The 71,769-nt window shown below is 42.0% G+C and overlaps 2 protein-coding genes across 2 annotated transcripts; both read left to right on the plus strand.

Moving 5' to 3' along the window:
• Positions 1–976: 976 nt before the first annotated feature.
• On the plus strand, positions 977–6,558 carry GPR78 (G protein-coupled receptor 78). The gene is made up of 3 exons (XM_059845648.1): positions 977–1,644; positions 2,222–2,335; positions 6,321–6,558. The coding sequence occupies exons 1-3, from the start codon at positions 977–979 to the stop codon at positions 6,556–6,558; spliced, it is 1,020 nt and encodes a 339-aa protein (XP_059701631.1).
• Positions 6,559–23,292: 16,734 nt separating this feature from the next.
• CPZ (carboxypeptidase Z) lies at positions 23,293–57,340 on the plus strand. The gene is made up of 11 exons (XM_059845250.1): positions 23,293–23,527; positions 35,252–35,275; positions 36,189–36,563; positions 37,537–37,749; positions 39,775–39,971; positions 40,909–41,070; positions 46,799–46,957; positions 51,065–51,200; positions 52,276–52,415; positions 55,078–55,177; positions 56,876–57,340. The coding sequence occupies exons 1-11, from the start codon at positions 23,440–23,442 to the stop codon at positions 57,229–57,231; spliced, it is 1,950 nt and encodes a 649-aa protein (XP_059701233.1). The 5' UTR covers positions 23,293–23,439; the 3' UTR covers positions 57,232–57,340.
• The last annotated feature ends 14,429 nt before the right edge of the window (positions 57,341–71,769 follow it).

The raw sequence follows: 71,769 nt of genomic DNA on the forward strand, positions 1-71,769 counted from the left end.
TCAGGGGAGAAGGGGCAAACAATCCCTCAGATGGAAGGGGGAAAGCCTGCCAAGGGGCACAGACACCAGATTTTGAACAGGTTTCAGGAGCGCCAGATACAGCTGGTGCACTCAGGGTGTGCCTGAGCACAGCACAGGGATCAGACTCATCCCAGTAACTCATCTCCAGGTCTGATCCTTCCCGAGCTGCACACTAGCGGAAAGTTGGGCTTCCTGCTGCTCTCGCCTGCGATCCAGGAGTGCATCAGCCCGACGCCGCGATCCCTGGCTGAGCCTGTGCCTCGCAGCCGCTCGTCTGCGCATGAGTCGCTGCGGGAGGCTCCGCGGCTGGAGTATTTGAGGGGCTGGGCAGCGGGGAAGATGCTCAGAGCCTGCGGAGGCCGTGCGCCCGGCGGAGCGGAGCGGCGGCGGGGCATGGAGGGGGCGCGGGCTCGGGCGCTGCGGCGGCCGCGCTCCGCGGCTTGAGGCAGAGCGGGGCGGCCGTCGGGGCAGCGCCGCTTCAGCACCGCTTCAGCACCGCGGACAGCGCTCGGCGAGCACCGCGCCTCCGGCGCCGCTCCTCCCGGCTCCGGGCGCCTCGGGCCCCCTATTCCAGCTCCGATTCTCGGGTACCCTCTTCTCCCCCCTATCTCCCGATCCGGCCGCTGCGTGCCCCGGAGCCCCTACCCTCGGCTCCGGCCACTCTCCCCTCGGGTCCCGCTCCCCCCCGCTGCCTGACTGCTGTCAGAGAGCCCCGTCCCCGCTGTCCCTGTCCTCCCCCCTCTGCCCAGTCGCCCTCCCCTCGCCCCTCTCTCGACTCCGCTGCCCGGCCCTGCCCTTCTCGCTGCGCCCCGCTGCCCCCGGCGCTGCCCCCGGCCCCTGCCCCGCCGCCGGCACCATGCGCGGGCGGCCGCGGTGGGCGGCAGGCGAGGCTGCGGTGCCGGCGCGGGTGCCCTCTTCCTCCTGCCCTCGCCCGCTCCAGGCGACCCGCTGAGAGATGGACTTGGCAGGCGTCCTGCTGGCGCTGCTCCTCGTGCTGGTGCTGGTTGTCTCTCTGCTCTCCAACCTCCTGGTGCTGCTATGCTTCGTCTACAGTACGGAGATCCGCAAGCAGGTCGCCGGGGTTTTCCTGGTGAACTTATCCTTCTGCAACCTGCTTCTCACAGTTCTGAACATGCCTTTTACCCTGCTGGGCATCCTGAGGAACCAGCAACCCCTCGGGGGCTGCGTCTGCAAGGCGGTGGGTTTCCTGGAAACTTTCCTGACTTCCAACACAATGCTGAGCATGGCAGCGCTCAGCATCGACAAATGGATTGCCGTGGTGTTCCCCCTAAGCTACACCAGCAAGATGCGGTATAAGGACGCTGTGATACTGATGGGCTACTCGTGGCTCCACTCCCTCACGTTCCCCTTGGTATCTTTGTTTTACTCATGGGTAGATTACAACAGCGTTTACGCCTCTTGCACCTTACACCTGAAGGAAGAGACAGAGAGGAGAAGGTTTACAGTGTTCACCATTGTCTTTCACTCCACCAGTTTCATGCTGTCTCTGGTGATCTTGTGTTTCACCTATTTAAAGGTGTTGAAAGTTGCCCGGTTCCACTGCAAGCGGATAGACATTATTACCATGCAGACTCTGGTTTTGCTGGTGGATATCCACCCCAGGTAATGATGCGCGCTCGGACTCACATCCCCCGGTCACTCGCGGTAGTTACCCCGGGCAGAAGCAATATCCCGCCTCCCCAGCACCCTTTCCTGCCTGCCCCGGCCGCGTGGCGAGCGCTCCTGCCTCTAGTTTCAGACGCTGCTTACAGTGCCAGGAACGGTGACTTGTGCATTTGTAGCCTTCTCTGTTTGAACGCTAACCGGGCTCTCCTTATGCCACTTGCCTGCGCTCCCTTCAAGCGGGGGACACTGCTTTGTTGAGTGCGATCGTCCAGAGGCTCGGCGGGGCTGGGGCTATCCTCCCTCCCTCCGGGCTGCCCTCCTCTCCCCGAGAGGAGTGCCTTCCTCTTCCCCGGGAGGCTGCCCTCCTCCCCTCGGGGCTGCCCTCCTCCCCTCGGGGCTGCCCTTTCCCCGGACCGGGCTGCCCTCCTCTCCTCTGGGGCTGCCTTCCTCTCCCTTCCCTTCTCGGGCGCAGGGGCTTTTGGCCGTGGAGAGGGTGCTTCCCCTCTTCCTTGGGCTCGCGTCTCACCTCCTCCCTTCTTGCCTTAACACCCTTGCTGCTCTTTTCCCTCCATAGTGTGAAGCAGCGCTGTCTGAACGAGCAGAAAAGGAGGAGGCAGCGGGCTACCAAGAAAATCAGTATTTTTATAGGGTCGTTCGTGATCTGTTTTGGTCCTTACATTATCACCAGGTTAGTATCCCCTGTAGGGGTGGGGGTCTTTGCGGGATCAGGATGTCCTGTGATGCCCAGGTGCCCGGGTGTCCTACAGCTAATTTTGGGGGGCCAGAGCCAAACGGACCCCCGGGACTGATCTTGAGAGCCAGCGGACAGAAACACACACACAAACACGCTGCTCCTGTCCACACACCCAGTCCCGGGGGACAGCCCCGGCAGGACCTGGCTCTCCTCCCCTCATCACAGCCAGGTCTGGGCACCTCTGCCAAAAGCAAGCGGCTTTTAGGACAAGTACCGGGAATTAATTACATGCCGGTGGAGATAAAAGCAGTTTAAAAGACTTGCCACCCTTCCTTATTAGCACAACCCTCACAATAGAGAGGAAAACAGACAGACTTTTCTGATTAGCTTAGGGTTTTTGTTTTTTATTTTTGGTTTCTCTTTTTTTTGGCATAAGGCCAAGCTCGCTGCTGTTGGAAGCTGAGTTGATATAATTTAAATTTGTCCAGCCTGATAATGTGTCAGATAAGATTTCAGTCTGGAAACACTAATGCCTGTAAATATACTGCTAATGGTGCAGCACAGACTTGTGATGCGGTGTAAAAGTTATCTCCCAGGAAAAGCAATAATTAAACTCCTTAAATGTATAGGAAACATTGTGCTCCTCAACTGGGCAGAATTATAAGCATCCATCCTGATGGTTTGCACCTTTTGAAGTGTCCATGCATCGTTGTTGTTATCTACTTGTGTAGTCTTCATACAACAGATGATGATGATGATGATGATGATGATGATGATGATGATAATTATTATTATTATTATTATTATTATTATTATTATTATTATTATTATTAAACCTTGGGTAAACCAGTGACCTGGAAGTCAGTGTAATTACACTGAATAGCAGCATCCTGACATTTAACCTTTCATCTCTATACTGAAATGGGCTACATCTTTCGCAAATGATTTTTAAATATATTTCGCACTCTCACAGTGTGTTCCAGACAGCCTTGAAGTGTGCTGACTTGTGTTGAGGAAGGTGCTCTATGTGCAAAACCCCCTGGTGAGGGCTTCTTCAAGGTTGTTGCCAAGCTGCCAGTGTCTGCAGCCACACCAGCTCACTTCTGGCCAGCTTTAGTGCTCTGATCTTACAGTCACACACATACAGGGGATTTATGGTCAGAGCCACTGCCCTTTTCTGAGAGGAGTAGGGGACAGGTTAAGGCCAGTACACTAAACAGACAATATTTTTAATATTTTTATGGTGACATTTATTTCAGTTCCCATTTACATGTTGAAAGGGATACCTTCCTGATTGCCTGGATAACTACATCTTTTTTCTGCAGTTGAAAGGGTTATTACAAATATTAACATTACATCACATAGTTAAAAGGTCAGTTTTATCATTGTTCAGTACATCTTGAGTCATGTTCTATTCACTTCTGCAATAATCAGGATGTAATTATGTTGAGCAAAGTGGATTTTGCCATCTTCTTTCCATCTGAACATTATGAAGCTCAGCAAATTCCAAACGTGGCCACATTTTTCAGGGTGGAGGTATTTCTCATAAACTTCTAAAATAAAAGTTACTTCCTTCTTCAGACCTTGCATGTGGCAAATGTGAGATGGTGCATTTTCTATGTGTGACAAACTGGTAGCCACTGAAGCACTACAGAGAAGGCTGAGGTCTGGTTTATGGAAATATGTGTCAAGGTAGAGCTTCTGTCTGTCACAGGGACTGAGCTGGTTCAGGGACAGCAGAATGGGAAGTTTTTGGGGAAGACATCCTGAAAGACTTCTTGTCTCAAAGACAAGAGAGTGCCAAGACACCACTTCATGAAATGTGGTGATGAAGGTGAGAGTGGAGGACTGGCTGCTGAGCCTGATTCTCTGTTCTTCCCTCATTCTGGTTTTTAGGGGGGTGGCTCTGAAGCATTCTCTGGGGAGGCAATGTAAAAGCCATTCTACCTGTTGTCTTGCTCTTGGCCTGGTGACTTGGGTTGCATTGTGAGCTCAGTATTTGCTCCTCACTTCAGAAATTTGAATGAGATTAGGCTCATTAGCAATATATTCGTCTGTTCACTAAGAGACGACAGATGAATTTAATCTCTTTTGTAACAGCACTGAAAACATGAAAATCATACTAAGATGCATTCAGATGGATATTTCTGACTTGTTTTGGCCAGACCCTTTATCTCATTAAAATCTGTGTAATTTTTCTTCTGTTGGCTTTAGTGCAATTAAGTTAGGATCCATAATGCATTAATGGGAACACAGCAATACATCTATTTTCAAGACTGAAAGATATCTTACTCTTCTTATTTAGTGTCTTTATAAAAACATCAATTGTGTAAATATCAATTATATATTTCTTGTATTAGGATGATATGCAGGATGGAATTAACCGAAGCAATCATGCAGCAAGAGTCATTTATTGTACATTTTTTTCTCATATTTTGTATCTTCCTGTTCTACTTACTTTGAATTCACTGGAACTTTTTCTGAGCAACTTCAAACAGAAGTCATCTGTTTTTTTAAATGCACTTGCCATAAGAATGATTTTACTTTTTGACATATAAATAAGGAATTTTCCTGTCACTTGTAGCAAAGTTCAGTCCAAATGATGATAAGTCAGCTTTTCTATGAGGAGGGACTGGAACAGCTTCAAAAGTCAACACCCTGAAAGTCAGGAGCTCTGCTTTTTGGAAAGAGGACAGAAGGTTCTTCAAGCCTTGAGAAAGCTTCTCATCTTCCATCTTCAAACAGTGATGTCTTAGAGTACAGACAAGGGCTATTTTATCTCCCAGAACATTTTCTTTTCTTCTGGGATGAATAGAGCAAAGTAGAATACTCCTGCTCCTGCAAAAGATTTTGCAAAAGATATACACAAAATAAAAGTCCCTCACCCTGTACTTTCCGCCTTCCTGGAGGATTTGCAGATGAGCTGGGTGAGACATTTGCTGCAATAGTCTGAAGGATTGCCCTCAGTTCTGTGGAAAAAATGTTTAACTTAGTTGTGGTTTCTGCCCCCATGATTAATGCCTCCCTCTCTGCTGAGGTGCTGAGGCCACTAATCACCCGTGAAGCACAGAGCAGGAGACACAGGTCTGGATGTAGCTGACTGGTCATATAACGATGATAAAAGTGTTGTCTCCTTGTTTTCTTTGGCCAATCTAGAAGTCAGCCAAATGCACACAAAAACTTCCATGGCTAAGTAGTTGTGGGTGTGCTGCTAGGCATACGGTGGGATTGCAGGTGCCAGCCAGACCTCCCTGAGATACTGCCAGGTTGTTTTTCATACTGCAATAGTCTGACATGAATCCACTTTGCATCTGTGTTGATTCTCCACAGTGGGGTAATGAAGGCACGCTGGTCTGGTCTGAGGGGATGGATTCAGTGACCTAGACCATGTTACTGGTGTCATTTGAGATGCTGCGTGGCATCCAAGTCCTTACCTGGGCTGGCAGATATGCCACAGGACCTTCCAGGAGCAGCAGCCCGATGCCAATGGGGTCATGTCCGAATGTCTCAAGTGTCACTAGACAGCTCTACTCAGGAGACTGATGTCACTGAGTCTGGGTGCCCTGAGTCACATGGGTCTCCTGAGTCACAGGGGTCTATCTCAAGCTTGCTGTGGGAGAGAGGTAGTCAATTATGTCACCACAATTTTGACCACTTACCAGCACAGCTCAGTAAATTCAGAAAGTGAGCAGTAGACTGCAGCACTCTCTTATCTCCTCTGCACAGAAGCATTACCACTGAAAACAGTTTTTCCCTCTTTCCATAGTAGGAATTGATTTTGTCTCCCAGTGGCCTTGCTAGGAAAGTTCTCTTTGCCCCTATTGAATGTGAGGAGTAAGTACATGACCCTTCTCCTGCAGGGACTGTGTACTGTAAGAAAATAAATGGTACTTGAATGTTTCATGAAGCATGAGTTGAGCACTGGGCTAAGTGTGAATATAACACTCAAGTGTTTCCATTTCTCTTTAATGTTTAACAGGTTGATAGAGCTCATTCCTTTTGTTACCATAAATTACTACTGGGGAATTATAAGCAAGTGCCTCACCTACAGTAAGGCTGCATCAGATCCGTTTGTTTACTCACTTTTACGTCAACAGTACAAAAAAGTTCTGATCAACATCGTCAACAGGATACTGAAGAGGGACCTGTATCCATCATCAGGGTACAACAGTTCTCTTGACACTGAAAACGATTACTGCTTGCACAGAACAAACTGACAACAGGAAAGCATTCCCCTTCCAGGCAGATAGGTGTTTGCTGCTGCTGGAAAACTGCCTTTCTCCTCTCCTGCTGACAGCGGTGACTGTGTCTCCAGGGTGTGAAGGCTGCATTAATGTGACACATTGCATCCTGGACTTTCATAAAAAGGCTCTTCCCTGGTCTGCAGCCAAGCACAATTCATGGCAAAGCCTTGTCCCCAGTGAACAGAGTTGGCTTGGAGGGTTTTGAGAGAGCCTTCTGAGGCTTTAGAGGAGCTTAGACAGCTCTTAATGTTTCATGTGTGAAGACTTGGTATGTCTTGGGGTGTTCCATATCAGACATGACATTCCAGTGTCTTCTGGGAGCACAGGAATCCCCACGTTGGAAGGACATGTTCAGAGTCCTCCGTGCTGCACATGTAACTTGGCAGCCCAGGATCTGCTGTTGGTTTTGAACATCAAAAATAGATATTTTAATTGATTGATTTATTGTATTGGTGCCTCAAGTGAGTCAGCACTTTGAATCTGAGATTGTTACTATTATTAATATTAATATTATTATTTATTACTAGGCATCATGATTGTAACATAGCCTTTAGGAAGTGGTACATATATATATATTTGATATGCCAGTATTCTATCAAGCATAACCAAAGCCCACATATCTGAGTTACTAATATTTAGCACTTCACTGGTATGTGATTACAATAATTGCAGCAACAGTAATGAAGACATGTATGGAATTTAGTTAAATAGAACTGTAGTTCCACCACTGAGCTAGTAGTCCTATTTAAGCAAGCTTTTTATTCAGAAAAAAAATCAGTAGAAGTGACAGATACCATTGTGTTTAAGATATATTACTTCAGAAGCTATCTGTTTTCAAAGGAAAGGCTAAAATATATTAATTCTTTCTAAGGGATATATAATGTGTAAAATATTTCATGCATTGGAGATATATGGTGGATTGTCATAATACTGTACAATCTTTTCTTTAATAATGATCAAGTAATCTGGTGATTTTAACTGAAAACAAGAGATGTCAGAAATAATAATAAAGACCTGCTGCCAAATGCCCAGAAATATAAAGCTGCTTTGTTTTCATATGTATTTTTCTCTTTTCTTTCTTTTTAAATTTAAACAGGTTTTGGAAAAATATGGGAATTATTTTTGAACAATATTCCTTTGATTATGTAAGACATTTATTAAAATTTAAGAATTCTATGGCATTCAATAAACTACTATTTTCTAATTGAGTACATAAGGGAAAAAGTAAAGCAATTCTAAAGTATATTTTAAGAAAATAAAAAGAAAGATGACAGTAAAGTACTCTTATTTTTTATGTAACAATGCACTTGACCCTATAAAGCATTGAGAAGGCTATTTCTGGTCAAACTAAGCATATAAGCATGTGATTAGGCACAAATATAATTTTCTTTGAGGCTAACTGTTCCATTTCTATTCTGAAAATTAAGTATACACTCAACTGTTTTGCAAAATCAGTGTTGAGCTGTCAGCACATTGAGAGGGTTTTTCCCACCATCCACAGTGAGGAAGGAGAGTGTCTTGTTCAATCCCACTCAAGTCAAGGAAAGATGATGCTGCCTAACAAATACAGTTTTCTCTTACCTCCTGCTTTTAATCTCTGGGGCCTTTATGATGCTCTTTTTTTTTTTTTTCTTTCCCCCATGCAAATACCTTAGGCCTCTGTGCTTTGCATCTATAGTTCTGCCTGTGTTTAAATTGAATGTACTATAATGGTTTTGTCTTAGTAAAGTATTTGTACTCTCTTCAATTTTGTGTAAATACAGTATTTCAGAAAAAAAAAAAGTTGTCTGTGAAATCTTTTCAGTTTAAATGTCTTCCTGTCTCCCCATGCCTCCCCCTCTTCTATGCTGCTAGAAGAACCTGATGTTTCAGTCTCTCATTTCAGCTGCAACATAAGGACCTGATAACTCTGTGGGGAGTGGGAGGGATGCTAAATTTTCAGTAATTTTTTAGTCAGTTTTGTGCCAAAAAGTTTTAATAGCCTACAGTAGCTGTCCATGAATAAACATGAGCTTAATGATACCTACAGCTGATAGCTTACCCTTGGTTTCCTAAACAAAATGGTCCTCACTTTGGCAAAAGAATATGTTACATACAGTTAAGTGTATTAAATTGTCACCTTCAAGACATACAAATGAAATAAAGCATTATTATTAGAGAAAATGGTAGAGGAGAAAAAAAAATAATAAACTTTAAAGCTATTAGAGTAATAAACTTCTAAAGCTAATAAGCTATAAGCCACATTTTAAAGGTACAAAACAGAACCTAGTTAAAATGCTACTTCTTCTATTAGGTTAATTAATGATGCCTACATATGCCAGTTGAGGGTGTACACTTTACAATACCTCTCTATCTCATTAAACATGGTGTATTTCTGGAGATGCTCAGGTCTAGATGGGGGAAAAAATATTTGAGCCTGCACTAGGTGTTGCAGAACATCTTTTAGATTTAATTTCCACACGGAATTCGGAAGCCAAGATCTGCGGCGTTGCAGACCAGAAACTAAGCCAGGGCAAGGAGATCTGCAGTGCTCTCAGTCCTGATTTGCAGTGAAATTCAACAGCCTTGTTTAGAACTACCTAAAGGCATCTCCCCCTGCTCAGTCTACAGGTAAATTTGTCCTTTTTCTCTTCTTCTCACCACCCACTCCCCACCAGAAAAGGTCTTGCTCTACTTTTCTAACAAAGCTGGAAACATTCAGTGAGAGGTCTCACTTTCATTCCCTTGCCTTCCCGACACAGGCAGAACTCATGAGGTTTCTGCTCCATTCTCCATGCTGTGGGTTATTCAGGGGCAGGAGGAGCTGGGGGAAAAAACACTCTGCCCCCATTGCTCTGGAACCCATAAAAGATATTCAAGGATTTAGTGCTACATATATCTTACATGATGGGAACATTCAGGAGAGGTTGTGGATTCTCTCTTACTGACACACTGATATTTTAGGTAAAACAGAGGGTACCCAGTCCTGACAGCAGGGTTTCGTTTGGAGCAGAAGATTTCCAACAAAGCTGAAGTGTGATATCCAAAATGGCCTCTTGCCATTGACACACTCTTGCCAGCTCAAAGGTGGTGCTCTAGGAAACTTCATCTGGATTTCCTGCCAAAGGCCTGGGGCACCTTTGCTAAGAGACAAGAGACTGGCAAATACTCAGCAGGTGTGCTGAGGAGGTGGAAATGCCACAGAGGTGAGCAGGAACTGCCTGAAACTGTGATTTCCACCTGGGGCTGAAGGAAAAGGATGGCAAGCCCTTAAAAGAGTGTACAAGAAAATTTCTCAAAGCAGTAGGGCCCTCAGAAATTTCCTGGGCTGTGAGTTTTCAGCTCCTGGATGCAATTCAAACTCACAGAGTCCTCTCCTCTTCTCCAAACTTGTATTTTGTCTGCAAAGACTGGAGCTGAGAACTGCACCTCCCCTGACTGACATCCTCCACCTAATGGCAGGCAGGGTACAAACTCTGCAGCACAACAAACCTTTAATTAGTCCATGCTAAACTTTAGTTCTTAACACATGTTCACCAAAATATTTCCAGGCCTGATGATTTGGATATTCTCAGGCAAGATCCAGGATGACATTTTGAATCTGCCTCTTCAGAGAAAGAAATGGAGTCTGTGTGCCTCATTTTAATAGGTGAGTGCTCTGATATTCATTTATGAAAAAGAGGGTCACCTCTTTAAAAAGAAAATAAAGCTTTTTTTTTTTTTTCACATAAGGTCTGAGACTGACAGACTGAGTTTCTGAGGCAGTAAAGCCAAAGTATTGCTTAGACTACATATTCCCAAAAGGTTTAGGTATGAGCTGGCTCCCAGTCTGCTAAATCCTGACAGGATGGATGTGCTTCACTACAAAACTAGTTTTCTTGGATGAGAACCTTAGTGTCTCTGAGCTTAGATGGCAGCTGAGCATTGAAGACCTTGAATTCTGTGAATTTTCCCTCCACAAATTCCTTAGCCTCACTGAAGAGCAGACATGTAACTCATCTGGGTAAATCAGCATCTAATAAACTTCTGCAAATAATCTGTGCAGCTCAGTGATTACTGAATACATATTTACCTTGTCTTAACAGGAGTAATGCTGGTGTTGAACTTAAATTTCAGAGCTAATTGCAATGTTAGGTTTGTTACATGGTTAAATCTGTTTACAGCTGGAGTCCATGAGCTCAAAAGTAATTTCCAACTTATATGGCTCCATGATTTTAAGTGACAATCCAAGTTTCTTAATGCAAGTGCTTGGATCTGACCAGAGAATGATCATGCTCTTTTATAACTGTGGGTGAAAATCTGAGCTCTTTGATAAATTTAGCAGCATTAAGCTGTATTGAAAAAAAAAATACCTATGAAAAGGTATTCAAGCCCCTCTATGTGAAATGCTTTAAAAAAAATCAAGCACAATGTGACGAGAAATATCTAGTGTGAGTGGGAAAGTTTGATTACATCACTTAGAGGGCATATTTTCTTTTGTATTTGAGGTGCTTTTTCCTCCCCAAATAACTACCTGTCCTTGTGCAGATGGAATGAACACGCAACAGTGTGTCTGTCTGAAAAGCACATAGCATATTTCAGCATTGTGAAGAGCAAATGGCTTGTTCAGTCTGGTTCAGGAGGACACCTGGTTTGTGGGAAGTGTTAATTACACAAGTAAATCAGAGATTCTGGTTTTTATTTTTGGAAAATAGTCCAATTAATATTTAATGGCTCAGCTGGAGACACAGCAGAGATGACCTTAAGAAAGGTTGTAAATATATGAATATCTTTCAGTAGCAGAAGCCTGGGGGAGCAAAATGTCACCTTTCACAGTATATGCAGCCAGCTCCTTCTCTGAGCTGGAGCTGTTTTTTCCTGTGGCTTATGAATGGGAAACAGGCCAAATGACTGGTCCCATTTCTGCATATCCCTGATTCTTCTCCCTTTAATGTCAGATTTTCCTTGCCAGGACAGAGGGTGCATGATACAAACTTGGTGCTTCTGCTCTTTTCTGTAAGTGAGCAATGCATGAACCACGAGCGGCTCCCAGCCAGGCTTCTCATACATTCTCTATGCAAATGAAACATATTGCAAAGCAGGTATGTTGGATGTCAAAGAGTCCATATGGTTTTAAAGGTAGTTTTGAGTGTTGAGAACTACAAATCATTCCAGTCCACCGACATCACTTTTTTACTAGATGTCTTTAGCCATAAGTGAAGCACTTTCATTTCAGTGTCCAATCCATTATCAGAAGAGTGCAAATTGTTGAGCAGTCCACTGTGGACAGTAAAGATGCCCAAAAAACCCCCAAACCACCTCCTTTGTGACAGAACCTAAGTTTTGTAGTGCATGTTTTATCCATCTCACTGCATCCTGCTGTGTCATATACAGGTTTGTATCCAGCAAATTTGGAGCACACTATCCAACATGTCTTTAAGTTTCCAAGTTTCCTTTCCTTTACCAAATGGATTGAAATCTTCAAACACTTTCCAAGAAAGCTCCTCATGCCTAACAGTAGAGTGCTTTTACTTAACCCACTTTCCCAATTTGATTTTTTTTCCAACCAAGGCGTAGCACTCCAATTGTGTACTTCAATGAAGCCTGACCATAAGTGGCAGACTCATTACCACCTTCTTTTCACTTTTCTAATTCCTGTCATTACATATCCAACCTCTCTCTTCTCTTTGCTTGCAGCTGTCAGCCCTGATGCACATTTTCAGAATGTTTTCTGAAACCCATTTAATTGCTCAGTGCCCTTGCTCCATGGCATGGGACTGGAGATTGGGTTTGTGTGGTTTGTATGTGTGCATCCATGGAAATATTTAAACATGTTTTAGGTCTTGTGCTTCATATTTGTCTTTTCTCAGGGGAAAACAAAATGTTGATTGGTGACATGTGACCTTTGTGTTACAAAAGGCTGCCGATCGCTCCTTGCAGTTCTTAGCTCAGACTGGCTTTCAGCTTGAAATCTGCCTTTTCAGCTAATCAGACCCTTATTGTTATCATTGTTAATGAAGCCTGCTTTAGGCATTTAAAATATCTTCTGGGCTTCTCACACAGAAGTCTGAATACTTCATTATCCTTTTATTCTTAATACCTTGCTGGAAGCCAGATAAGTATTAGAACTGCTAATCTCAGGACACCTGAGGCACAGACAGATGAAAGACCACACAGCCAGGAAAGGATCAAATAGCATGAAATGTGGTGTAGAAGATACCTAGGAATGAAAGACAAATAAGGTCATCCTGAATCTGTCTGTTGATCTTTTGGTAAAAGTTCCTTAAAAATGTGCTTGTCATAATGGTTAAGCATACCTCAGAGTTGACAGTGGAGATGAAGTTTTGGGAGAAAGATATTTAGGATACAAGAATAGGATGTTCCTTCTCCTCTCATCCTGAGGAGCTGGCTGTGCCAGCGCCATGCAAAAAAGGGAGTGGCAGACACCCCTCACTCATAAAACACAGCTGCATGTTGAAGTTACACCTCCCTTTTGAGCTTTTCTAGATGGAGTTTCAGTGTTCTTCTCTGGGTGTGACAGCTCAGGCTGGGGTCTCTCTTATTGGAGACCACCACTTTGTCCAGGCTGGAATTTTGGTAGAAATTTGAGCTGCTGTGTATGAGAGAGAGCAGACTCCATGTAGAGGATGTTGAAGTTCAGTGGGTAGGGCATTTATCATAAAGGAGGGAGGATGCCTCTGCCTCTCTTCTGAGGGCTGCTTATATCCCATCTGTGCATGACATCCCAGTCATTTTGTTGGTGGGCAGAAAATAAGTTTCCTGAATCAGAAAAAAGGTTCAGGGAAAGGTATTGACTTTACTGACTGCCAGTGGAGGTAAACCAAGATTTTTCTTGAAGGTTTTCATCAGTAGACTCCAAGTCTAAATTTGCAGAAATCTTATGAGAAGGTCATGTAAGATCACCTCAGTTATGAAGTCTGCTCACTGAATGAATCACATTAAAGAAAAAAAAAAAAGTTGATTCTTGTATACCCTAGTGAACCACCTTAACAGCACTGAATGGAAATGTACTCCAAGGTGTACATTTTTCTAAAAGTGACAAAAAAGATGTCAAGCAGACTGAAAACACAGATGCTGTGGCTGTGGAGGAGCCTGCAATGCAATGCTCTGACAGTCTCTCACACCCCTGAACCCTTTTCTCCCTGAGCTTTGTCAGGCTGCTGTGCACACTCCTGCTTTCCTCTCTCTGATGCATACCTTGTAAGCTCCTTTCTTCCAGACTCAGAGGAACACAGGGACAGTGGTTCTGAAAAGTGATTCAAACCCAGGGTAGGTTCCTTCCCTCTTAACCTCCCTGTTTATTCTTCTTATTCATAAATTACCTTCTACTCCATTATTTTAATCTCTGGCCTTAGAGCTGAACAGGGACATGAACAGCATTTGCTCTTTGCATCTCTGCCAGCCTGTCTTTCCTTATGTACTGCTGGAAGCTCAGTCAATTCCCATGCTTCCTCCACCTTCATCAGCCTGTAAAGTTTCTACCTGCCCTCTGGTTTCTCATGTCAGCTGAAAGGCAGGCTGTTCTTCATCTTCAGACCCTTCTTTCCTTGATGCATTCCCTTGGGCTATTGTGATGGTACTATCACTTTTTCTTTTATTTTCTTTTTTTTTCCTGTGGTTTTGGTTTTCTGTGGGGTTTCTTTGTTGACTGTAATCAGTTTTCCACTGACAGCCTTTTCAGTTTTTAATTTTGTGCAGCTGAGCAGGATTGCAAAATGCAAATTAAACAAACTAGGAAGAAGGCTGTGCCTCTCACTTTTTTGTGCTCAAGAAAGCAAACTAATAAAGGAATAAACCCAAGAATCTTACTGAATGTACTTTGTCCCTTGGGATTACAGCCTACCAATTTCTGCAGTCAGTGGTACATAGAGTAATAATATGACTACTGTCACATTCTCACTTTCAGATAAAATTACCAGATATCCATTTATGGCTGAATCAAGGTATTCAGCATGAATTCCTCATAAAAAAAAATTCTTATTGTTAGAGCTTCCATAAATCTTCCCACCTACTGTCCAAATAAGCATAATGAAGGGAAGATTGGATGGAAATGCAACTTACCCCATGTGGATGCTTAGTGGGTTTCTCCAGGCTCTTTCTGCAATGGCTGAATGTCTGTAATTGCCCTGGCACTTCAGAGCCTCTATGTCCAAATCTGAAGCTCTCAGGTTCAGCCCTTGAGTGTCAGCCACCTTTTGATTTTCAGTTGATTTTCATATCACTATATGAACCTGCAAAAAACCCAGATAAATGGATCCCAGGACCTTCAGCTTTGTCATTTCCCCCACTGCCAGGACATCGTTTTGAAGAGCCCTGAGGGTGGCTGCTGTTTGGCAGCTGGAAGCAGAACAGGGCCAACATAAGGTGGAATATGTAAATAGTTTACTCAGAGACCCTGGCTTCCTCACAGAGGTTTGACTTGCCTTCCAGCATGCAGTTTACTCCAGGAAGAAAGAAGCTGTGATTCAAGCTCTGTCTAGCACAATAATCTGCAAGAAAATGTGAAAACTCAGGAATTTCTTGGGATATCTGTTCTCCAAATTTGTCTTTCTTAGCAGTGCTTTAACGGATCATCCTGACTAATAAAAACTTTGACCAGTAAAGTTAATTTTTTTCATAAGACATTAGTTCTTCTTTGTTCCCTTATGATAGTAAAAGACAACTCAATGATATGAACAGTTGAGGGAAGTTAGAAAAAATCCTAGTTTTCATAGGGATCTCAGTGTCACAGTAGCTCAGGTTGTTAATGGTATGACTAGAATGGCCAATGACAGCCTTGGAGCTGCTAAAGGTCTTGTCCTGAAGCCTTGTAAAGTGAAGAAATCTCTCCCACAGAGTTCAGTTTGATATGTGGATAAAAAGGCATTTCTCACACCTGTTCAAAATTTAACAGTTCTGGGTCAGCTCTTTAACCAAGGAAACATGATGATATCAGTAGCACTGGATTACTTTACACTGGCAGAGGTTTTATTCCAGAATGCTGGGTTTTTAGAAAAGCAGAGGGGAGTATTTGACTAACTGACGGAGCAGTTCCCAGAGTTTAGCCCATGGTATTGTTCTCACAGTTCAGCCTGTGGCTAGTAATTAAGACCTTATAGCTGTTTTTTCACTCTCCCTACTGCCCTGTGCTGATTCTCTTGTCCTTTCATAACCGTGTCTTGGCCCACTTTATTCAAGTTATTTTTTCAGACTCTTGACTATCAAATTATTCATTATTTGGCCAAGAAAAAACAAATTTAACAGCTCAAATTATTTCTCATGATGAGTCAATGCTTAAGCCCCCATCCAATTTGTTACCTCTCTGCAAATCCTTTCCAATTTGTTCATGCTTTTCCTGAAATGGAAACACTCATGCTTTTCATGTCATTGAATGCACAATAGCCTGGCCGAAGGATGGCACATAGCAGTGCTTGCAGGACTCTGTAGCTCTCTGGTGGACCCTGGGTCAAGGCAGGAGGCAGCCCTGAAAATGATACAGCACCACCACCCTGCCCTCCCCACACAGGACTCTGTGCAACCTACATTTGAAATAGAAATCTAGAAACCAATGAGTTTCTTACAAATGGCTTGGAGAGCCAGGATGCTGCACATGGGTCTGGCATGAGCTATGCCCATGTTGATGCTGATGAAGCTGGAGAACAGCACTGGAGTCAGCAGGTTGTTTGTGATGGCTCTGTGCAGCTGGGTATTGTGCTGCTGAAAATTCTGGCAGCACGGGATCCTGCATGAGCTCCAGGACAGGCTCCAGCCTGGTCTCTGCCCCTCTGATATCTCTGTCCAGTACCTTTGGTGCCTGTGGGCAATTCAGCACATCTTTAATCTGAACATGATGAGTGGAGCATGCCTGAATACCACAGGCTAGAGGTATTGTCTTCCAAGGACTGTCCAGGAAAAAAAAAAAAGTTTGTTTTATATTTGGTCTGAATTTTCCACTGGTAGATGTTTTGATACACTAATAGATGTTTTTCAAATTCTTTGAATAAAGGCAGAAAATATAATTTAAACTAAAACCCCTTATCTTTTAAAATAATCTCTGTTTATTTTTTATAGGCTGTGCCACTCTGAAGAGTTGGAACCTTGATATAAAAAAAACCAAATATTAATATTATATTGTCATGGCACAGATATTTAGCATGGTATAGATTCTCAGTACACTGCTATGCAATTTTAAAGTGCCTAAATATATTTTTAAACATTTTCTATTGACTAATTTAACACCATTTTTCTCCAGGTGTTAAGTCAGACTTGTGTCTCAGGAGTGTATTTCTGAAAGTGAAGTTAAAATCCTCAGAGCTGTCACGCTAGTATCACCTGAAATGGCTACTGGTTCTTGCTATCTGAGATGAACTCCCAGTTTTCTGGGGAGTGCCAGCCTGGGAGAGCCTTATTTTTTCTTTGGAAAGTGCCAAGGATCTGCTTTAAAAGCATCAGGGTCTCTTAAGTATTTCCCCCATCGGGTATCTGCAAACTGCAGCTCTCCAAATCACTTTTTCAAAATGCTTCCCAGCACCTCTGTGAATGTGAAAAGCAAGCCCCAGAGAACTTCTTTTGAATGTTTTGGCATTAATGTTCTGTGAGACAGGGAGAAGAGATGAAGTGAAATGAGTCTCAAAATAGGACTGTCAAGTTCTTTTCTGGTAGAACTTACATTAATTTTTAATACTCCATCTGTGATCAGAAGAAAAGAAGGATCTTTAGTTCTCAGCACAGATCTTTTTTGAGCACACATTTTTCCTTGTAGCTGTTATATATATTCAGTTCTATGATTCACGAACATATTTGTATTATTTTTCTTGCTTTATGGGAGTCAGGCAGAGTCACCTTTGGGCCTCATCTCGAACAAAAACAGCAAAATGCATCACCAGTAACCCCTCAGCAGTAATCCTGTTTTGCTACTTTACATGTGGGAGTAATAAGAGGCAGCCTTTGAGAGGATAACAAGGTCCTTATGGCAGCCCTATCTCTTTAATGATTAAATTTAAATAATATTGTGTGCTTATAGCAGGATCTGGTGATCAGTGCATGCTATTTTGCACATGTTCTGCTGGATATAGAATCATATTTATTACTGTTGTCCCTTTGTGGTCTCGTTCTACCATCTGGTGCCAGGTTCCTTTCCAGTCTTTTGTATCATTGGTGCCTTTGATCATGGATGAATTTTAACTAGATATCATTTTCTCCTGTCATCAAAAGAAACTTTCTGAGCAGCTTCATTTCTTACTGATTAACTGAAACAAGCACAGAGACCACATGAAGGGTAGGCTAAAAGAAAGGCATGTAGCCAGTTGAATCTTTTGGGGATGGTAGGGCCTTCTCCAGTTTTAATTGTGTTCTTCTGCATTATGATAGGATCAGCTCAGTGAATCACCTGGACATGGTATAAGCAACTAATTTTGTGGGTCAGTGACTTAGTTAATCTGTGACAAGTCAGAAGATAAAACCAGAATTTAATTATCACTGACAGTACTTGTATTGAATTTTAATAATTTAAATATTTTTCAAGAGCTGCATTTTTTAACATGTATTATATTTAATCAGGGAGGAAAGATGCATCTGTGACTATAATACTAAGTGAGGGAAATAAACCCACCCACTCCTTACTTGCTTTTGTTTCCAGCTTATGAGGAAAAACTGGGGGAAAGAAATTGTCAAGACATGTCAAAATAAAATTTAAAAAATAAATAAAACGAAGACCGATTTTGCAGGAAATTTAATTTTTTGAGTATGGTGAAACTGGTTCACAATGAGGTTTACTGGAGCATTATTCTTTCTCCCTTAGTGACTCGGTAAAAATATGTACTTGATAAATAATGATAAAAAATAACTGGGAGAGGCAACAGGGAATTTTGAAGTATTTGAGACATGTAGGCAGTTGCAGTCCATGATCCATTCTAGGTTAAAATTTTAGGGTACAGTGTGTAGGAAAACAGGAGAACTTGTTCTTGTGGTCATTTCTTTATAGTCTCTCAGTCAAATTTCCAGTACTCAATGTTTATGTGTGGCAGTTTCCAAACTGAAGTTTTTAATCCTGTGGGTCATAAGGGGAACAAATTGAAAGTTGAAATAAAAGGTATCACTGAAAAAACTCTCAGTGAGAAAGTTAAAAGCTCCCCAAGAGTAATGTAGATGGTGCCAGAAGGCACAGAGAAACATCCCAAAATATCTGCTTAAGTGCAAAGCTCAGAATAGCCTGTGTATCTTTAGAGAAAATTAGCCATCTCTCTTACCCACATGCATGTTAATTTGAATTAGAATATTTGTTTGGAGAACAAATCTGTTTTCCTTTTTTAACTTAGCATCTAGAAGCTGAAAGAGAAGCCCTTGTGGGCCTTTTCCAGTTCTCTGCTGTTACATGAAGCTCAATCCGTTCATAGGGAGATAAGGTCTTGCAAAGAAAGGTAGAACAGGGTTGGATTTTTTAAAATACTGCTGTTGCTTTGTAGGAAGTTGCTGATTTACCCCTTGCCTGTCTTGAGACCAGTTCCTCTTCTCTGGCCTCTTTTTCAGAAACTGAAAAAGGGAGGAAAAAAACAACAAAAAAAAAATAAACAAAACCTGCAGAATGCAATTGGTTGCTTCTGTGCAAATGAAAACATCTCCTGGATTTATTTAAACCACTGTAAAGTCCTAAAACCACAGCTGCTGATTTTGTGCTGGAGCAGATGTGATGTGCTGCCAAACACTTTCTGCCAGCTTCACTAGCAACTAGTAGGGGAGAGAATAACAAGCCATGAAGTAGCATTTTCATCTGGTCTCTGTCTGTCCTTCTGAAAAGTTATCTAGACAACACTGCTTCTGTTTAATGTTCAACCTCCTCTCAGCAGAGTCAAAATAAAAAAGAACCAGGTAATGAAACCCTGTCTAAATCTAAGATATTCCTCTGCTAAATTTCTCTTACAATAGTAAGAATCATGAGAATGCAAGCAAGTTAAATGTACTGTATTTAATCCCACTTTGAGTACCTGCCAAGGACATAAACAATTTTTGGTATTTAGTCCAGTCTGAGGATTTCTGGATTGCTGCTGCACTATGGACTGCAGGCTAACAGAAAGGTCAGATCAGGAAAACACAGTCAGCAATAGTAGCTAGTGAAATTATCTACCTTTATTGCAGTGACTCAAATGCAAATGATGGAACATAGGTGATGTTGTCACATCTGCTTAACAGTCTGGGATTCACTGGTTCATTTTTAAGATTCTTTTGAGATTGGGGTGAAAATCGTATATTTAACCCTAAGCCAGAACTTGTTCTCAACTTCCTAAGATTACAAGATTCACTAAACACAGAAATGAAAATAGAGAGGTTAAGAAATCTCTCTATTCCCAACCATTCCTTTCCTAGGTACTTTTAATGCTTTTAGGTTTGGTCACGCAGCTGTGCAATTCCTGCTAGCCCCATTTGATATAGTTAGTGTAAACACACAACAAAAATATGAGAAGGGCAAGTGATATACACAAACTTCTTATAATGGGCTGAAAAAAACCACACAATTTAGAAATGCTGGAAGGCTGGAAATATTGTATAAGTGGTAAGAGCAGTATCTGAACTACTGTTCCCCTAAGAAAGGTGAAGGTCTATAGGGGAATCCAGAGGTGACAAACATGCCAAACCTTCACAAAAGGTGAAGGGGATCAAATCCATTGGAAAGGAAGAAAAGAACAGGCAATCTAAGCTAAAAGTGAAATAACCCTTCCAAACCTTCTTTTTTCTGTACCTTTAGGCATGAGAGCACGAACAATTTATAGATGGTGGTGACAAACTGATAAATATACCTTTGTTGTTAATTAACTGAATGTCATTCTTAGGCCCCCATCTATCCTACTTATGCTCTAAATTTTTTATCCTGGTATCAAATAGACACCCTGATTAAATGTCAATAGTCTGTGAAAGCTGACGAACAAAGAAGCTTGGAGCTTGCCAGCTACTGACAGCTTTATTTAGTTGATGCAGTGGAGGTTGTGAAGGATGTGATGTTTGTGGTGTCATCCAGACAATGGGGACATGTGCAAGTTCATACAGAAATGAGGGTGAGTCCCACGGTGGCAAGCACACACACATGATTCCAGACAAGTTGTTTTGCCACTAGCACTCACATAAGTGCACAGAGCCCAGTCTGTCCTGCTGTCCCTCTGTGACCCCTCAGTTTGGAGGCTCACTGGTGAAAGCACAAATGCTCCCACTCTGGGTTCACAGGTAGGCTCACACTCACAGACTCCTCAAACATCAGCACAAACTCTCAGGTCATGTCTGCACCCTGGGCCCTTTACCTAGCCACTGATCCACACCTCAAGTCTTTTCAGGTAAGTCCTCTCTTACTTGCCAGCTAATCTAGACTGAAGTTTGCTGGCAACCTACACCTGGACACAGGATTGTGTTCACTTGGGAAATATAAACCCTCCTGGTCTCTCCAGAGGCTGACACCTAGAGCTTGCAGCTTACACCTCAGTCTCTCAGCTTGCTGGCATTTTGACCATTCACCTTGCATACCTAGGTCAGAGAGGGAGATTGCATAGTAGGGAAAAAAAAAAGTTAAGGACTGGATATGAAAATAGACTGGATTTCAGTGATCAGGCACAGGATTCAGACAAGTGTACAGCCCCACAGCCTACCTGCATGCAGCCATGCCTTTTAATCTCCTGTCTGATTTTCCTGCTCTTGGTCTCCCTGATCCACACTGGTTCTTCGCTTTACTCCTTCCCATCATAAGCTTGGGACCATAATACATGGTCTGAATTCACTTCTAAGATCTAATAATAATGGCAGTGACCACATTTTAAAACACATGGTCCCAAAGTATGTGGCATCTACATTGGCAATGATGACTGAAACACAGTGGAGGTGAGAAATCACTCACAAGGACATAGTGCCTAGGCTGGAGGGTAGCAAACAGAGAAAATACAGGCAGAAAAACATGCCAACAAAAAAGAAGTGAAAAGCTGACAGGACTATAGATAATACAGGATTAGTTCTGCAGCACAGTTCACTGCCACAAGCATTGGGATGTAGGTGACAGAATCTCCCCCCACATTCTCAAGGGCTGCAGTACAGACATGAACAGTTCCAAGGGCTGAGGGTTGTCTTCTGTTTGTAGGTAAAACCACTTCTGCCTTTTCTTGTTGTAAAAAATTGAACCACATTACTTTGTTTAGTTCTGAGCAGCTTGTTTTTTCCCTTTAACACAAAACACAGAGGCTGGGGGCACACAGTAAACCTCAGTCTTGGACACACCCTCAGCTGTACCTGAGCACATCAGGTACAAGTGTGGCAGATTGGTATTCAGAGCAGCCAGTTGCTGGGGAGCTAGGCAGAAGATGAAGTATTCCTTCCCTTGGAGGCCATACTTCCAGTGCTTTGTTGTTACTTTTTTTTTTTTTCCTTGAGGGTCCAGCCATACTGCTGGGTGATCAGGACAAAAAATAAGGCAGGTAAATAGTATTTTTGTTCTTGGAAGCTTGTTATTTCAACCCTGATAAGCTCTGGTACTGTTTAGTCAGTTTAGACAGGGCAGGCTCTGCAGTCTCCAGATCTAGAAGGAAATCCTGGAGATAAAAAGCCAACCTGCCTTGCAGAGCCTGGAAGCAGAGGACATGACTGCTGAGCTTCTCAATGCATCCCTTTCAAATGAGATGAGACATCAATTACTTTTTGAGACACACACAGCATTCTCCTGCCCTGTCAGCCTCTTTAGTAGTTTCCCCATGGGGGGTTCATTTGATTACATTATCATACAGCACCATAACTCCCTACTGATCTCCAATACTGAGCATCAGGAGCCAGCATGCTCTGCCTGCAAGGACATATTCTCTGCTCTCCTGTGTAAACAGGAATCTGTTCTCAAAGGAGAATGCACTGCCTGAAAAAGACACGATGCTTTGGTCTGTTTAGGTCTAGATTTTTGAGGAAAAATTCCTTTTTTTCTGTCATATGGGATGTTTTCTGATATGTAGGTAAGAAATGAGGAATTTGCATCTAATTAAGGTATGCTTCTCCACCACACCTGTTGCACAGAAATAAAAACATACAATACATATTTCTCTAAAATATACTGAAAAGAAAACCACCAAAACCAGCCAAACAAGAAAATTAAAATATCAATTTACTATCAACCAAATGTAGATTTACTGTCCAGTTTAAAACTTATAATGCTGTCCTGGAATCTTATCTACACATTTGTGAAGTTATTCTTTTTTAAGAATAGACAGAAAATACTGGAATCCCTCCAGACAACTTGATCTTAAGTAAAATGTCCAGGAGGAGCATGCAGAGGGGGATCCTGGTGCTGTTCTGTGTGTTCCCATTCTCTGTGTGCTGGAGGGACGCAGCTCAGAGTCCTTTCACTGTCATGTTATGTTCTAAACTCGCAGTTAAGTATGTGATGAAATACCACAGTTTGAGAGGAAAGTTGCTTTCAGTTGTTTGCTTTTCTCTGTCTCTTCCCTCTGCTCTCTCCAAACAGTTCTCTTGGCTTCAGGGAGACACACATTCATGAATGTCCCTTGTCCCTTAGAAAAAGTGCTGCATGAAGACCAAAGGGACCCGGGGGGGGGGGGGCTCGACCCTGCGGGATCCCCCCTTTGCTCTAACTGTTTATGGAATTGTAAACCAGGCTGCAGGAGGGAGACGGTCTGGAGGCAGAGGGGAGGGGGAGCTCATTCCTCCTCCCTCTCTGTCTCAAAGCCTTTTGCTTTCCAAGCTGAAGTGCAGCTGAAATCTGACGCCTGGACTGCACACACTGTGAGACGTGGGCATGCCCTTGCAGTGCACTGATTTCCTCTGCAGCTCGAAGAGCCAGAGCTGCGCTGAGGCTCGGCAGAGGAGTCACTCCATCAGGCAGTGAGTGCCACATCATTGTGCTGCTGTGCAAGGGGCTCCAGCATGGTCCTGAGGCTCCTGCTCCTCCTCGCTGGGCTGCTTAGGGCCATCAAGCCAGCACCCCGCTGTGAAACCGGCCAGGAGACCCTAGGTAAGGCTAACCACCCCAAAAGTTCTCCTTCTTCTCTTCTTCCTTCTCCTGGAGATAAGTAAAGAGTTCCAGCTCCAAGGGGAGGGAGACAGGAGCTGTCACTCTTCCCTAGAGATGAGGGGGATTAACTTTTTAGAAATCTGCATACTGCTGGTGGTGAAACTGGGAATCAGAGATGGGAAGGTGGGAGGTGTGTGGCTGTGCAGCAAAAAAAAAAAAACAAGGCTGTGATGTCAAGGCTGATAAAGATTCCTCATCACTGTTTTTAAGGCTGTCACAGAGGTGTCTTTCTGTCAATCTGTGCAGCTCCCAGTTGTAAGGACCCCACTCACTCTTATGGGGAATGTAGAAGGTTCACCTCATCTCTGGCCTTGCCTTCCAGGAATGTGGTAGTCAGATTGCAAGAAGGTGACCTTTTGACCTTCTGTATGCTTTTCTGCTTAAGAAAAAAAAAAGCTTTTCCTTACATTTAGCTTTAGGTCATTTATTTCAAGTCCAAAGTATGAGATTTATTAGGATCTGACAGCTGTAGGGTGTGTTTTAGCTTGTTATAAGCAATATGGAATTTGTTTGAGTTGATAGGCTGAAAAAGCAGATTTACCCTTTAGAATAAAGGTTAAACAGGAACATGCTGCTAAATTAATTGAAAGTTTTGATTCAGTAATAACTTGGCTAATAAAATATATTAACAGTGCCTTTTAAAAATACATGTTTTTTTATCAAGTGTGCTTAATTATGTGGGGACAGTGGATACATGAATTTCAGTGTAGTGACAAGGTCTATTCCAGGAAAACTATTTTCAGAGACTCTAAACTTAAAATGACTCAGAAAAATATTTATTTTATGGGATTACAGGAAGAGATAAGTTAACCTGAAACTGACCTTAATGCTACCCAAGGAAATTCAACTATATTTCAGTGCTTAAATATAAGCCATAGACTGTCACTGGCACTGAACTGCTACACAGTACAGTCCATGTGCCATGTACTGCATATAATTTGAGAGTGCTGTTCCCATGAACATCAAAGAGAGGTCTACCACAGCCTAAAGGGATTTTATTTTTGGATAAAGCTGCACAAAGAGAAGAGTTGTAGACTATTTGCAGCCAATTACAGGAAGAGACTGTGTGGTTTGCAGCATGACCTTTCTCTGTGAGGTATGATTCTGCTCCAGTTCCAGCTGATCAGTCTAGCCATGGGATATTAATCCTAGCAGCCAGAAATGTATGGATCATTGAGGGGTGACTCTGAGAGTGTTCTGTGTGTTTTGGCAGCTGTGGTGCCTTTAGGGCAGGGCTTGCAGAAAAGCAGCTGAATATGGAAGGATAAATAGCTGGAGGGATGGCTAGAGGTAGGGAAAGGGAACTGTCAATGTCACCACATTGTGTGCCACAGAGGGGACACACTGCCCACTGCAGGGCTGTTGGTCAGACAATAGAGGCAGCCTGGACATTGAGAGACCTGAGAGATTTCTCCAGGGTCTTTCTTTTCGAAAGGGGGGATAAGATCATGTCAGGCCTCAAGAAAAGAAAGGAGCCTGCAGTGATGCATATGTTCACAAATGGACCTTGCAGGGTCTCCTCTCAGCATTCAGGACACAGGCTGTATCTTCAGCTGTAGCAGTGGCAGTTTCTCTCCTGTTTTAGGATCCATTGTGTAGGTCTTGCTGGATCCCAGTGGCCAAACCTATATAGTGCCCTATAAGAAGAGACCAGCCTGGAGCTGCTCTTGCAGGAAAGAACAGCAGGAGCCAGTACAACTGTCTGACTCCCAGCAAGGCTGGAGCTGCTTTCTGTAGGCTTCCTGGTGGTATTTGTTCTGCAGTGACTCAGTTTGCTTTTTTTTCCTTTTTATAAGAAGCCAAAATGAAACATGATTTACAATACCAAGATCCTTTGAAAATGCTTTGTGCTTTTCTGTTAGGAAAAATAAGGAAATGATTACTGTCATCCAGCTCCACACAGGCATCATACACTATGTGGTGAGCTTTTTGGGCAGCAGCTGGGAACTGTGGCACTGAGAAAGGGCAGATGCCTTCTCCCTGGCTGTGTCCTGTATCCCTGGGCAGTCAGTAAGCTGTGTCTCTCTCAGACAAGATGCTACGAGGTCCCATTGTCAGACCCTTCTGAGTTTAACTGGCCTCTTAGCCTATAGTTTGGATGAGAAAAGTACAGTTTATCACATTTCCTCTGAGAAATGGCGAAACATTTTCAAAGGGAGCTAATAAAACAGGTTCCTCTTTATCCCAATTGTGCATCTCTGCTACTGACTGATGTAGTCCAGTGGTAATTAGTTAAATGAAGTGCTTTATAAATATCGACAACAAAACTAAAAATCCAGAGAGGCAGACTGAAGTGATAAGTCTTCAAATAGGTGACTTTCCTTGCAGCTGGGGACAACTCTACAATTGTGATGCCACCGGGGTCAGGCTGAGGCTGCATAACGGAATCACAGAATGGTTTGGGTTGGACGGGACCTTAAAGGACATCTCGTTACAACCCCCCTGCCTTGAACAGAGACACCTCCCACTAGATCCGGTTGCTCCAGCCCCCATCCAGCCTGGCCTTGAACACTTCCAGAATGGGGCATAACAGCGAAAAACCCTTTATCCATAGTGATGCTGAAAGCAGCAAAGCCTTTCCTTTCCTGTTGCATCCAGGGAGCGCTTTTCTGAGGAATTCCGGGCCGGGGGTACACGGGTGTTGCAGTGGGGTTGCAAACCCCCGGCTCTCACAGGGAGCGCGGGCAGCCCGCCCCAGCTCCGCCCTGGCCCGGACTGGGCCCCGCCGCTGCCGCCGCCTGTGGTGCCCCCGTGCGGCCCCTGCTCGGCCCCTGCTCGGCCTCTGGCCCCTGCTCGGCCCCTGCTCGGCCCCTGGCCCCCTGCTCGGCCCCTGCTCGGCCCCTGGCCCCTGCTCGGCCCCTGGCCCCTGGCCCCTGCTCGGCCCCTGCTCGGCCCGTCCGCACGGCTGAGGCGGCACCGGCCGGGCCCCCTCACGGCCAGCGGGGCTGCCCGAGCCTTCTGCGCCCTCCCGAGCCTGCCCCAGCCTGCCCTGAAGGCTGTTCGGGCAGGGGCACAGCCCTTGTGATGGAGCCATGGAATTGTAAGACCGGAAACTACCGCTGTTATCTTCGATTTAACCATGAACCCAGCTGGGTTCAGCGCCAAACCAGGTCCCGAGGCAGCCCGTTTACACATCTTCTAAATCCTTCCAGGGATGCTGACTCAACCAGTTCCCTGGGCAGCCTGTTAGATTGACAACCTTTATGTGAAGAAATCTTTCCTGACATCCAACCTAAACCTCCCCTAGAGCAACCTGAGGGTGTTTCCTCCCATCCTTTTACTTGTTACCTGGGAGGAGACTGACCCCAGCCTCACCACAGCCCCTCTTCGGGCAGTTGTAGAGAAGGTCCCCCTGAGCCTCCTACTCTCCAGGCAGGAGTGCCGAGGAGGGGAGCTGTTTAACCTGAAGCTGTGGAGGTAGGAGAGCAGCCAGAGTGCTGGTTGGCACACCTGTCACTTGTGGGTCTCCTCCTCTTCCAAGCACCTTGTTGTTTTCATCATTTTGGCTTTCTCCTGAGACAGACATTGTCCCATCCTGAGGATCTCTGACCTTAGCCAGTGGAGATGAGAGTGGGGAGGTACAAGGAAGGGAGATGAGGAGTGAGAAACCACCAGGGCAGAAGGCAGGGGACAATTACACTATACATTCTGGCAGCCCAGAATAGATTTTGTGGCACTGGCTCCTCTCTGAGCTATGACATTGAGTAAGACTGATTGTCAGACTGACAGAAAAAGTGTGTTCACATAGAGATATTATACCTTTCCCCTCTTCTTTGCAGCTCCTAACTCCACAATGTGCCACAGTTTTTGCTAAATAAAAGGCAAAAAAGGGAAAAAGTTATTTCCTTCTATGACCTTCACACTGGCCCCGGTCCACAGGACCTGAGCAAATTTGTTCACCTGCTGTGGATGTTTCTCATGCTGCTTTCCTGGTGAAACCTGTGCACACACAGAGGCAGAGCCTCTCCAGCTGCTGCTGCTCCTGTGCTTGCACTGAGTGACCTGGCAGTGGGCTGGGGTCTTCTCCCCACCCCGGTGGGGTGGTCCCTCATCCTGCTGTGGCTGGCACTGGCAGGTGCTGACATGGAGCATGGCCACAGGACTGTGCTGCCACGTGTGGGAAAGCCTAGGCTGCAGGAATCTCACTGGCTGGACCTGAGATGGATGCGTCCAAGTTGTGTCAAAACAAAAAAATGCACAACTAGCGTCTACATCATGCTCACTCACAAGATGAGAAATTCCTGCTCTTTGTGGAGCCAGTTGTCATCACTGAATCATGTGAGCTCTGCTGAATTCCTGCCAGTGGCTCTAGGATTTCTACACAATTATTATTTTAGCAACACTGGCCTTCAGCTCCTTTTTACATGGGAAATGGGATCAGAAACAGACACTTATGATGAGAAAGTTTATGTTGAAAATAAAATACACAAGTATCTCCTTATACTGCTGAAATTATTTATGCATGATTTTAATCTGAAGGCAAAGTTTTCTTCAGAATACTTGTACAGACATCTTTAAAGTGTGGGGGTGTGCATGCATAGTCAAAACTTGAACAAAATCCCACTGCTCTTAGTCACAGCTAGGCTTTTAGCAAGACTTAATAACACTAATGGTTGATCCCCTATAACATTTCTAGACATTACCTCTGCCTTCACATAGTCACAGTGTTTGAGGATGCTGGCTGGCTGACAGCTGCCATGGCCCCCTTAGGGCTGCTGATGCCTTGTGAGAGCCAGCCCCTTCTGAAGTCTGGGCCAAATGCTGGGTAAATGTCATGTGTTATTGCCTGATGCAGGGCTGAGCATGGAGGTACCATCAGAAGTCACCTATCATGTTGTGAGCGTGGTGTTTGAGGCTGGTGGGCCATGTCCTGGTCTCTTTGCTGGGCTGTTATGACCCAGGGTTTTCATGACTGCTGAATCTTGTTTGGACATCCTCTCAGTTGGAAGCAGCTGTCACAGATCAATGGAGTTTAGGACTTGGGGTTACTTTGTCCACTTCAGAAATAAAACTGAAATTTCAATCCCTTCATTTATACTCTTGTAACTCCAGTGATATAACTGACACCAAATTTTTAGGGTTATAATAGGATACATTTATCTAGGAGACAGTATGAGATTAAGGCACAGATTTAAGTCAAGGTTGTTAAATGAACTGTCAATCTTTTATAACCTAAAAGTACCATATTTGGTTAAAACTCTACTTACAGAAGAATCAGATGTGATGTTAATTATAATAGTCCTCATACTTCTAAACTAAAGAAAAGACAGAGTTGATCTAGGGGGATGGGATACACTCTTTAAAGAAGATGGGATGATATTTTGGCAAATGCTTTGGAAAGATTGTGGCAGAAAAGATAAAACCCTCAATTTTTCAGACATGATCCCCTGTCCCATGACATTCAACAGAGTTGGGCTTGCTTAAAGGAAAGCTTCTAACTGTGGCAGGTTATTGGCCAGAGCACTTGGAGAGTACTACACCCTTAAACCATGGTTACTGAGCTGTAAGGAGTGCATGGTCACAAAGTAAAGCTATGGGCACATCACAGACCCAGATTACCCGATTGATAAGTGTTTTCATCCTTTGCCAAGCAACCTGGCAAAAAAAATTGATCCTTTGGATGATAGTTGTAGAGATTTCCTGACCTATTCCACCTTCTTAGCCCAGCTGATTTTAATGCTGCCATCCCCCAGATTTAAGCTTTTTTTCTTCTTCCTTCACTGACCAGACCCTGAGAGATGATTTCCATGTGTCTCCAGACCATCCTGGTGCATAAGAAGTCCTTGTTCAGCAGCAGCTCTGTTGCATGTGAAGCTCACTAAGCCTTCAGCCAATTTGGCAACTGCTGGCTCACTTTGTTGTCATCATCTTTGTTGCATTTTGTTCTCCCAATGGGTAATTTTTCCCTTGCAACTTGGAAAAGATCTCAACTGAGGCCAAAAAAATGTTATTTAGTAGGTTTTGTTTAGGGAATTATGTTTATATTCAGGATTTTCAACTCCTGAACGACTCCTTGGAGCAGCACTTGGAGCAACACCAGCCAGAGACACGATGTGACACCAAAGTCACTAGAAGCACCAAGGCAGTGGTGGGGACAGACAGACAGACAGATAGAAATACTCTTCATCAGTTCTTTTAGGCACCACCTACAACTGCAGACATGTTTAAGTTGCATCTGAACAACCAGAAACAAGGGAAGATTACAGGTGCCCACTAAGGCTGTCTTTGTGCTATTGCCATGTGACAGGTCTTGGTGTACATCTGCACAGATTTTGACCTGTGGTCTGCAGGCTGTGACCTTACACCACCCATGGAAAAGCTGCAGCACCTTCTCACTGGCTTCAGAGCAGCCCTGAGAGAGAAACAATCCCAAAAGAGCTGATTGCAGTGTCATTGCTGTGGGCACACCTTCAGTAATTCAATAAAAATGGATGTTTAACCTCATGCCAGGCAGCAGGTGGGTTAGAAAGAGGGGTGATTGGCAATGAACACTGGCTTGGATCTTCCTGCTGTGCTCTTGCTCTGCAAAATAAAGGCAGAGGAGGCATTAATCTCTTTCAGGTGCTTTCAGGCTTCTTCAAGTGAGGGAGCAGGGTTAAAGGAGAGCTGCACAGAGCTCTTGGGCACTGCTTCTGCCTGCTTCAAACACATCCCTCCCCCAGGCAGTTACTGCAATTGCTGGAGGGTTAATAACATCTATTCAGTCCTCTTCTCACAAAGCATTTGGTGTATCCAGAAAATGGAGTTAACCACGTGGCTGCTTTTTGCAAGCACTCCTCTCTCTTACAGTTTTCCTGGAATTTCTTCTCTGTGGCTGGGAATATTCTCCACTTCTGCTTCTGCATGTGTGCCTTGGGTGTGTGGCTGCCCTCTCTTCTGGGCTTTCTGCTCAACCATTCTCCCCCTGCCTGAGCTGCTCAGCTCTCTCATTACTCTGCCCCTCGTCCCCTTACATCTCCACTCCTTCCACACCCTTCTCCTGATGATTCTGATCCATTTAAGTGTTATATAATGGATCTTGTCCTGCCCTTGAGCTTTTGCTGTAGCTAGGAGCTGCTCTGGAAGGTTATGCTTTGCCATTTGAAGGTGCTTTTCCAGTGTTTGTATCTTGCCACTGATACTAAGTTTTGTCTCTTTAGAGACAAAGGCAGAATATCACTGAAAGATTGACTTGATGGACCATGTGAAACTGCCAGGAGAGTAATAGTAATGTGATAAGGAACTGAAATGCTTTGTTTGGAAAAGTGGAGGCTTTGACGATAAACAGACTAAAATGAATACATATGTTCTTCTAGTTCAAAAAAGATTTCTAAGCAGCCCAGAAAGCTGTGAGGGTGTATGCTGGTCTTTACAATATAAATTATCTGATCTATTTTGATCTGTACTGACCAGCACACCCCCTACCAATCTGCCTCACTGAATGACTTAGATATTTCAGATTTAAAACTTGCCCTTGGTCTTATTCCAGATCATCAATTGCGCAAGTCTCCTGTTGACTTTGCTCTTGAAAAGGCAACTGGCCAGCTCATGGTACTAGAAGTAGCTGTTGAGCTCTCTTGTCTGGGTTAGGGTTAATCACAGCAGCTTGCTTCCTTTGGTGCTGAATCATCAAGGGGAAAAAATGTAAGCTTGGCAGTAAAATATGTATGTGCTGCATTGTAGATTTTCAAGCTTGCCTTTGCAAATTAAAACCAGAAGCGTATTTTATAGAGAGAGCTCAGAAAGCTTGAAATGGCTTTTCTCCTCTTCAATAAGTTATTTTATCCATAATCTTAAATAGAAGCTGTGCTACTGAAAGGACTTTTGTAGCTGTGGTGGAATAGTTAGAGTAAAAAAATAAACATAAAAAATTGAAAAGGCTGTTCTGGGTCAGGAAGAAAAAGGTCCCTCTGTACCAACCTGTCGGTGGATGGGACTTTGAGAGGAGGTGATACTGTCTTCCTTTGAGCCCAGGGAAGCCTTTACACAAAAAAATTGAAAAATTTTAGATTCTTTCAAGCACAGTAGAAGCAGAAATTGAAGCCTGCCAAGTGAATTGGGAGACCTGAGAAACTCTTTGTATATCAGCCCCTGTCATTTCTCTTATGAAAATGAGGAAGGGAGTGGCTGAAGTCTTCTGGCATTGCCAGAGCTTAGAGAAAACGAGCTGTCATGGGCAGGGATGGGGATTTTCTGGTGATTTCTCTGTGTAGAGACCCAGGGCAGTGGGTGCAAGATTGCAGGAACAGACCGTACAGCTGCAGCCTGGGAGCTGGCCTTGGAGAGCTTCCTGCTGTTGGCTCTCCAGGCAGGCAGCTCTGGCCCAGCTACGTGTATCCACACTTATTTATGTAAGCACACATCCTGCAGAATTATCCTTGGCCCCTGCAGAGGTGCACCCTCCAAAACATATGTAAGCATTGGTGTTAGGAAACACTGGGAAAGTCAAACACCACATCAGCACACATACATTTAAGGCTGGCTATAAAGCAGGGTTTGGTATAAACCAGACCTTTTCTCTCTTGATTTTATGTATACTGACTCCTGATGACCTGAAATCTCAAGCTGTTTCAGTCCTGGATGTTTACAAGACAGAGCTGTGGCTGATACATGGGTCACACAGCAGCTTGCATGATGGGGAGAGGTGGCCAGAAGAAGTTGCATGGATATCTCTGGTAAGGAGAGACAGAGAGAAAATTCCATGGTTTATGCTGCAATAGTGTGAGGCTTAAATCTAATATTAACTTAGATCTAGATTTAGATTTAGATCCAGGTTTAGGACCCAACAGCAAGGAGCTGCTTTTGCTAATCAGTGAGTGAGTCTTGGTAGCTTTGACTTTGTAAGGGGCATCCTGGATCACAGGTAGTGTAAAAGCTTTACCCACTTAGCAGAGATGTTGCAGAATTACCTTTGCTTATTACATACTGAGATGAATAATTTCAGTTGCAATGGAAAAGATTTATATGGATTTGGTACCTTATCCAAAAAATAGATTTATCCTCTTCAGTCAGCATAATTGTTAATGAGCACTAGCCATGTTGCTTAATAGATTTCCTCTCCCTATATAGATATGGTAAAAATATCAAAGTGTGGATGACTTGTAGCACAGTCTGAAACCAGAGCTGTCTTTCCCTCTCTTGTGCTAACATCTCCTCCTGCTCACACAAAAGGAGCCAGTCCTCAGGTGAACCCCGGCACAGCATATCAATGGAATTTCACATCTCTTCCCTCAGCTATCCATTGCTTCCTGAAGCCTCTCCTGGCCAGCTGGGCAGAAAGAGGCATCTGCTAAAGGCAGCAAGTCTGCTGCTGCTCAAGGAGCTGGGGCAGGGAGAGGCAGCACCACATCCAGACCCTGCCTGCTGCATTTTCCCTTTGGTTTCCTCTGCTTGCTCCAGTGTGTTGCCAGAACACCTTTTTGCTCCAGCTGAACAAGCAGAATTCTGAGATGCTGTTGAGAACAGGGCTGTGCCACATCTCAAACTGACTGATAGCTAATAGCACTTCTGCACAGCAAAAGTGTCTGGGGAGACTGTGTGTGCCTCAGTTTCATTATTTGATCATTGCATATCAAAGACAAACTAACAGGACATTTGTAGCTTGGTTGTGGAGCCAACAGAGGGGGAAATGCCTCTTATCTTTGAGGAAATGTGGGCAGTTGTAGAAAGACCATTCACACTCCCCAAATACCCCACAAAGAACTGTGCCCAGCACCTACAACCCTCTAGTCTAAAAGAATAGCTACAATACAATAATTTTCTGCTCAGAAGAGGAAAAAAAAAAGGTATCAAATATTTCTCATCCACCCCTCAAGGTAACAAAGGGGATTCATTGCTAATGACCCTGGTGGTAAACGGAGATAGTGTCACTCTCCTCCTTGGAACGTGGCTAAACTCAAGCCAGTCCTCTCCACACTACATTTTCCCCTCTGTAAGGAACGTTTGTCTGACTCCAGACTTAGTCCAAGGTCTCTCAAATGTGGGTGTGATGATGTTAGTATATAAGACCCTCCAGATTCAGGGGGCAGTAACATCCAATTTTAACAGCAGGATTAATTGCTGAAGCTCTTACTAACAAGAGATCATTTCTTTCTCCCTCCCAACTGGCATTGTACAAAATGCTATTCCTTGATTATCCCCAGATGTAGCACTGTATGCAGTATCTGGCTGAGATGAAGCTTTTTTAGAAATGCCTTGACCTTAATAACTAACTCACAGAGGGGATTGTGCCTAGCTAGGGGAAACAATGAAATCCTATAATGGATTCTTCGCTGTTGATGAACCAGGTATTATTCAAGGCAATTATCATAATGTACTGAGCCAGGAAAGGAGTTTGTATGGATATAATTTTTTCTAGCTTGCTGCTTAACAGAACTTGTTGGTGCTGGGGATGGGCTACTTCTGCTAGTTCTGATGCCTCATTTATTTTATGAGGTAATGTGGCTCAATTACAATCCATAATATAGAACTAGACTGATTTCCAATTAAATGTCTCCCTCCAAGATAAAATCCCAGGGTTAATTTGGTTCTCATTACAATGACTTTATTTTGGCTAAAGAATGATCAACTCATTAGCAACACATATGCAGATGATTATGTTTAAACAAATATGCCAGGAGTAGAAGTTTAAACTCTTTAGCAGGAAAAAAGGAAAACATAATGAATTTGGTCTTGTGAGGATAAATGCTCAATTTACTGAGCAAGAAGCTGGGATGCCTGTCCCCCCAGTGAGAGCAAGAAGAAATAGCAACAGAAGAGATCCCCAGTACACCACAAGAAAGGTGAACCTGGTGGTGGTCAGGCTTGCACAGAGTGATTTAGCTCCCATGAGGCACTGGTGAAACCAACTCCAATACCTTGGCAGACATATGTTTCTTTAGCTGCCAGTATTGGAGAAGGACAGTATAGAATTATTTGCTACAGGAGCAAAAGAAGCAATTCCTGGGTCATCAAACCATGCTCCTTCAAAATCAAGAGAGCATAATTTATTTGACCTAGTAAACAGAAAGCAGAAGAGATCCGTTGGCTCTTTGCAAACACAGTGTGGAGGAATGCACCAGGGAATGAGAGAGCTACTTAAGCTGAAGGACAATGCTGGCACAACAACAATGGATATAAACTGGCCACAAATACTTTTAAACAGGAAATTAAAAGGCAATTTCTAGCTGTTAGAGGAGTGATCTTTTGGAAAAGCTTTCCTGTGAGAGTAGTTGGGGAGGGAAATAATTAGCTTTAGGATATTATTAAAAGTGTGATAAAACCCAACTGCTAGAGATACAATTAAGTAGGATGAGGAAGGAATAAAGTCCTTTCATATCTACCAAAGGCTGAATTGCTTTAACATGGAAGGTATCCGCAGCATTATAAGGGACAAAAATATCTTTTAGAGGAGATTGATAAAACACCTGGATATGTACAGGACTCATATGGACTTTTAGACTAACCAGATTAAAAAACACCTAGGTTTTGATTAGTGAAATTTCCTAGGCACCTAACTGTGTGTGGATGAGGGGCAATGGGGTTTCTCAGCTCAGCCTATTCTGTGATATATGCCTGCTGGGAATATGTGCTTGTTCCTGGTATGGCTGGACCTCAGGGCTGCAGCAGATACCAGACCAGACAATTCCTAACACAAAGGAGGAACCATGTTGCTGTAATGATTTTTCTTTTCCTCTTTATTTACAGGTCAATGTCAAACTGTACAGAAAGGTATGAAGTGTCTTTCCTTGCTGTTCTTGGAGAACCTCAAAACCATAAGTATTCCTTCATAATTTCCTGACAAGTATACTCATTTTGGTGCTACAGTGGGCTTTCTCACAAGAGAAATGTGCTCTTTCATGCAGTGCTGTATTTTGCTGCTGTGACAACAGTGTTTGTTACCAGCCAGAATCATTACCAAGAGAAGGACACTCAAATGTAGACCCATTACTTTAACAGCCAGTAATTTTATGAAGAGATGTCTTTCTATTACTCTTTTCCACTTCTAAGTGTGTTGAGGGTGTTACCAACACTTATCTTTCCTAAGACCTCCCTAACCTGATTTATTAAAATGTGTTGGGTTTATGAGAGTATGCATGTGATCATATTATGGGTCTGCTTGCCTGTGAGTTAAGCACCAGAATAACTTTTCATCTTTGGGCAATCTCAGTCAAAGTTTGTGGAGGGTCTGGAGTTTCAGAGATATTAAACTCTACAAATTTTGCAGGGCCGAGCAGAGAAAAGAGGCAACTTAGCGGTACGTTCCCCACTAATGAAGAAAACCTATAGGATCTCATATCTACTCAGGGAATCCATATGCCTATTCAAGGGCAGGGGAGAGAGTGATATCACAAATACACTTTTATTCAGGAATCTTGAGTTTTTCTCACCAACAAATTTCCACCTTTCTCTCAGTAATTTTCTGTTCAAATTTCTAAGCTCAAATTATATCTCCAGAAGCAAGCATGCTTGTCTTCATTCTGTAAGTGGTTTCAAACATGCAATTCAGTTTGCAAACTATTCCCAGCCTACCTGACAGCTAAAGAAGTAAGTTCATTTGACATGGTATTTGTTATGTTCTCTTTGTCTATTCAGAATATCAGTGAAGAAAGTTATTTTTCCTGTGTTCATCTCCTTTTCATAGCAAAATGTGTGGATATTGCCCTGAGTTCTTGCACTGATGTTGCCTACACTCAAATGGTGTATCCCAACTTTCTGGATCAGAAGTCTCGAGAAGTGATTGAGTACAGCTCCGAGTACCTGCTCATCAGCGTGCTGCACAACCTGCTCCAGGGGGAATGCAACCCCGACCTGAGGCTCCTGGGCTGCTCAGTGCTGGCCCCACAGTGTGAAAAGGACAAAGTCATAAAGCCCTGCAGGCACGTCTGTGAAAACCTCAAAAAGAATTGCCTCCCTGCTTTTGATGCAATAGACATGGCCTGGCCCTACTTCTTAGACTGTGACCGCTTCTTTGCTGGGGAGGAAGAGGGGTGCTTCGACCCGCTGGCCAAGCTGAGAGGTGAGGGAGGGAGGGAAGGAGGGAGGGAAGGAGGGAAGGGGGTAAGGAAGGAGGGAAGGGGGGAAGGAAGGAGGGAAGGAGGGAAGGGGGGAAGGGGGGAAGGAAGGGAGGAAGGAAGGGAGGGAGGAAGGGAGGAAGGGAGGAAGAAAGGAAGGAAGGAAGGAAGGAAGGAAGGAAGGAAGGAAGGAAGGAAGGAAGGAAGGAAGGAAGGAAGGAAGCTCGCTCTGCTGGCATGCCTTGTCTGCATGGGGAGGGTCTCGTCTCACTCAGCTTGACTTATCCATGGCACAAAACCTCTTCGCTTGTCATGTCAGCCTGCTGTCTTTGTAGAGACCTCTAATGTGTCATTAATTTTGTTCAACCTCTGTTAAAGACTCAGTTAAACTGTGCTGAAGAAGTATCTATTTCTCCCCATCATTTAAAAAGAGGATCAAGACAGGCAGCTCAGAGCAAGATATTTGGATGCATTTAGATAATCCCTGTCCCGTGTGATAGCTGTATATATATCTGAAATATTTTATTTAAAAACTGAAATTTTAGAGCGCTTATAAATCTATGACTGCCTGTCAAGCTTAACAGCTCATTAAAATATTCTCATTAGTGATTGTCACAGATTTTTGTTTGGATGAAGATACAGATAGCTGAAGACAGATGACTCTTATTTTAAAATATTCACCTATTTTAAAGGGAAAAATCTGCACAGTTTGTTACTGAAATGAGCTAGCATGCCAAAGGTCAAACTTAACTGGAGATTGCATAAATATTTGTTAGTGTGCATATGCATTAGTAAGATTTAAAAAAAATAACATGTCACAATAAAGTGTAGGATGTACTACATACATTTAGGGTTTTGACTGCAGCTTTATTTTTTATAATTCTTCTACTAATAAAGATAATTTGAAAAAAATTGCAGGTTTTCATGCAATCCTCTGAGCACTCTAGTTTTAAACACTGTTATGATTTTTCATTGCAGGAGAAGTATATGCTGAGGAAGATTTGCCTTCAGACTTGCCAGCAACTTTTATTCAGTTCAAACACCACTCATATTCCCAAATGGTGAGCACGCTGAAGAAGACTGCCTCAAGGTGCTCCCACATTGCCACCACTTACAGCATAGGCCGCAGCTTTGAGGGGAAGGATCTTTTTGTGATTGAGTTTTCAACCAAGCCCGGACACCACGAACTGCGTGAGTTTGATCAGTGCTGAGCAGGCTGCTGCAGAGAGACCAGACTATCCAAGTGAACACAGGCCCTGTTACTGGGACATCTCTCAAACTGTGAAAAGCATTGACTCCAAAACATTTCTCCTCCCTTTTGTTTCCTGAGTTGCAGTGATAGCTGATGATTCCTTGTAGCAATTACAACCCAGAAGCAATTTCTTACTGTTGTGGGCTCTGTGCATGACTATGCTTGGTAGTGCTGTTCCTTGTATCACTGTGTATTTGGTTGCAGTGATATCGTTGTTATTTATTTGCACCCAATGCACAAATTTGGGATACATTGACTTGCCCTCCCTATCATCTACCACTTCCTCCCTGTCCTTCACATCCTAAAACACACAAGTCTTCTGAGAAGGCCTCAGATAGAGAAGGACATTGACACTAAAAAAGGATGATTCAGCACAGAAAACAATCCTCCTGAACAGAGATTCAGTCAGTACTATACCTGTCAGTTGGTGATACCAGGGATTTATGTTATCATAGCCCCTGAACAGATGTTATTATACTATTTATAGGTGCTAATATATACATTAGGATATGAGTCCTCACAAATTTTCTGCAGAGGGGAGCACTACAAGTCTCTATTTTGTAGTTTCATCACTAAGGCAGCAAGGGCCAGATTTTTAAGTGTTTTAAATTCTTCACAAAGCATATAACTTTCTAGGGCAGAATTAGGCATTGTTTTCCAGTTACTGGCTCCCAGGTAAAAAATTATACTTGTCTAGATATGGTGGATTTCTATGGCCATTGCTGATAGCCTCAGATTGCTTCTCATCAGAAGAGCTCCAGCATCAGCACAGCCTCAGCAGTGTGGCAGAACTGAACTACATCTGACCTAATACTTTATTGAGATTATGGCCTCAAGTCAGGCTGCTGGGTCTGGGGAGACTGGGGACTCAGAGAGGACAGCAGAGACTGGTCACTTTGTTTACTCTCAGCTGTGCTGCCCTTTCTGGTCTAGAGATATTTTGAGGTGCCTTTAAACTTAATCAGGTCCCAGTAGATGTCATTAACAGAGCAAAGATCTATGTTACATTTTCCTGGCCTATCACCCTTTGTCTCTTTTTCAAAGATAATAAGTTGCAGGTGTCTTTTTGAGCTTTTACTCCATTTGCCAGGAAAACACAAAGCCTATGAATCAGGCTTTTAAATGAAAACTGTGATATGGCATGATAAAAGATGGTAGTTTAACACATTTCCTAGCATTTTTCTCTAAATCTATTGCTTCATGCTGCTCAGGACGCCATAAAAGGAGGTAGAAATAGGTCCAGAGCTGGAGATTTTGCCAGCCTGAGCAAGTGGCATAATAGCTCTGTGCCAGGTTCCCTCCAGTGTCTAGTGCTCAAGGCTGGCCAGGATCAAAGGCAAAGATGAAGGGATAGACAGGAAAGGGTGTCTCCAAAGTGCACCTATTTTCAACTTCCCATTAGTCTCTAAGGAAGGATGGAAATTGAGAGAATAACTACAGGGAATTGCAAAGTTACGTGTTTCTAATAGGCTTATTCCAGGGCTATGTAGACTGAAAGCCCCTTTTTATGCATAACCCAACTTCTTTCCTAAATAAAGGGAATAATATATTACATACCTGTAAATTGTTTCTAGGATCTGTGACAAAATAAGGCATTGAAGCCTCCCAAGGTAGGTCAGAGTGCCAGGGTTGTGTTTTGTTCTGCCCCAGTCATGGCTTGATGTTTTTGTTTTTAGTTTGCTCACAATTAATGATGACTCTAGCAAAAGTTCAGAGCATGATCACGTCTTATGGTTTGAAATCCTAATAGGTTGGACTTTATTTCACACTATTTAAACTGTTGATGAACTGATGTTTAATGGAGAGAAGTTCACCTAAAACTGCTGTGCTATTTGCAGGAACGTGTGCATGAATTTAGCGTAAATAAAACTTTGACTCATCAGTAAGCAGCTTGGATTAGTCTGATTTTGGAAGCCACTCAGGTATAATCAAATTAAAGCATCTCATTATTTTACGTTCCACAGTCAAGCCAGAATTTAAGTACATTGGCAACATGCACGGAAATGAAGTTGTGGGGAAGGAGCTGCTGATATACCTCGCACAGTATCTGTGCTCAGAATATCTTCTTGGGAACCCTCGCATCCAGACCTTGATCAACAACACCAGAATTCATCTCCTGCCCTCACTCAATCCTGATGGGTATGAACTGGCTGCAGAAGAGGTAAAAGTTTTAATTTAAGGATGTGTTCAGGCCTTCGTGTTTCTATAATTCTCCATGGGAAGGAACAAACTGGGAGGGGAGTGTTATGGAAAGGGGGGAACACTAATAATTGACTGCCAGAATCCCAGGTAGCATTGGTGGTGCGTTGCTTTCCAAAGATGATGTGAACAGAACTAAGAGGAAATCAGAGCCATATTTGTCAGTTTTGCTGCCTGCATGTGATGATGTGGGAATGACTGTGTTACTTTTTCACACACTTAGCACTCTCTGCTCTCAGTTCTAGAACAAAATGCCTGACTCACTATAATGACTTACATTGTTTTATAAGGAAATGCAGTTAATTAACATGCTGATGTTCCCCCTCTTTTAAATCTGTAGGCATAATGAAATGTGAATATTGTCTTACTGTCAAAGTTTCATAATGGATGGCAGTTTTCAGAGATCAACTCATGTCTGATGGAGACCTATGAAAACAAAGATTCTATTATTTGTTACCTGACATTCTTATTTCCCCCTCTCTGTTTTCTTTACCTCCACTAGCATGAAACTAGACCTTTTTTCTCTGTTTTTGCTCATGTGGTGAACTCTGTCCATTGTATTAGTCTGGGGTTATTGCACTCTGCCTCATCCTGTCTTGGGGCATCAGCTGTATTTTCTTTCTCTCCTCTAACCCACTCTGCATGCCACTCTGAGCAAGAGGCTCCTGTGTTCCTCTCATGAGTCACATCACTGGTGAGTGAAACACTTCCTGAATGCTAGTTAGTGCATTAATATTCATGGGGACAAAATGTGATTAATTAATAAGCGTGGGTTTTTTAACAGTACAGACATTTTCAGTTTACTCCTTTTAAAACTTCCCTTTGATTAATCAATTTCCACAAAGTGCTATTTTGAGGCAGGGAGCTATTCTGAAATTGGCTTCTGTGTGACAAAATAGGGGGCTGGTTACAACGGATGGGTCATCGGACGACAGACAGCTCAGAACTTGGACCTGAACAGAAATTTCCCAGATTTGACATCTGAGGCTTACAGAAGAGCTGGGATTCGTGGGGCCCGTCTGGACCACATCCCCATTCCACAGTCCTACTGGTGGGGTAAGGTATGAATTACACATTTTATAAGTCATTTCTACTGCAGAGCAGCTCAGGAGTTAAGAGACTGAGATTGCTTGTTCTGAAGTTATTTGCTTGTAATCAGATTTTATGAGTAGGACTGAAGTGGACAGGCTCAGAATTGGCATGAAAATCATGGTATAAGTCTGGCCAAAGAGGCAGGTGTCACAAATAATTTGGAAAATTTGTGGACAATTTGAATTTTGCTGGTTTAGATTAAGAATAATGACTGTTAGAAAGGAGTCACAAGTGTGTAATGATTCATCATTAGTGCTTTAAACTGTGGTGCCTGTTAAAGCCTATATTGATTTGGGTGTCATTGCATCAAGCCCTGCACAGGTCTGATGCAATAGGAATTTCTGCCATGGAAAATGTGCAAAGGCTGCATGTAAAGCTGAGTTGTGTCATCTTCCATTAAGTGAGGATGTTTATAAATGACTATAACCATATGGAGCAGTGGAAACAGCCAGTTGAGCTGCAAAGGTGCTGGGAGGGAAAGTTCCTGCTGCAGAGGTCAGAGCAGGATGGAGGCAGCACCACAGGGCCTCACACTCATCATCACTAAGCTCTGTGTGGCGTTATGTCAGGGATGCAAAGCTCAGCCCTACATGTGTTGCTGGCAGCCCCCAGCACAACTTCAACTGGACCTTAGCTGCCCTTGAAAGAAGAATCACAGGAAGCTAATCAGTAGTTCAGATATTGGGAGCTCTGCTTTTCTTCTACTTTTAAACTAATTGTATTCTGATTCAATACTTATTGCTGGCACAAAGCCTCAGACAGGTGGGGAACAGGATTGCTTCATCTGGTGTCAGCAGAAGATTTGAGAGATCATACTCCAGGCTCCTACTCTGCTGCAGGTGGTCTTATGTAAAGCTAGGTCTAAATCCCAAAGGCATCCCTGATCCTACCCCAGTGTTCTGGTACCCCATTTCACAGTAGTAAAATCTAGATAAAAGCCCCTCTCTTCCTCAGGATAATGTGCATATGAAGACCCAAGGCTGTAAGAGGCTCAGTAATGCACAGTGTATTAGACCACTAATTTCTGCCATAATTAAGCTCGAGTAGTTTATTCTATTTTTGCATGTAATCATAGATCCCAGATTATGGCACTGAATTTCTGCATGGTTATAAGGTCACAAGCTTAGAAGTTTTCAACTTTTGACTGAATAATAACAGATAACAGCGAGCTGTGTAAATGCAAGTGGAGTTCAGAGCCTCAGATGGTAAAGAATGGTTGAGAGCTGTGGAGCAGACCCTGAGGCCAAATAAAAATAGCTGGGAGGGAAAAAAGGGATTTTAGGAGAAAAGTCAGAGAGATTTTGGTTCACCCCTATGGTGAGTTTCCCTAGTTGGATGCCAGGTGCCCACCAAAGCCATTCTATCACTCCCCTCGTCAGCTGGACAGGGGACAGAAAATATACCTAAAAGCTCATGGGTCAACATAAAGGCAGGGAGAGATTGGTCACTAATTAACATCAGAAGCAAAACAGACTCAACTTGAGGAAAATTATTTATATCTATTTTATTTATTATCAATTGAATTGGAGTAGAGTAATGAGAAATCTTAAAAACACCTTCCCCTCACCTCTGCCTTCTTCCCAGGCTTAATTTTGCACCTTAATTGTATACCTGCTTCCCCACTGTGGTGCAGAGGAACTGGAAATGGGGGCTGTGTTCAGTTCATCCCACATTATCTATGGTACTCCTTCCACCTGAGGGGAAGGGCTCCTCAGACCCTTCCCCTGCTCTAACATGGGAAGGAAAGGATGGAGATCCTCCTTCAGCCATGTGCTCCCTCTCTCTCTGTCCAGAGGTGCAGGGTTGAGGACCTAGTCAACAATGAGGAAGGACAAATGTGTCTTCGACCCCCATTTTTTTGCCAGTGCCCAGTGCAAACTGTGAGCTTGTCCCTGTAACTCTGGATTTCCTGGCTCTAACCTCCTCCGTCTCCAAGTCCCTGGTTCTTCTGCTGACGTGTGAGAGAGGCGGTCAGTGGCAGGCAGCTGCTTGCAGAAGCCATCTTTACAACCATGTATTTATCTTTCTTAAGCACTGTGTAACATCACAGCAGCTTATAGAGGGATGGGTGGAGACAGCCCAGCTCTTACAGCCACCACCACAGCTCTGCCCCAGCTGCAGCATCACCCTGGGTTATCTGTCACAGACAAGGGACAGGGAACCTTGGCACACAACCGCCCTACCCCACCTGAGCTCTGCCTCGATGGGTGTGGACATGGAGTTACAAATACATCACTTCTCCTGCAAATCTTTTCTTGTTTTTAAAGAAGAAATAAGATGGCCATCCAAGGTACCCCTCTGAGCACCAAAAGTCAGGGAACTTCTAGATGCTCTCCTGGCCTCAAAGCTGGTCCTCACATAAAAAACCCTCAAACATCTCCAAATCCATATGCTTTACAGAGCATATGAGGGAACCAGGCCTGTGCCCTTAGTAGCACCACAAAACCTCCTTGCTGACTGTATGGTTCACAAACCTGGAAGTAAGTGGTCTCACAGCCTTGTGTCTCCTCTGCTGATTGTACCATGGGACTGCCAAATCAGCTGTCCCTTAATGACCTTCAGTTTTGTCAGGCAGATGAGCCCATGGCTCTTACAGTGGTGCTTTGTGCATGCAGGAGCATTAGGTTGAATGTTTCAACACCAGCCTCTCCCTTTTCATTTACTTAACAATGTTTGTTACCTGCCTTATTAAAGTAATTACCTGAGTGCTGCAGGGCATTGTATAAAGATCAGGAAGCAGAAAGTGAGCTCTCAGCCAGAGTTCCCGCTCCCCGAAAGCCTGGCTTCATTCAGAGTGTTTTGTTCCCCTCTTTTATGAATTATTGTAATAAATGGTCTGAGGGCTCAGACAGACAGACCTCAGGCTACATCTCAAATATAGTTCAATTGTCTTGGTTCAAACAGAATTCAAAAGTCTATGCCAGTGGAGGCTGGCATACTCTTTAAGAAAATTAGTCTGGCTGCTTTTTAAAGAGAGAAAAAAAAAAAATCTTTGAAAGCCATGGAGACAGTGACTAATTGCAGTATAACTGAAGAAATGAGATTCAGGTTTAGAAAGGGTAGTGGCCCTTCTCTGTTCTCATGCAGAAATAATTTCCCTGTTTTCTAGTTGTGCTATGAATTGTTCTTGTGAGATGGGTACTTTAAAATTGATCTCATCTAACTTAAAAGCAAAAGCCCTGGTGAAAAAAAATAATTAAACTCCACAAAACCCACATTAAAGGAAAAGTCAAAGGCCAGAGTGGCATAGATGATACCTGCTGTCATCCAATGGAGCTGAACCAGAATATGCTCATTTCATGTCACTGAAATATTATTAGGATAAAAATAGCAGCATTGAAACTCCTGTTTTTTCAAAACATTCACTTCAGTAGGACACTGGCTCTGTGAGACAGCACTGTCTTTGGGTTTATGCAGGTATCTGCTTAGCCAGTTGGCTGATCAGGATGAAGGACTGAAACCAGGAGCTCTCAAATAAAACTGTATTTTACTCTTGTTCACTGAATTGCAGAAGCAACTTAAAAATCCTTTCAAGGCCCAAGGCTGCTGTTTGAAAGCAGGGCTGATGCTGTGTGAGGCATGGCCTCTCTGCTGGGTAGCAGGAGCTGGGGCAGCTGCAGTCGGGCAGGGAGCTGATGGGATTTCGAGGCAGCAACCTCCTCAGAGGGGCTGGTGCTATGGACTTGGAAGCTGTGAGCTTGTTCCAGGTGCTCAGCCACCCCGAGAAACTCCCAAAGTGCCCAATCCATGGGGCAGGTAGTGACATAGCCCCTTACAAGCCCTCAGGGGTCTTCTCTTCAGAAGAGACGGGCTTAGAGGATGAACTTCCAGGATGCAGGTGGAAGTGGCTGGTTCAGACCAAAGCACTACTGGGATAAAAGTCATGATCAGATCATCCCAGGGCACTGTACAAAGGCCAGAAAAATAAATCCTTTGGTGCAGATAGCCTTCTTTGGACACTGCCATGTTTCTTGTCAGGAAGGCTGGGGGCTTCTTTCTTCTCCCACTTCTGCATTGTGTGAGTGGGTGTGTGAGACTGCTAAAAGTCCTTTCCTTTTGGAACCCCCTTTATCTGCATTTTTAATTTTTTTTTTTTTTTAATGTCATGCCCTTCCTGGAAATTCTGTCTTTAATCTTTCCTATTATGTAAAAATCTTTGATTAGGCTTCTGGGGTGCAAAGTGCATTCTGTGTGTTCCTCAGTTGATCAGACTTTACCTGTTACATCACATTTTTTAAGTTGCCTCTTTAAAATGCTGAAGTTGAAAGCTACAGAGTAGCATTTATCTCAATAGCTACAGAAGGGCGTTTTAAAGAAACCCAAACACTAGAAAAACTAATTTAAAAACTATGACATCTATAGGGAAGTAGTCTTCTGCTTAGGTCAGGAGCAGATAGGGCAATATCTTAAATCATTCCAGGCAAAACTATGTTTAGATGTGGCTTTTTCCTTGGCTTTCTGCTTCATTGATGGAGCTATAATACATGCCTGGTGCACCTTCACAGTGTTTTTCTCTTTTCCACACCTGGATTTGTGGATCCCCAAAGATTTTTAAACAATAGCCGATTAGGGACTGATCCAAAGAAAACAGGAATTACTATTGTTGAAACACAAGTATATAGGTCTTTAGGGGCTTTATTCAATTTGTTTGGTAGTTTTTTTCTTGTTTGTTCTGGATGTTTTTCCCCTGCACACTGTCACTAGTGCTCTGGAGCCCTGGTTGCCTGGTTTTCTCACAGCTGAGTCAAAGCAATCCCTAGAGCAGCCCTAAATAGATGCTGGACTAACTTCATCATAACAGGTATTTCTCATTTTTATGAAACCTGCCGACCTGCAGTGGTGCAGGGTCCAGACGAGCAGTCTCTGCCCTCCTCAGGTTTTCCCCAGGTAACTTCCCTCAGCTGCAAGGAAAGGAGCCTGAGCTCTCGGGGGCACTGGCGTGAATCTGGCTTGCAGGGACCGGCCACCAGATGCCACTGTTATCCCTAAGAATGAACCAACACCGGAGCACGTCCCGGGAATCACTCCTCAGAAACGGGGTGAAGGAGCCTCCTGCATGCCGAGTGCCTGGACATCTCTTGGAGTCTGCTGCCCTCTCCCTTGGCCGCTGTTGCTGAGGGGGGACTGTCAAAAAACCCTAAGTTTAGTGACTTACCTGCCACAGTTCACTGCAGGCAAAGGACAGCTTTGCCATGCTTTATATGTATTAGTTTTCATTTATTTACAGATTAACCTGCACCTAAGGATAGCAAATGTATTTTCAGCATGGTCATGATGAGAATTGCAAATTTGTCCCCCTATTCCAGTTTATCTATTGAAAGTTAATCCTGCTGATTCAGAAATGAAATTAGATAGGGACTTAGGTAAGTAGTGATAAAATGCCACAAGTTTTCCAGCCTAAAGTACTGTCATCATCATCTGAAAATGTCACTGTAATGAAAAGTTTCTTCTTCTGTCAAATATTCTCTTTCTTTTTTTGTTCCAGTTTTTCCACAGTGAACAGTGTGTATCATCCATTCCCTGGAGAAAACTGATTTTCTTCCCCCAGTAACTCTTGGGCTGGAAGAGCCAAAGAGCTTCAACATTCTCCTTTCAACACAGTCTTTTCTCCATTGGGCTTCATCCTGCACAGGATCAAATCCCTTTGGAGTTGTATGGCTAGTCACAGCTTTTTTTTTTTTTTCTTCTGGATTTCAGGTGGCCCCTGAGACAAAAGCAGTCATGAAGTGGTTGAGATCTATCCCATTTGTGCTCTCTGCCAGCCTGCATGGGGGTGAGCTGGTGGTGACCTATCCTTATGATTATTCAAGGCATCCTATGGAAGAAAAAATGTTCTCCCCTACACCTGATGAGAAGGTAATGTTGCTTTTGCAGGGTTAGAATATTGGTACCATTTGTGGAACTATGGAAACATTTAATAAATAACAAACTTTGATTAATTTAGATCATGTACATGTGTGTGTATATGTATGCATTTATGTATTAAATATGTATAAATAACATAATTACATAATGAAAGTATGTATATGTGTATATATATATTTTTTTTTTTTTGTGTGTGTGTGTGTGTGTGTGTGTGTGTGTGTGTGTGTGTGTGTGTGTATATGTATACAACATGATATCAGCTCATTTGGGTAGAGCTGATGCTAATAATTCCAAGGTCAAGTGCTCAATCCCCACAGAGGCCTTTCACTTAAGACTTGGACTTGATAATCCTCGTGGATTCCTTCCAACTCAGAATATTGGGTGACTGATTTATACACTTACTTAATGTACTCTAAAATATAGGATTGTTTACACACTATCAACTTGGTCTGGAAAGATTTACCTATCTTTTTTGAGGCCAAATATGGTTTCATAAAGCACAGGTTAGAAAAATACAGGTTTTAATTTTTTAAGGGAGTAGGCTGTGATATTTTTACCACTGGTTTCCAGCAGAAAAGGAACAAGCCTGACCATCAGTGTTATTTTCCTGTGGAATCCACAAGAAGTGAGGGGAAAAAAGACTTGTTGCCATATGGTGGCAGCCTTGTAACATTTATTCCAGGTCAGATGAATGGGATTGGTTTCCCTGTCTTGTCCCTGGAAAGTTCCTCATTTGGGACTCACTGTAAATCTTCTGTGAAATTTTTTGCCTTCTTTCCTATTTCCCTTTGGTTTCCTCAATCTAGTATTCATTGCCGACATGCCCACCAGGAGAACATCTTGCTTTTCAGCCTTCTAGCTGTGCTAAAAATGTCTGTGGCCTCTTAAGAAAAGTGGTTCTTTATATAGACAAAGAACAGTTGAAAATAGTCAGAAGTTGATCTTTGACTTGAAGCATCCTTTATCTTTGAGCATATCTCTAGGCTGACTTCTTCTGAAATGGCAGTTCTCACCAACACATATTAAATATTTAAAGATGTATGACTGTTAAACATTTTCTGTATCAATTCATTTCTTCTGCCTAATGCCTAATGACTATGTGTGTATGAAAATGATTTAGAAGTAAAATTAACCAGGCACTGCACAGCAACAAGCCTGTGTAAGAAATATCTGGTGGGTGCTAATGTAAGCTGCAGAACCTCTTGCTGAGGACTGGGGGAAATCATAAAATTGTGCTTTTACATCCCACTGCCTGGGCTAGGGCTATCCTATGCATAGGTGGTGAAGGAATATTGCCATGTGTGCTTTGTCAAGCAGTTCACCCCTGGAATGGAAGTACAGCAGTACTTCCATCATTTCCACTCAGGGACAGCACATGTGTTTTGAGTGAAAGGATGCAACCACACAGACAAAGGTCTCTATCCCAGTGTAGTGCACAACTGGACAAACCCTAATGGAACTCCTGGTTCACAACACAGTAAGATAGGGAACCCTATACAGGTGACTGCTGCATTGTCAGTGACTGCAAAGGCTGGAAATTTGGCTACAAATCTGGAAGTTTAGAACATGTAGGGGAAGGCTGGGGATGTCTTCAGTGAAAATCTCATTTTTCAAATTACTCAGCAGAAGAAACCTTAACAGCCCTGTTAGTATCACTTGAAATTTTTCACAGAAATACGTAAAACCTTTACCAGTGAAGTGACCTGCATTTAAATAATGTGATCTACAGCTGCTGCTGTCAGGGAACCTGCATCCCAAAATACAGCAGTTTGGTTATCTGCCATACATTGGCCATAACCATTGTTCTGAATGCTGACCTGCTACATTCGCTCTGCAAGGGGAAACTTGCAGACCAGGGTGAAATGCTGCAGAGCAGATGATAGCCAGATATTAAAAAATCAAATTTTAAGAAATATATTCAAACCACATTTCCCCATTTGAAAATGTATCTGTGCTTTCACCTCCCCATGTCCATCATTGTGCATGTGTGGAAGCACAAGGACCCTCTCCTCTGCTCCAAGACACTGCAGATTTCAAGCCTCTTTTTGGCCTGCACCACAACCTGGGGCAGTACTGGCTGAGAGCAAGGAGTATCAAAGCTGGACCATGTCCTTATACTCACATTCTTGCATCTGGTTCAGCCCACCTGAAAACTTTCCCATATTTCGGGGTTTGTGGAGATAGATGTTTTCACACTTTTTTTTTAACGAGAAACTGAATTGATGATTCTGCTCACCAGAGCACAAAGGTCCACACCAAGTTCACTCCCTTTGGTGAGCTAAAACACTCTGTTTCCTCCCCCTGAAAAACCCAGCCTGTGACAGTGAGTGGGGTAAAAGGGCTGGCTGAGATAACAGCACTGACCTCACTTTACTGAGTGAAACCTCACACTGCCAAAGTCACAAGGTTTCCTCTATTTTTCCCCTTTTTGTTCCTCTGTATTATACCTAAAAATCTAAGTTTCCTTGAGGTCGATGACTGGTCATACATTAGCTTCTAAGTGGTAACAAATGTATTGTTATCCAGGAACTGTTTGTTTCCTCTTGTCACTACCACTGGCCTTCTTTCACTTGAACTATTGGCCAGGCAAAAGCCTTATGCCTCTTGGTGTGAAACAAGAGGAGGCTTGGTCATGTCACTGGAAATAGGACATCTGCAGATGTCTTTGTAAAAGGTGAGGATCATACTCCTAACTCACATAGGCACTTTCTAAATTTTATATCAAATACTTTCCATGGAACTTTCAGAACTGAGACCCAAATTCCTGTAGAAATTAAAGATACTGAGCCTGACATTGAACTATTGGCAGTAAAAGTTCTTCTTAACATGATTAATTAATGTCTGTTTCGTTTCAGCAAAACTTTGAATGACACAATTTGCTGGTCTGAGCAATTTTTAGACACATAGAAACTTAAGGGAGTTGCAAAAGCCTTTTATATTAAGTCTGAATTCTTAGTTTCTGGTCAACAGAAGTATTTCAGTAAAGTGTCTTTACACTTATATTAATCTCTCTTTCCACCTTTCCTTGCTCACCTATCTGAGCCCATAATTGGCTCAGCTATGTGATTTTTAGAAACAATCACAAATATCAATCAATGTTGTGTGCTTGGCCATTTGGGTCTTTATCCTTGATGATAACACTAGGATAAAGCTTTACAATCTCTTCTAAAACTAGGATTTTAGCCACCAAACTTCTTGTACACACTGTCTTAAGCAATATGGAATGAAACTCATGATGATGAATAGTAGTATCAAGTAGCACCTGATAACTACTGTAATTTCAGTGTTGAAATCTGAGAGTCTTGCCTTAGCAAGATGAGGTCCAAATAGACAAAAAGGAGAGGGAGAATTTTTATACGAAGTTGGAATAACCATTGGAGAAGAAGGGCAGGAACATGATTCAAATAAATGGTTTCTTCAGAAAACTGCTCTTTCTTCTGTCTTCACTACATGTTCTGCCACTGTTCCTTTCTGTGTGGTGACTGCTCTGCTCTTCATCAGTGTCAACACTCTTTGGAAATCAGTGGTGACATCCTACATCATCACATCCTATCCTTCACTTTTTGGAATGGTTTATGCCCCACACAGAAGCAGCTCTCTGAGATCAAACTGGCAGGTCTTCCTGTGTGAGTGATAAGTGCAAAGCAAATTGACACTGACTATTTTAAACAGCAGCATTCAGTGTGAAGATTTAGTTGGGCTGAAGGGTAAAAAATATCAAAAACTAAACCAAAACCTAAAGTAGGCCTAAATTTCAACTTTAAAACCTGGGACTTGAAGTACAACCAGAAATGTCCTTTGCTCCTGCCCCAGGTGGTAGATTGAAGCCAAGTATCAAAAAATCCACTGTTATTTAATATATTGTCTCTGGATAAATATATTGGATTGCAGAGAAGAACTCTAGAGAAGAAGACAAACCAAAATTTCTTAGTGACAAACAAAATTTCCTTGTAGAGCAGTTCATCACCTTCCTCAATCTTGAGGACACAGGGTGGCTCATTATCTGGACAGACAACAGCAATAGCAAAGTTTTAATAACAGCAATGGCAAAGTTTTCAGTTGGTAAAAGCAAACATGTTCCAATCATGTCTGTTGCAGGTGTTCAAGATGCTGGCTAAAGCCTATGCAGATGCACACCCCGTCATCTCAGACCGGTCTGAACTCCGCTGTGGTGGGAATTTTGTGAAACGTGGAGGTATTATAAATGGTGCTGAGTGGTACAGCTTCACTGGAGGTAAAACCACTTTACCATCATATCAAGTGAGGTAAAACCTCTATGTGACCTTTATAAGACACCAGGGTTTGAGCAGAATTATTTTATTCATTTCAGTTTGGTTAAGGTCCCACCCATAGAAAACATAATTTTTAGGAGATTTAAGGAGTAAAATCTATATTGGTAATGTTTTTATGCAGATAACATGGGATGCATTCAACCCCAATGGGACTTGAGGAAAATTAATAAGTTATGCAAAGGTCAAATTTGTTATATAATATTTTTATTTTCAAATCTGACATGTAGAAATAAATGCTTAATGCTATGCTCTCATTCCTTAGCCTCATGAGTCTGAATCCATCTTGTAAACAAAGCATGTGCTGCTTTCTCATCTGTTTAAATAAATTCTTTTTTCAGGAAAAACTACAACAGAGAAAAACACTCAATTTATTTTTGCTTCCGCTGTTAATTTGATTTCTCCAATAATAGTGTTTTGTTTTCTTTAGAATTCCTTCAGTACTGGCATGGATAAAATATCGGTGTTCATAAATTTTCAGCAGCACTTCACTTGTGTTTTCCAACAGGACTCAGTTGGATCCCCAAATAATTATGTTGAAACTAGACATTTGGAATGCTTTGGGGAATGTGTGAGATTTAGGTTTAGATCTCTTTGGCTTATTTTTTTCCCCAAAATTATATCCAATGTCTTTTGTACAGAAACAGTTTGGAACATAATAATGGCAAAAGGTCATTTCTGTTCTGGTGACCCTTGGCAATCACCTCTGATATAGCCGATTATACAATTACTGTGATTAACCAATCTATATTGCTCTATTGCTACTTCTTGGCCAGGTGAATAATAATGTAAATTTCTGCTTTTTTTCCTGAAAGAAGTGTCACTGTCATTAGTTTTTATAGTTGAAACAAGTTATAGAATTCTGAATTTGTTGAACACTTTTTATATATTTGCAAGCACTTTTTACAGTATAATAACCCACACCCATGAGGACAGCATTCAGCTGACTGCAGCAGCAAAGCTCCAGCTAAAAGCTACATGGCTGTTCATGAGCTGTCCTCTTTCTTTTTAAACCTGTAGGTATGGCAGATTTTAATTACCTTCACACAAATTGCTTTGAAGTTACCGTGGAGGTAGGATGTGAAAAGTTTCCTTTGGAGGAAGAACTGTTTACAATCTGGCATGAAAACAAAGGTGCCCTTCTGAATTACATGGAAATGGTACTGCTCTGCTTTTACAGACTTTTTTGCCTTCTGTTTTTCTTTTTCATTCTTTGTCAAAATTAATTTCTTTGCTGTTTTCCTGGTTAGCTCTTGAGATGATGCTGAATCAAACACCACACTCCTCCAGGGGTCCCAGTGCCTCATTTTATCTGGCAGGACACACAGGTGGTATTTTGTCTGTGCTGCAGAAGGGATTGAGATTGAGGACTGCAAAGGCCTTGAAAATAGTGAGAAAGGGAAATATCTGTGAATACTTTGGGCAGCATTATTCATCAACAGTCCAAAATTTTAGTACTAGAGAAAACCTGAATATTCAAAAAAGAATGAATCAACTTTCCTCTTGAAGACTAAAGCAACAAGATCTGCTCTCCAGAGAGCTTCCTGAAATTTTCCTTTCCATATTCCATGTTTGTGTCCCATACCCTCCTGTCCCACAGCAAGAAATTTAGATTCAGCTGAAATCTTGCTAGAAATACCATTTACCCACTTTCCATCTTGATTTCTTTATGAAAGTAGTTATTAAATACCTGAAGCCAAATCTTCTAAAGGAAGAACTGTGTGTCTCTGAGCATTAAAACATGACACTTAAATGTCATTTTTAATAATAAGTTTAAGCTCAGCAAAAACAAATACCTCACTGACAATAAGTAAGTGAGCACAGAAACAGAAGTTGCTCATCTTTCTCTCAGCCATTAGTAGATTAGCTTTCTGTCATGCCTTATTTTGATAGAGTGTGCAGTAATTTAAAATTGTTAGGAGTGTTTTTATGGCCTTTCTAAGCAACCTCTTGCTACTTGTGGTAGGTATTATCATTCAATAAAGTCTACAGTACAGACCACCAAACTCATTTCGTTTTACAGCTGTCTGATGAAAATGAGTTTTAGTGAGTCCAAATGGAGCTGGGTTAAATCCATATATATTACAATTGAAGTCTTCAAGATGTAAAGATTTTATAGTGTGAGATACTGTAGAAGTCTGTGCTGGAAAAGCTTTTTGAGTAAATGCAGGACAGTAAGCAAAACAACTTTGTAGATAAGGGTGACTGAATTACCCATGATAAGGATTAAGTCTGCCATAACCAATTCAAACTTTTCTTATTCTGATATATACCAGGCTGTTTGGTGTGTGTACAAATATACTTGGCTCAACACACAGAAGTAGAATTCATTTTCCTAAACGCTGATCTCTTCTCCCCATCAGAAGCAATATCAAAACACCCTACCAAACTCATGTGAGACCAATTTGAGGGAAAAATGCAAAATAGTACATTTAATAAAGCAAACCAAAGCAAGATTGAGAAAGAAATTTCAGTTTTGTAATTTTTATCCTGTCATGTTATAATTACATAATTAGTATTGAAGCTGGATGAGGTCATACTACTTTGAGTATGTCTACACTGTAAATTGAATTTGAGTCCAAGATGACTATTCTGACCATATTTACTCTCTACCCATAAGATAAATCCCCAAGTTCACGCTGCAAAGCAAATTGCAGTGCTTCATTATAAGGGATAGTTTTCAAATCCTTATATTGAGTTGCTTCTAAACTTTCCAGTGAATAGCTTAATTTATGGAACAGCTGCTTAACAAGAGCAGTGATAGCACGGTCTCACCTTAAATTAAAAACTGCTCACATTAGACTAGACTTTTTTTTCAAACTTTGTATTGTCAATTACTGTAAAGTTGGATACTTTAATGATTTTTCTTAAACATCTTTATATTCCAACAGAAAAGCAAATGTGCTTTTCCCATTGTTTTGACGCTTTGTGTTTTTTTTCTATTCTTCTCTTGTGACAAGGGTACTGACAAAGGGAAAGTGAGTAGAAGAGAAAAGAGGAGGTGGGGAAGTAAAGAACAACCCAAGTTGGTCATAGCTCCCCACCTCCTCTTTTCTCTTCTACTCACTTTCCCTTTTTCATAGAAAAAATCAAAATGGAATTATTTTTCACTTAAAAAGGTCATATACATTTCCAGATATATTTTAAATCTGGAACACTGTAAAAAGAGAACCTTAAGAGGCTTAATCTTTAATTACTTTGAACTTTTATTCTGTTTTATTTTATTGAACTTCCAGTATAGCTGTTAGTGCACCTCCTTGTATGAAAAAATTCACATTGCTCTCCAGTTTGTCACCAAGCACATGTCTCAACAACTCAAGCAGCTCAGTTCTGTGCTTGTAGAGAAGGGGAAATGGCTGTCATACACACTGCTGTCATGACATTCTGACAGGCAGTGAAGTGTAGGCAGCAGAGTGATGATGAGTCACAAGTACCTGAAGTGATGCCTTCACATTGTGTTCAGGGTATCAGATTGGTTTTGAAAGCCTTAACTTTTCATTTCTTTGTGGTTCTGTGTCCAGGGCAGACATTCAGAAACAGTCCTTAAATACTGTGGTCACACCACGAGGTGCCAGTGATTTGTGCAGAGAAGGGTCTCTCAGTGCAGAGCCACATACCTATCCCAAAAAAGCTCTGGTTCCATTTTCCCGCAGTCCCCTTGGACCTTCCTAAATAGGCAATGTGATCTGAAGGGGCATTATCTCCTGAGAGCCTCTGAATGGGGTGAACTTTTTGACAATTGTTTCCTCTCTCCAAAGGTTTCCTTGTGATGAGAAGGTGGTGTTGTGGTGACTGCCATCTAACTCTGCTTTGCTTTGCCAGGTTCATCGGGGGATAAAAGGAATTGTGTCTGATAAGTTTGGCAACCCAATAAAAAATGCTCGTATTTCAGTCAGGGGCATTCAGCATGATGTCACCACAGGTAATATTTTTAGTTTAAGATTTTTCCTGGGGCAGATTGAAAGTACTGGGAGCTTAACCTGCAAAAGTATTGCCATGTTTGGTAGAAATGACACCTTAATGGAAAACTGAAGGCTCGGTTGGGGTCCTCTTCTAGAGTAACAAGAGAGAAGATGTGTTAAGCTGACTGCTGAGTCTGTCCTGTCTCTGGGATGATGGAGCTCTTGATGTGAAAAATTCCACCTGGAACAGTCTGCTGTCCACCAAAGCTAATTTGGGGGAATATGGCAACAGCTCTGCTCAGAGGCTGTAAGGCAGCATGTGGAGATGTGGAGCCTTGATGGAATAAGTTAGCTGAGATATTGTGAACATGTTGTAGGTAGTGCAGTAGGATGTCCTCTGATTTTCACAACTAGAACAACTGCAGAAATTGAAGGGTCCACAACCTTTCCTGTTCATGTGGAAACACATAAATATGTGCAGTTTTTGGACAATTATTTTTAGAACATTGAATTATATCCACTTTTTACCTGTCACCAACTGATAAACATATATTGGGGCATATACAACTGCTACTTTTCACAGTTATAATGTTCCGAGCTCTTAGGCTGTCATTGAAATCAATGCTTTGTTTTTGTTATTGATTTCAGTGAGAACAGGGTAGGCCATAAAAGTGCAAAACAGAAGATATGAATGGTTACATTTTGGTCTAATGATCGTTGTTGAATCAATTTGGAAAGCCAGAATGGCTTATAATGTAGTGGTTGTTTTCCAGCTTTCAAAAAAACTAGCACTAGAAGGGATACAATAGTGGAGATGATGCAGATTATTGAGGCTGGTGGGAGACTCTGGCATGAATTAGGGTCTTTTTCAAACTTCTTCCCAGACAATGGCTTCCCATTGGCAGTGGACCTTTAAAGGATTAAGAATTAAATAAAAATATGTTTACACTGTAGGAAAGAGAGTATTTGGTCTGAGTTAGGTAGGGTTAAAAATGGCATATGGTTAAAAAGTTTTTTGATTTTAGTGTTAAAAAGAACTAAGAAATTCCATGAGAAAATAGTATTAATCCAACATTAACTGAGCTAAGAGACTTGCCATTCAAAATAAAGGAAATATAAAAAGAGGAATAAATTTTTCAGTTTTAAAGCTCCCTGCTTTTGCCTGCAGGGTCTAACCTTCAGCTGCAGGAAATTTACACCCATTTTACACTAATGGCAATTTATACCAGCTGCAGCTCCAAGTCCATAGTCTTACATGCGAGAACGTCTGCAAAGGAACTGAATGTAATTTAATTAAAAGAGGGATTTCTTAACTCCTTAGACATTCTAAATATATATATGTGTATATATTGCAGCCTGGATTCTGATTTCGCTTTCTTAAGTTTCACTTAGTGTTAAATTGATTTCTTTGGGAGTTATTCCTTGTACCCTTGGGAAAAGCAGCATGAAGGAAAGCATCTCTTCCCTGTGATACAGAAACAGCAGGTAGTGACATTTTGTATGTGAATTTTACTCTATTACCTCCCAAGGGCCAGTTTTTCACAGGCAAAGGCTCTTTTTGTCATCTAGAGTTTGCCTTCAAACATTTTCCAAAATCTGAGCTGCTTCCATGGCCCACCCCTTAGCTGCCACCTGTGTGCCCACGGGTGCGTGTGCAGCTACAGGGCTGCGAGGCGAAAAGCTGAGCTCGGTTTTGTTGTGCCTGTCCCTTTCCCAAGCTGCTGACGGTGACTACTGGCGGCTCCTGCCTCCGGGGACGTTCATCATCAGCGCCCAGGCGCCGGGCTACAGCCGGGTCATGAAGAGGGTCACCATCCCCACCAGGATGAAGCAGGCGGGCCGGGTGGATTTCGTGCTGCGGCCCGCCGAGGCCTGGCCCAGCAAGCTGCTCCGGCGCTCCATGGAGGACGCGTACGACCCTCAGGACCCGCTGGAACTTTTTGACCCTCACGCCCAGCACGGGCAGGCCGAGGCTCGAGGAGGGTCTGCAGCAGGCAGGGAGAAGCCGTGGTGGTGGTCGTACTTCAGCTCTCTGGACCTGCACAAACCCCTGTGGCTGCTCAAGCAGCGCTGAGGGACGGCGCCGTGCCCCGCTCGGCTCGCTCCGCTGCCCTTCCAAACACCCTCGCTGCTCTTGGCAATATTTAAATGTTTCATTTGAAAATATAATATTAATTCCAGCACGCTTGCTTCTTTTGTTTTCTCTTCACACACAACTGAGTATATTCAAGTGGGCTTTTAAGTATTAAAAACAACGGTGCACATCCATTCAAAGGCCAGATTTTATGCAGTTTTCTTCTTGGTAATGCTCGGTACTTCTGCCAATGTAGTTAATCATCACATTCATTATTTATTAGGTTCTAAGTACCTGCAGGAAAATATTCCTGATCCTTTAATGCATTTTTGTACATGTTTTAATACATTAATGATAACATACTAAAAACAACATTCAGAAACACTCAGAAAACTCTTTTATTTTCCCTTTTACATTAGCATATTAAGTTCATTATCTCTTCTAATAACAGCTCAAAATTTAGGGTCTTTTCTGAAATTTTAATATTTTTACAAATTTAAAAATAAGCTTTTAATGTATTTAGCAAAATACTGGAAAATGCCTTTACTGCTGAAAATACATACTATAAATGTGTGTAGACATAGAAAAATACATGAGATAATTCATGAGGAATTTAGGTTAAAGTGTGACATGTTACACTGAAGTTTTTAACATCAGGCAGTGTTCCGAGCTCATGTACACATTAATGAAACTTGTAGACATCAAAGAAATCAAACTTCTTTTCAAGATACTTGAGTAAAGCTCAGTGAATAGTGGTCTTGCAAGATGATGTCCTCTCTCAAATATCAGATGCAATGTATTTTTTAAGGTGATATATAGACAAAAAAAGTCCTTGATTTTGATGAAACACATAGGCCCACACCTCCTTTTAGACTGGGCTGTTAATGAACTCCTTATACAGAATGTATTTCCCCCTCTGAATGCCACAGCGCGTGAATGGTGTGATTGTTGGAGCTGATTTAATTTCTGCAGGAGCTGCTGGATTAGCTGTGTGGATTGCCCTATGAATTCTAAAAACTTTTTTTGCTCATCTTAGGTAAAGCAGCCCCATTGCATGAGCCCCATAGTCCACATGCATATATCTCATTCTGTAGCGTCCTAGGAAGACCCAAGAGATGAATGATCTTAATTCTGCAACCAGATGCTGCACATGGCTGAGTACTTTATTCCCAGCTGTAATCTGATTGAAGTTAGGAGTCTGTTATTCATGTGCTTGGATGTCTGCAGGACTGGAGACTATGTTAAAATGAAAGAAAATTATTTCAGAGCATTAACAAAAAGTAATTATATGGGAGTGAATGTAGTGCATGCACATGGATAAGTGTTCCTTGCCCAGGCTTGCCAAGTTAAAGGACCTCTGAACCCTAAATATGCCAAAGAAAATTGAGCAGGAGATACACCTCCAGACTTTATTGCCAGTAATAGGTATTACTACTGCTTTCTTTGGTCATTTTTTCAAAGTCAGCTTCCTGTGAAAACAGTGGTGAAGCTAACAAAATCAGAACAATATGCTAAATTGCTAAGTATTAGCTGCACTTATTAAGCACATAATTTGTTTCATGCTTAGAAAGGTGTTTTCTCTAAGTACTTTTCCTAGATTCTCACAGACCTATTTAGAAATTTTTTCAAGTGATCAGAGTAAACCCAAGCCTGCTGAAATGCAAAACAGAATGACTGTGCAGAAAATCCACTTCTTTCCTGCAGTCCTGAGTTGAAAAAGTAGATGAGAGTCAAGACTTGGGAAATATGATTTCTGTGTAGATTTTAAAGACATTTTATGTTTGAAAAAGTAGTTTGCTGTACTACTATACCACTTATGGTATAGTAGTGAAAATGGTATGAGAGCAAAATTAGCCTCTCTCCCCACCTCAGTCATAAAAAGAGGTGTCCAGCAGAGAAAAAGTTAAGATCAGAATCTTCTGCAGGTTCACACTCAACAGCCTGTATAGGGATGTATTAAACTGCACTTAAGTAACTGTGAGGCTCTTGGGAAAAGGTGTGCTTCAGTCTTCTGGAGCTATTTAATCTTTTTCATAAGATCAATTCTTCAGTTTTTAGTGCCCTTGGAGGTGGAAAAGACTGGTAGAATGACTAGGTAGCTCCAAAAAATCCATTTTACTTTAGATGGGATTTAGGACTCATTTATTGGTGCTTTCAGAAAGAAAAGAAGTAAAGTAAAGGAAGAGGAAGAAAAAGAAAGAAGGAAGGAAAGAAAGAAAAGGAAAGAGGAAAAGAAAGACAGGAAAGAAGGAAAAGGAAAGAAAGAATTGGTCAAAGCCAGCTAAGTAACAATGTAATCAAAATTAGTATCACCATTCTATTTTTATTTGAGATGAATATAGACTTAATTCTATAAATGTATGTGAGAGAAAATATTGGCTTGGATGTGTATCCTGAACTAGATTACATAAATCTTCTCCAATGTTTATTTAAATCAAGCAATGTGTGTTTAATATCAGACAGTTTTGTTAAAAAAAAAGAAGAAAAGAAAGACATAACCCAAAATAACCCACTCCATGACTATAATATGGTTCAAAGGATTTTTAAGTGGTGGTGAAATTTAAGCAGCTGTAGGCAGCTCTGTAACTAATATGTGGAAATGAACACAGTGATCAGCTCCCTCATGCACCCCTGTAAGAGGCTCATATACAGAGTTTAATGGAACATAAATTTAGGAGAATATTAAATACTTTTTAAATAGAAAGAGGGATTAAAATGCTTCAGTGAAACATGCCCTCCTGCAAGTGAAGTGAAAGTAACATAGGAAAGAAGTGAGAAATAACCAAATCTCTCTGGCAGTCTCCTTCATGCTTGAGCCCTGCCTTGGAGACTAGGCTTGGCCTTTTTCCAGTGCTGCTTTGGATCCTGACAGGTTCAGCAGCCAGACGGGGCTGTCAGAAATTATAGTGTGTGTTCATCAGACTCCCTCTCCTTTTAAGTCAGAGTCTACATAATTTTTTTCAATTACCTTCCAACCACATATTGAACAGTATTGATGTATGTTTTTGCAACATCCTCCTTAATAATTAATTCCCCAGTCTCCATATTTATTTCAGAGGGATCTTCTCTACCATGGAGCCAAACTTTTCTGCACAATCACACTAATTAATGTTTTGACCTGCCAACTGTCCAGACCTCACTGCTCAGCCAGCAATGAATCTTCCCAAGTCAAAGCATGCAAGTCTAGCTAACAGCATTACAAGCATAAAGAGCAAAGAAAAAACTCTGCTTATGTCATATGTGCAATTTCTCTTTCACTCACATGCCAGAAAAAAGCCAAGAACACATTAAAAAAATATTAGCAGTTAAATCACAAGCTGTGTGCATGAATTACACAAAAAAAGATTTGGGTCTGTTTGCTCCATTCATAAAAAACTTTTGAGATCAAAAATAGCAATAAGAAATAAAGGCATAAAATTTGCAGCTGTTTGTATCTTCATCTCCTGTAAGAAAATTGTCTTCCAGTCTTGGGCCTCCCACATATAGGAAGGAGCATCTTTGTTTTCCTAAAGACAGGAAAGAAGAGAAAGGTGTCCCAAACAAACTGCTGAAAACAGAACTTTAAGTGTCAAAACCACTGAGTATTTGAAGCTCTTCCTGCTATCATTTTTCACAGTTTTCATGCAGTTTTTTTCCCTTTCATGCCTCGGTGTAGCAGCTAAAGTGAAGCACTCCAAAACAATATTACAGTCTGTTCTGAAGTACTGTGAACCAGCTGTCGATCAGAGTTTGCCAAGCCAGTGCCATTTCTTTGTGTCCATCACTCTAGTATTGCTCTGCAATTCAAAAACAAGCCAGAGATGTCTTTAGTGGTTACAAAAGCATCCATCAAAATGAGACAAGTCTGTGTGTCTCTGAGGTGATGTTTGCAGGCAGGCTGGGAGATCTCTGTCATGGGTGGGCATTCACCCCACAGCAGTGAAGCACTGCAGATTCAACCTTTGGGACAGGAGGAACAAGAGGGATCGGAGCTGTTTGAGTGTCTCGGATGGAAATGTGAGCTGAAGGTGATACACCTCTTTACAAAGCTCCTGTCAGAGGTACTCTCTTGCTGTTTTCCTTCACTGTAAGATGCACTTTTTGAAGCTTCCACAGAGTAAAAGGAGTGGATGGGGAGGTTGCACTATACTTCCCCTGCTGTCTTTGTCTTCACAGCATCTTGAAGGAGATATCCCCTTTGACATCTGTCTTTTCTGACATCATGCAGTCTCAAGTTGTGCAGGCAAAGGGCTTCTCATTGACTTACTTGGTGGGGCAGCCAGACCTCTGTGAGGAGGTGTTCTGCCTCCAGCCATCCCTCACGCCTAGGTGACACCAGAAGGGCTTCTCTATAGTGGTTCTTCAGTGACCTTTTAGATCCTTGGTCCAGGTCTGTAGACATCAGAGTGTGAGAGCCTGGGAAAAGGGGTGGGGTGGTGATGGTGTTTTTAGACTGGTTTCCTTTCTCACTATGCTACTCTGTTATTGATTAACAATAACATTTTCACCAAGTCAAGTCTGCTTTGCCTACAGCAATAGGCAAACCAGACTTAGGGTTTGAATTTCCCTAAGCATCAGAGTTTTCAATAAAAAGATACTGTAATGATGAGGACAAATTTTTTTTTCCTATTTCATAAGCAGGTGTGAGATATCTCCTAATGAGCTGCTGGCCGTCCTATCAGCAAAAGCTGCTGAAAAAGATAAGAGATTGTTTTGCCGGGAGCTGGTGAATTTACTTTAGGAAGTAAATTCACCAGCTCCCGGCAAAACATTTACTTTAGGAAGTAAATTCATCCAATGAATTTACATGAATGGTTGTATTTTAGTTTTATTATCCCTTTTCATCAGCCTTTCTTACAAGAACCAAATTGGTACAGATTTGTTACCCAGGCTGGCTCACCTTGGCCATGGGAAATCTGGGCAGGTTATCAGGAGATCAGGGACATGGGGGTCTTTTGAGGGCAGGAAGGTGCTGAGGACTTTTACTGGCACAGCTGCCACCCAAGGGAAGTGAACCAACTAGCCCAAGTACTACCATCACTATTTCCCTGGGGAAAGAAGAAAAAAATGCACTTCTGAGGTGATATGACTGTGTTCACAGGTAAATTCTTGCTGGACTAACTGCAAATTGTTCCTTTGGCTGAGACAGTCAGAGCAGCAGAGAGGAATGCAGGAAATCAGAACAATGGCCACCTCCATGTAGTGCTGGTACATCACAAGCTCTTTGGGGGAAGTAGAATAAAGCCAGTGGTTGTGGCTGTGTCAACTGAACAAATATAATAACCTCTTGCCAGGGTTTAGTTTTGGGATGTCATCCTGTCCTGTACCAGGGCTAGGGTAGCACTGAGGGAGGTCCCCATGTGTCTCTGCATCCCTGTGCCCATGATGCAAGTTCACCTAGGTCTTTAAGAAATGCCATGAGCCTTCATTAACCAACAATACAGTTTACTCTTTTTCTCACTCATGCAGACAATCCTCTAAATGAACTCTATGTTGGAAAAGGGGTTTTATATTTAATAAATTTGAAATGTCACCAACCAAGACTCCAAAAATTAGAATGTTCATTTTGAACTTCTCTTAATTTATACACACACACTTGTGCATTCATATATACACACACACATGCACGTGCACATAAATGGAGGCATATTTTTATAGAGTGTGCATATTTACAATAATGGATTATAAGTTATGTCATGTGCTACTTATTATTTTGCATTGCAATCAGAAAGATATTCAAGCCATTGGGAATAAAAAAGTAATGTTGTCTTTATTTAATTTAATGTCTTCAAACTTCATCTTCAAAAGCAGATGAGTCACAAAACCTAAGGTATTTTTCTTCCTTAATTTTTTTATCAGCTAAACTGAATGAAACCTTGACGTTGCCAAAATATGAGTATGTAAGTTTTCTGCCAAAAATTAGCACTTGTACATTAATGCAAGTGATTTAGTTAGTTCTGTTTTTATTAAATACCAAACTTAGGCAGTTCACAAGGTGAAAGCCTTCACTAACAGAATTACTAATGAAATAAAAGGCAAAATCTGAGCAAGTTAAAGCAGCAGTAAGGCTTAGGGGTTAGGACTACCAGGAAGCAAACAAAAGGGGAGACATGGCAGCTAAAACAACATTGTTTTGTGATTAATGCAGTGCTCTAGGCAACTCTTCTGCCCTCCAGTAGGTAACCAGGAAATGAGAAGTTTGTTTTGACAAAATTTTCATTTTTTCACTAATGTTAAGATATGAATGGAGAACAGACAAACTTACATTAAAAACTGAATGCAGACCCATCTGCTGTAGGAAATAAATCACTGCAGTCAGTTGAAATCACTAACAAAATATTTGTTCCATTTGTGTAGAGGATTCATGAAAACCCATTTCTCACCAGAAGGCCACTTCATTTTAGGCAAAAGAATTGGACAAGTCCAGATTTTAAAATCTCAGAGCCCCTGCTCAGCTACTCCAATTTGTGCACCAAAAGAATGCAGAATACCTTTCTTCTCATGTTAATAACACTCCCTTAAATGTCTACTAGTCAGCTTGCTCAAAATCATCAGTCATGGCTTGCTCAGGAGTACAGTTCCTATTTCATTCTCTGCTGGGATACACAAACTGGATTTTCCTCTGACTACCTCCCCTGAAAGGCTTGCTCCAGTCAGCACTCATGTTGCTCATTCAGAAGACTGCAGTATCGGTGTCAACTTGCATTTAAAACCCAGCTAGAGAAGGCAGAGCCTTCAATAGCCTCTGTTTAAAGTATAGCTGATACATCCTCAGCTCTTCCCTCCATAAAAAGTGCTTTGAAACCGCATATTCTCTCTTACTGGGCTATTTTCTAATGATTAGGTCCTTCTGATAAAGCTACTTGATATTTCTTAAATTGATGGTTTTTTAATGAATCATAGCATCAGAGAATCCTGGAGTGGTTTGGGTTGGACAGGACTTTAAATTTCATCTTGTTCCAGCCACCTGTCAAGGGCAAAGACACCTTCCACCAGAACAGGTTCCTCAAGGCTCCAACCAACCTGGCCTTAAACACTTCTATTTCTAAAGTTAAAATAAAAAGAAATTATTAAAAAAATATATGCTATAGTTATTCTTCCTGTTTTCAGGGGTTCCTCACCTCTACTAAAGTGTATTAAATACATTTATCAGTGTGGACATGTGAAGAGACCTGTGGAAGGCATCAACTCACTAGACTCTAATGCAAATATACACGACCAAGATATTAGCTCTAAGATCAGTTTGTAGTTAATGCAGATAATGATGCACTACTTTAGATGCAAACACTTTCATAACAACTCCACCCAGGACCCAAGTTTCCAAAATAGTGGCAATTTCTGGTGCAATTCTTGGCACACACAGAAACATGAGTGTAGCTAGTTGGAGAAATGCACTGAAAAAATGGATAAATCTCTAGTCTTTACACACAGGTGTAAAGGTGAATTTTGAGGATGTCATCCTTTAAAGGTACTAGCAAATTTTACCAAGGATCATTTCAAGTCCTTTTCCTATCACATTACCACGTAGAAATAAATGTTTATTTATAAAACTTCTGCCAAAACCCTATTGCCAGTATGAAGCTTGCAGACGTGGGTAAGAGATCAGAGCTCCATGTGGTTTATGTTCAATCAAAAAAAGAATAAGAGAATGGACCTAAGTCTCTGTGACTTACAACGATAATTTTTGACTGGCACTTAGTCTGAATCCCATAAATTTTACAAATTAGGAAGTATGTCTTCATTATCTCATGAAGATCCTAAAGAACTGTTTGGAAAAGCATTTGACAGGTAGAAATGTTCCAAGGACACAGGGAAGGAGCTGTAAGAAACAATCTTTCCATTGCATTGCTAGTGTTTGCAAAACCAAGTTTTCTCCTTGCTGTTGCTGTTTTTGCAGCTCTTCTTTGACAGAATCCTGAAGATGCTTAGCTTTCTTCACACAAATGTGATCATTGTAGACTGAAAAATCAGATAAGTGAATCTGTTAGATACAGGGACAATAATCTGACCTAAAATATCTGCTCTGTAGATCTTAGCCTTTAGGTTTGTGGGAACAATCATAAACAGCAGTATAGCTTTCTACATAACCCAGCAATCCAATCTCCAGTGTATCTTGCTACTGCATGAATATGGCTACAGGAAGAGGAGAGACTTCCTTAAATGTTGCTGTCCAGTAATGCCACCCCCACATTCTCCCAGGCAGGTCCACACTGCTTCTTCTCTCTTCACCTTCCTTTTACTCAGATTCTGCCCACTTCATTGATGAGAAACAACAGCAGCATAATACCACACATTCATTCCTCTGAAAGGGATTTCTCAGAACTTCTCCATTACACAAAAAAATGCAGTTTAAGCATACTGGTGGGAATCTCAACTTGTGATCTTATGTAGAGGCATATGGTTCTGATGCACAAAAAACAGTGCCTACTTTAAAATAACCCCTAAAAATACTATATAGCAGTGGATGCCTTAATGCGTTATTTAATGTCAATTTTCACATTAAACTCTTGTCAAGTACTTTGCTCCAATTCTACCTTGAGAGAGTGATTTTCATAGTTTGCATTTATTTTAATGTTAGCTTTCTTAAGATGATGTTGTAATTTACTACCTAAATGAAGCTAAGCCCCACTGCTGAGTCAAGGGACAGCTTTCAGAAACTGTGATGCAGAATCTATACAATGGGAACTGGCCATTTGCCCCTCACTGAATGTCAGTTTGAATGCTTTCTTGAGTAGGGATGGGCTCTTGGATTTTAGCAAAAGGTGGACACAAAGCAGGTCTGGCATCTTGGCCCCAAGACTGTGAGAAAGCTTTCAGACTACACTAGACTATGTGATAACTCTAAGTCTTACATTTCTTTGAAGATTCATCTTGAGTAAAGGCCAGGGACTCCTCTGCTTTCCTCCTGCTGCTGCTAATATCCATTCAGCTCTTCTGCTGCTGCAAAATTGAGAAACATGTGGCATGTCAAAAAGCGAAGGGGAACTAAAACTTTGAAGAACACAGTACAGCTTTGCTAGATAATTCCCAGTGTCCACATGTACTTGGGCTTAAAGGTATTTTGGGTAACTCATCACCACTTGGCATAGTAGCATGGAGTAGAGCTATGCCATTAAATATATCCTCCACCCTTAACCATGACTGATAATCTATTTGAATAGGGATGTGAATGCAGATATTTGAAGCTGAAATAGCACAAGACAGTTTTCTTCTATTTAATCCATGCTAAAAATGCAAAAGGGTGGTGCAGGCATGCTCTTGACAGTTTGGTTTATAAAAATGAATGTTGTGGTTAAGTGGGTGGGAAGTACAATGAGGAACTGAGGACCAAATGGGAAATGTCTCCTTGTTGAGGAATGCTTTTGCAATCTTGATTTTCTCTGTGTAAAGCTAACCTTGGAGTGTGCAGACTGAGAGAAGAGACCACACAACCCTTAGGAGCATATGGGAGTAGTCATTATGTGGACTCAGGAGTATTTGCTAAGATGCCCTAATAATCAAATGAAGTAGCTAAGCTGCCTTGTCTTGCTGGAGAATAGATTGGTTTCTTATGCCATTTACAAAAACAACACTGAACAGATTTTTTATTGTAATCAGTTGGATTCAAATTCCTCCATCTTTCATCAGTTTATGCATTTCATTTGTCTGTAGACAATTCCACACAGATAAACTCTGGAATACTAAAAGATATTGTACACATTCCTGGAGCTTTTCAAGTATCTGACTGTCCCAGTGTCATCAGCACTGGCCTTGGAGTGGTGGGCCAAGATATGGGCTCAGTTCTTTTTTCCTTAGGCAGCGGTGGTGAGACTGGGATGCCTACCCTGACTCAATGTTGCTGGATGTGTTACACTAGAAAAGACACACAAATGTGAATACTCTCAGCTTAACTAGCAACATCAGTAGAATAAGCCAGGAGGGAGTCTACTCAAAAGATTTGTGGTGAGAAAACACCTTTCAAAAGGAACTATATGCCACCATGACCACACAGGTACCCCTGATCTGCGCTGTCTTTAAAAGTGACATAGCTCTAAATATGAAGTCTGGTTCAAATGGGGTTTCCTTTGAAATTGCTATCTTTTTTAAGGAAAATTTAAATGAAAAATGTAAAATGACTCCCAGATCAGTATGAGCAAAGCAAATATCCTGGTGGCTGCAGAAGGCTGTAACAGCACAGAGGAGCAGTGGTGAGTACACATAAATCTGTGAGCCTTAGAACCAAGGATGCCTGGCGTCCTATTGGTTTGTGACTCAAGTTGGAATTCCTAAGAAGATCCCCCATGTCCAAGCAGGGATAAACTTACTGTGAGTCACCTTCTCAGTAGGAGCCTTAGCAGGATTTCTTCCTTTTGAGATCTTTTTCCGTCTCTCAGATTTTGATCACAGTTGAGCGAAAGTCAAGTGGCAAGCAGAGATAGTTGCATGAGCATATATGCACACAAAAACTCCCACAAATCCATGTGTATCAAGGACTTTTACTGCAGAAACCAGCCTAATACTCTTGGAAATGCAAACACATGGTCCAGAATACTGGGATGGAGTGCTGCTCCCTCCTGGCCCCAAGGGTGCTCAGTTGCTGGGAATCTAAAACCCATCTAGAAGTGATGAATCATGTGTTTTAAACTACATTGCCAGTGTTACAAATAAAAAGTCAAAATGAGCTCCTTCACTTTACAAGCAATGATAAATGCAGTAGAAGCCACTTAATTAGTCTATGATAAATTGCGTGCCCAATTAATTGTGATGATTGCCTCGGGGACAAAACCCAACTCGAGGCAGTTTGATGACTCCACAGTAATGGCACATTTAGTGAACAGTGGAGAGACTCTTTCCATGCCCTTTCTGGAGCTGTGGGAAGCGGAATCACAGCAGTTAACTGCCAGGGATGCATTTCTTTGCACTAGATTTGCCCCAATTTGATCTTTTCTTCATTTTATTCTAGTTAACTGAATCAATATTATCTTAATACTGTGTTTCCTTTTGTCCTCCCAGTAGCAGTGCATGGCTATGCTGCAGATTTAAAGTGCAATCAATGAAGTATTAAATGAGTGGAATGGGATTCCTTATCCCTCAGAGCAGTAGGTGGGAACTGGGAGGAAACACATTAAAGGTGAAGGAATTACCTGAATGTTCAACCAGTTCAGATCTAAAAGTTGTGCTTCAAAATTTATGTAGAGAGCCTGGGAAGCATGACCATAACAAACAGGCTTGTACCTGTTTGAGTGAAAAGGTAGTTTTAAAATGTCTGTGCTAAACTGGTGATGGAGACCATGCAGACATTGCTCTTTCAGTTTCAAAACAGCAAATGACTTCACAGGGCACTGTCAGCTCCCAAATGTGCCATCTGCCTGGTTGTGGTTTGCTTATTTTATACATGATTGAGTATAGTGCTCATCTTGGTTCCTTTTACATAATCATGTTATGATAACCACATAATTAATGTTTTCAGTATTCAGCAGATAAATGAGATTAAAAAAGAGAGAGAGAAATATCTGATGCTTAGAAATTCTTCTGAAGTGCTCAGTAGAAGCCCAGATTTATTCTATTATATTTAATCAATAATTTGTCATTTATAATATTTTGAATTAGCTTACAGTTATAGTAGTTTGTTTACGAACCTTTAATGGGATGTTAGTGCATGGGTGAAACAAACATTTTTGGCTTTTTTTTCCCACCAACATTTTGTTTTCCTCCCAGATGTTAATTTCCAAGCCTTCCCAAAATTTCATCTGGAAGTACAATAAAGTGACACATTTCAATATAGGCAAAAAATATTTCACTTTATTTCGGGAGCTGAAGAATCTCCTGGAAATCTCATGGAATATGTGTTCTAGAAAGTATATCTGTTTTTTTTCAGACCTTCTACTCCTGCAAGCATCTGAATGCTTATACTCTTGCCCATTATTTCTTATAAAAATGTGTAATTTTTACTCTTGCCTCTTCTTATTTGGAAAGTTAACCTCTCCGCAAATGGAACTAGAGTTTGAGCAGAAACATATGGAGAAAATACTTCTTGTTCTTCTGGGTCCATGAAAAGTTAGGAAGTGGAGGTGAAGAATGTGAGCTTAGTGGGAGAGAGGAGGTCAATGAGAAATTTGTCCTGGTTTCAAATATTTTCTCATCATGGACTAGACTGGACAATGTTCTTCCTAGGTCAGGATCATAGAAATTTGTCTCCAGTGATTTGACTTTAGCCCCCCGGGATGGCCCTCTGGTGGGAATTCTCATATTTCCTAGTGATGTTTTCAAGTGCAAACATTCAGGTAAAGAACTCCATACATTCACAAATGTTCTGCAGACTTCTGTAGCAATGAACAAAGCTGATGTCGCCTATTAAGAAAGTTCTTTACAAGAATAATTTTGAAGTGCCATTATACATTATTAATGGAGACAGATCTGATGATGAAGAAAACTACATTTGGCAGAAAGAACATTTACTAAAAATGTCATTAAAGAGTTTAGGCTGTGTGCTACCAAGTATTTTGTAACTCCCTTCACTGACTTCTTGGCCTCTTTATTTCTTTCATGTCTGGTAAGTAGCTTGAGGTGGTTGATGAACATTGGAACTGAGGAAGTCTGGCTTCTCACTGCTGTTTGTCTAAAGGTTTTTTGGCTTTGACACATAAGAAGGAGGAAGCTCTAACCCAGTCCATGCCTCATTTTGTGCACTTTGAGCTTTCCTAAGGCTTGTCTTTCATGTTGGTTTTATGGAGTCAAAAGGAAGTAGGGGTTTTACCATAACTAATTCCTATGTAGAATCAAATTTATGCATTTTTTTTCTAATATTGAGTGCCTATTCCCAGAATTTGAGATATCTTCCAACCTTTGTCTGACAAATTTACATTAATACAAGTGGATACATTTTGCTAAAATCTTCCAATAAATGATAAAGAAAAATAGAAAGTACAATAAGCTGTAATATTCACTTAGAATGACAGGACCCATTTCTTAGAAACCCCCACCTTTAAAAAGACAAGCATTACAGGATATTTTTCATCAAATACTGCATTCAATGTCATCTTTGGGAAAAAGTATAACTTAACTGCTGCATCTCTTCTTTTTGAAGTGCTGAGGCAGTGAAATGAAATTGTTACCTTTGAAATGCAATGCAGCCTCAAAAGCTGGTTTACTAGGACAAAGAGTTACTGCCCAGGTGATCCTTGGCACAGACTGGAATAATTGGAACTATAAGTCTTGCTTATACAGGGCTCATTTTTAGTTAAAAGTGGGCAAGGTGATCCTATTGTCCTTTCAAAATTTACTGATATGACAACACAAGGTAAGTATCTAGGCATTTTTTTTCTGACATACCAATGAATATTGTATGTAAATAAATAGTCCCACAGAGATGGAACAGAAAACGATGAAGTAATTCAAATTACAGGGGTATTTACCTTTGGCACTTGAAATCAAAGAGGTGGAAGAAAAAAAGAAAAGTGTAAGTATATCTTTAAAAAAAGGGGGGGGGGGTTCAACTACATTTTCTTATGCAGTGGATATTTGATGGCTCTGCAAGGCCTGGCACTGAGCTCTTTACCCATTGAATTTTGGGCAAGAGCCTGTAAAGACTGTGTTGTGTGAAGCTGGACATGGACTCTGACCTGGCATTCATGATCTGTAGATTCTGTGGCCTCAATTGCCAAAAGTAAGGAAGTTTTAATCATGAACTCTTCCAGCTCCTCAGGGAGTGATCATAGCACAAGATATTTCTTCCAGCAGCTCCATGATTTTCCCAAGTGGATGAAGTGCCTCCCTTTCCTTATGGTTTACGGCAGCCCTTCCCTTACAGGTCAGTCCCTCTTTTTTCAGTTTTACTGTGATTTGGTGTTGGCCTTACCTAAACCCCCCCTGAAGCTGAATGAAGCCACTGCACTGAGCACTACTCTGTCCCCAGGAAAGCTTCACAGGGATATGAAGGGATATTCCAGGGATATGAAGGAGTGAGTGAAACTTATGTGTACGAGTCTTCCTGAGCCAGGGTTCAGCTTGATCTACTTTTCATGGAAGTACTTAAATATCTCTTATGCCAGAAGGAGAAATAAGGAACATGGCATTGCTCAAGTAGGAGCAATGTCATGTTCCTGCTGGACCCTGCTCCAGAGGCTGTCCACCTTTACTGGGGAAGCCCAGCTACTGGTAGGGGTTTGCTGGGAAATGGCACCTGTAGAGCCCAGGCTCGTGTTCTCCATCTTCCCGGCAGGACTGCCAGATCCCCACCCTGAGAAGAGAGGATTTGGGGGTTGGCAGGAGCAGAACTCATGGGGCATTAGATATATTGACAGAATGTAAATGTTTCCAGTGGCAGATGAAAAGAGAGTGGTAGTTTTGAAGAGTGAAATTTGAGCAAATGCACTCCAACCCTCCAGTCTATTCAGGGATTTAAATCCCTCTGTGGATATTGGCCTATATAGAGAGCTGCTAGACTGTGCCTTTACATAAGATCCTAAGTGACTTTGTAAGCCTTCGAGCACTTCCAAATCCTCCACTTTCAACAACAGTGCTCTTTGTACGGAAAATTTAGTATATAAAGCCATATCATATACTGGGGTTTAAATATAC

This window comes from Haemorhous mexicanus, chromosome 4 (genome assembly GCF_027477595.1).
Source record: "Haemorhous mexicanus isolate bHaeMex1 chromosome 4, bHaeMex1.pri, whole genome shotgun sequence".
Classification (NCBI taxonomy): domain Eukaryota; kingdom Metazoa; phylum Chordata; class Aves; order Passeriformes; family Fringillidae; genus Haemorhous; species Haemorhous mexicanus.

Bases quoted from the DNA above. Each gene is read 5' to 3' on its own strand.
- GPR78 (XM_059845648.1), top strand. From the start codon at position 977: ATGGACTTGGCAGGCGTCCTGCTGGCGCTGCTCCTCGTGCTGGTGCTG. The intron at 1,645-2,221 runs GTAATGATGCGC...TTCCCTCCATAG, and splicing joins CTGGTGGATATCCACCCCAG to TGTGAAGCAGCGCTGTCTGA. The intron at 2,336-6,320 runs GTTAGTATCCCC...AATGTTTAACAG, and splicing joins GGTCCTTACATTATCACCAG to GTTGATAGAGCTCATTCCTT.
- CPZ (XM_059845250.1), top strand. From the start codon at position 23,440: ATGGTCCTGAGGCTCCTGCTCCTCCTCGCTGGGCTGCTTAGGGCCATC. The intron at 23,528-35,251 runs GTAAGGCTAACC...CTTTATTTACAG, and splicing joins AACCGGCCAGGAGACCCTAG to GTCAATGTCAAACTGTACAG. The intron at 39,972-40,908 runs GTAAAAGTTTTA...GTGACAAAATAG, and splicing joins ATGAACTGGCTGCAGAAGAG to GGGGCTGGTTACAACGGATG.